This window comes from Platalea leucorodia (assembly GCF_965183815.1).
Source record: "Platalea leucorodia genome assembly, chromosome: 4".
In the NCBI taxonomy this organism is placed as follows: Eukaryota; Metazoa; Chordata; class Aves; order Pelecaniformes; family Threskiornithidae; genus Platalea; species Platalea leucorodia.
The window spans coordinates 10,313,891-10,384,088 of NC_138826.1; the positions used below are offsets into that span (position 1 = coordinate 10,313,891).

At 38.9% G+C, this 70,198-nt stretch overlaps 2 protein-coding genes across 3 annotated transcripts; one reads left to right on the top strand and one right to left on the bottom strand.

Moving 5' to 3' along the window:
- Positions 1–928: 928 nt before the first annotated feature.
- NHLRC2 (NHL repeat containing 2) lies at positions 929–41,014 on the bottom strand. The gene is made up of 11 exons (XM_082309515.1): positions 40,752–41,014; positions 38,472–38,624; positions 31,101–31,556; positions 28,605–28,726; positions 26,547–26,676; positions 16,370–16,469; positions 15,663–15,894; positions 15,081–15,203; positions 13,780–13,989; positions 12,451–12,676; positions 929–9,600 (listed from the first exon to the last, which is right to left on the bottom strand). Exons 1-11 carry the CDS (start codon positions 40,912–40,914, stop codon positions 9,335–9,337), a joined length of 2,181 nt encoding a protein of 726 aa, XP_082165641.1. The 5' UTR covers positions 40,915–41,014; the 3' UTR covers positions 929–9,334.
- Positions 41,015–41,185: 171 nt separating this feature from the next.
- On the top strand, positions 41,186–60,408 carry DCLRE1A (DNA cross-link repair 1A). 2 transcript variants are annotated; one of them, XM_082308518.1, is made up of 10 exons: positions 41,186–42,521; positions 44,156–45,070; positions 45,371–45,727; positions 47,135–47,268; positions 48,450–48,568; positions 50,293–50,436; positions 51,370–51,515; positions 52,578–52,732; positions 58,940–59,081; positions 59,727–60,408. In XM_082308518.1, exons 1-10 carry the CDS (start codon positions 42,104–42,106, stop codon positions 59,891–59,893), a joined length of 2,697 nt encoding a protein of 898 aa, XP_082164644.1. In that variant the 5' UTR covers positions 41,186–42,103; the 3' UTR covers positions 59,894–60,408. The 2 variants fall into 2 exon arrangements, with proteins under 2 accessions (XP_082164644.1, XP_082164643.1); XM_082308517.1 differs by having other exon boundaries at positions 44,156–45,727.
- Positions 60,409–70,198: the final 9,790 nt, after the last annotated feature.

The window sequence follows — 70,198 nt, forward strand, 5'->3', positions numbered from 1 at the left end:
TAAGCTGAATATATTTAATCTGGATGGAAATCAAAGAAAGCTAGCTGAGCTTTATAAGTAGTATGCATAAATGTTTTAAATATTTGAATGGATGAATAGTCATGAGGAATAATCTTTAGCAAGGGAAAAAAATTCAACAGAGCTACACTTAGCATTGCTGGGGCTCACCTACAGTAAATATGCCAGAATTTTTGGCATACAATGCTTTCATTAACGATAAATTGTTGTATCAATAAAAACCTGGTGAGCAGCATAAATAAGGGTTTATCTTCATAGGTATGTTGGTATCGGTCCTCGGTTGTATTGGTGCACAGGAGAAGCCTGTATTAGTACTCTATATCCACATGTTCTTAGTCAAAGGTGCAAAACTGCTATACAAGTAAAACCATTATAACAAAACAATTATATTTTTAGAAGCTGCTGTTAAAATATGGTTCAATCATAACTATTAAACAAGCACCCACATACTGCAAACTGTGGCACAGTTTAGCCACAGTAACACGGCTAACAAACACCGCTTCAAAGTGGAGCTCAGCGCAGCGACGTCTGTTCCAGTAGCTAAGCTTGCTCTGGGATCGCTGGAATAAACTGAAGGCTACAAAAGAGTCAGTCTATCACTCGTGCAGTACGCCCTTTCTCATCTCTTATGTGAAGAAACGGAATAAAACCAGATCTCTTGTTTCCAGACCACTGCGTAACATGGAAACTGGGGAGTCCTCAGGACTGCACGCTGTTCTACCCTACCAGCCCTCGGGTCACTGAATGGCTGGCTGACACCCACGACTGCAGAGCCCTGTGGGAAAGGGAGCGTGAAACAAGTAGTACTTGGTAATTAAAGGATTTTAATCAAGCTGTAACCCCTTACGGCAGACACATTTCATAACTTCCACACCTACGTTCATGTAAAGATTGAAAGACAAACCCAGCCTTGAAAGAAAAGATAAAATTTTTTATGTTTATTTTTCCATGAAAAAGCTTTACAAGGAGAAAGAGGTTTCACAGGAGAAAGAGTACATTCTTTAATCACTGTTTATTTGTTGAACTGATATCCGAGGCTGACATTTTTTCTACAGTGTATTTGTTTGTTCTCATAATATTACAGGACATTTACCTTTTATTTAAAAAGGATCATAATCCACGAATATTGTTAAGAACGCTATTAGGCAACGCTGTGTGTGAAGAATTTACACAATCTACATCAGCTATAGATGAAATGCCTTCAGTTTTAATTCTTCGCGTATTTTGTAGCAACGAACATAAAACACATCTTTTAAATGTTCAGATATTTGAAAGGCTTTGCATCGCATGTAATGGAAAAAGAGAGGTTTAGTAGCCCGAAGAGCAGACAAAAATATTCCAATGTCCACAAAGCAACACTGAAGTTCTCAAGGAAGAAAAAAATCCCCGTCTTTCCCCTTAAACTATATGGAGACATTTATTAAGGTGTTAAGTGCTCAAATGTGACTTTCTTCACCAGTATTATACTGCCGGGATTTATAGACATCCCAGCATCATAACCTAAACGAAGTTACATGGTTTCACAGTGAGAGAACCTGACCCTTCCTAGGTGCCTCTACACAAAACCTTCTGCCATTTAAAGAATCTTTGCTGATCTGTAGAACAGGAGGAAAAAAACAACAAAACAAAACAAAGACCAACCCTCCACCCCTCAAATACCAAGAAGCATCACCCTCGCCCTTTTAGATCAATGGATGTTTTGCCCTCCATCTCACTCACACCACAACTGCAGCAAGCTGTTTGAAATCTCCTTGCCCAGTTTGTTCTGAAGTGTACAAAAGAGGTAACAACAGTTTCACAAGATTGACAGAAACGTTTTAAAGCACTTTCTAAGAAGATTAGCTTCAACAAAAAGCACCTCAATTCCAACATAATTCAAAAACATAAAGGAGAAGGAAAACTAGTCACAGTTTCAGAATTAGTAGAGAATTAAAAACCCCTGAAACTTGCAAACCATGAAGGTCAAACACCTTATTTCAATCAGTACTTCAGCATTTCTGTAAAGATACACTTTCAAGTGTTGTTATGAAAGGCACTGATTTTATCCTTCAGCCATAATGATGTAATGAAAATGCAGAATTTCTGTCACATTGGGCTGAACTACTGGCCCTAAAGATATTTGCCGCTAACCTTGGAGCACCTGGATTTCCCCCAGTCGCAGTTTACAACCACGTTATTTTTCTTTATTAATTTCTTCATAAAATCACACAGATCCAACACAGGTTTTAATGACACAATGATTAATGGTACATTAATGGTAATGATTTACAGAAGAGAAAGTTTTAATTGCACTAGTTCTCCTTTAAAAGTGAAATCGGATAGCTTTGAAGTTAAACATTCAAAATAGAAAACATTTAGCAATTCTGTTCCTCCTCTTTACTATCAATTCCAAATTTTTAAAATCTGGAAGCCAGTTATCTGATATAGGCAACTCTCAGGACAGATTCCTTGAATGGATGGTTCAAACCCAGGTATTTCAGTTGAATCAAAATCTTGAAAAACAAGCTCTTATTTTTAAAAATTGTGAACATAAAATCAAATTGGGAATTGTTATCTTGCTTTCTATGAAGTCTGACAATGACCAGACGGGTTGAGTTGCTCAATACTTAGTCAAAAGGGGGAAAATATAGTGTGGAATATTGTTCTTCTGAGGCATGTTGAATACAGAGCATTAAATTAAGGTAGACTTATGAACAGATTTTTACAAGTGGGATTTCTTTAGCTCAAAATTGTTGATGTTTCAAAGGAACTAGGCAAGACTTGAAAACCACTTGCAATTCTTTTACTTAGCCCTAGGATCTGCAATTGGACAAACAGTTCTCTGGTACACTTGAAAGCCATGGAGCAGCAAAGAGGTGCACTAAGCAAGAAGCAATTACAGCTGCACAAGCACTCCTTAACTTATATCCAAGGTTTCTAGTTTTGCAGCTGCGACAAAAATGTGTTACCCTCTGAAAATAATTAAGCACAATCTGCAACAAGATAGCAAACTGGGTTATCTTTCAAATCATGTAATAGCCGAAGTATTTAATTTATAGAATCATAGAATTGTTAAAGTTGGAAAAGACCCTTAAGATCACCGAGTCCAACCGTTAACCCCGCACTGCCAAGTCCACCACTAAACCATGTCCTCGTGCACCACGTCTACCCGTCTTTTAAATACCTCCAGGGATGGGGACTCAACCACTTCCCTGGGCAGCCTGTGCCAGTGCCTGACTGCCCTTTCGGTGAAGAAGTTTTCCCCAATATCCAAGCTAAACTTCCCCTGGCGCAGCTTGAGGCCGTTTCCTCTTGTCCTATCTCTTGTTATTAGGGAGACTAGTTACTATTCTATACTAGTTATAGTATCAAAGTTTCCTGAAACTAAGAGCCATCAAAATTCCTGCAGAGACTACTCAAGTTTGGTGGGATGCTCTGGGAGATCTAGAAACAACTTCAGGACCTCACTGGACAGGGCCAGAGGTAAAGGTAAAAATTTTGATGGTAGCTGCAGCAGTGTAAAGCTTGATGAAGCTGACCTGAGGACATCTTATTCTAGCGCTACCTAGCAGTGGGGGGGAGGGCCCAGATAGGTCCTAGATTCTAGTAGTTATTACCAGGTTATCTTAAGATAAAGAGTACTAATGAATCAATTAAATGAAGATTTTTGTGGGAATAAGGGCAAAATTCTTGCCCTCTTTATGGAGCAAGATTTTATAGGCCATAAAGGGAAGCAGATGTAGGAAGCAGGAAACGCCAGAAAGCCAGTATGCACTAGGTCTACCCACTTTGGGGATTAGTGTCATGGTGTAACTCATCCTGAAATCCTCCCCTCATTTGCACCCTTTTGGAGTGTGCTGCCAGGTCATCTTTATCTGTGACAGCCCTATTGCACTTGGTGTTTATATCCCCATCCCTAAAGCAGGGGAGGGGCAAGGGGCTGGTGGAGGGAATTATCCTATTTGGATCCTTCCATGGTAAGAAGACACTGGCTGCATTTCATTCTTGGGGAAACTATGGGAGGAAAAGATAGATCGAAAAACCTAACCAAAATCCCCCATAATATTACGACAAAGAAACTAAGATGAACTCAGAAACTCAATCATAGGTGTGCTGAATCCTGAACAAGAACGAATCCTAATCCTTAACAAAAGTGATTTTACATATGATAGTACAAAAACTATAAAATGTTTATACATTTATAAACATATACAGCTGCTTCTGGTGGAAGACACTAGTCAAATTTGGTTATATGAACATAATGGAATGTAAAATACTAGAAATACTGTTTCTAAATTCATGATCTGTTGTAGAATACAAAGACAGATGTGGTGGTTTAATTAAAAAATAACCAGGTCTCACATTTTCAACAACTGTCTCCAACTACTTGTCATCATCATACTTTCCCTGCTTGGGACAGAGAAGCTCCTCTAATCCCTGACAAACTGATTTAAGTGAAAATTATAATGATTAATTCTAAATACCAAATCTTTGCTAACATAAATCAGTAATTTTAATTAATTACATGAACTGAGCTGGCAGATTTGAGTGGAGAGTTACTGTGGGTAGTTGGATAAGCTGCTGGGCATGGTAAATTCTCCTCAGGTGGCACAGCTGCAGCCTGGAGGACACATATACACAACGTGTCACAGCATCTCTCACACATTACACAAGCAAGAAAACTTACTTTTGAGTTACAATACACAGTTTATGAACGCACTTCTGTGGGAGTTCAGCTGCGATGTGTCTCTGAGGTAAGTCTTAATGAATAACAGTGATTTTAGAAAATTACAGATCACACGAATGTATATAAACCTCTGCTATTGTCTGAACTATAAGCCATTTTCAACTAGATATATCACTCATAGCTCTACAAAGTCAGACATTTAGTTTCCCTGTATGTAGAAAACCTTGTTAGGAATCAAAAATTCAAGCGAATTTGTGGTCAATAATACAAGTCTCTTTGCTAAAATAAATAGTCAATAATTAAAGGAACAGAAGGACATGCCCCTGCACGAGAAGGAAAGTCACTTGATTCCGATCATGCCCCTCCTCTGAGCAAGAGATAAGGAATGTTTTTCTTGACATTCTCACAAAAATAGTTTTACCCATGGTTTGAGCTACAAGATTTGCCCATTGGAATAAAAAAAGTGCATTAAGAATATATACAATGTTCTGGAAGCCATATGCACCTTTTCTCAGGCTAAGCAGATAAGGCATTTACGTGATGCTATAAAACTACTTTCTCTTGTACTACTCATCTGGTCTGTACTTGCTTTGTATCGTGACATTACCACAGCGTTATACAAACATAATGCTCTACAAGTGGAAGACATGAGAGGCAAAACACAAACTATGAAGAAGCGCATTCAGTAGAAAAGCCCAAAATGACATGTGAGAATCTAACACCAAAAGGAACCAACTAAAAATGTATGCATAAAATATGTGCTCATCAATAGGTTTACAGTCAGCATCCCTCCTCTTCCTTCAACAGAGGGGAACAAACTACAGAAAGCTATCACTGAATTCAAACAACATGAAAAAGCTATTAAAATACATTATGCCCCCTCTTTGAAACCACATTATCTTTTTCCTAATCTAATGAAGAATATTGTACTGTAATTAAATAAAATTTCTAAAAACATCTCATGGAACTATTAATCTATTCATTCAAAACCAAAAGCTGTTGCAGGAAAGGAAACACTGGAACTAAACTGCAAATGCCACTGAACTTGTTTCCATTATACAATACAACCATGACCAATATTCCTCAGAGATTTGCTACAGTAATTTATTAAGGTCTGATGCAAAACCTATTAAAGTCAATAGAAAGACATGTTCTGAAAAGGCCTTGAATTACATACTTTTACTGTAAGATACAAATCTGGGAGTGCTGAGCCATGCCAATCTGCTCAGCATTTTTATATCAGGAAACACTAATAAACTACATTACCATACAAAGAGATAGCAGTCATCAATATATCTGATTTTTCAGTAGTGAGACACAGTAGTAACATTTTCTATTTTTCTGAATCATATTTTGAAGATGCTTTCCGGTACTTAACTGAAATAAATTTCTGTAGCTTGTACATGCTATTCTGTTTGCCTGTCTGGTGACATTTATGGCACTTGTTGCTTTACTGTAAAAGCACCTTGTAAAGCCTGGAGGAAGCAATGGAAATAGTATCCCTAAACATTAGAAGCTTTTAAAACCCATGTTTTTCTAATTACAGAACATTCAAATGTCTGTATACCACAAGTGAAACAGAAAGAGTGACTCCGGGAATGCATATGCTATTCCTTAGACAAACGAACATAGCATTAGGCTATATGATTAAAGGCCAATCCCAGGGAACACACAGACTGAGTGAGTGGGGAGCAGAACCCCAGTAACATCAGCGAGAACTGGAGCACACTGAGAATCTGCTGCTCCCAAGATGATGAAGGAGAACAATTAGAGCGGTGTCCCTGTGTGAAACCCACGACGATGAGCCAGGAAAAGCAGCTCTCCCTTGCAAACTAAAGGAGTTATTGCCTAAAAGTCTTTAGGACTCTATCAGATTCAGGGGGAAAGCATTTTGGGACACACAGCTTTTCTTTGTAAATAGTGGGTTGTGTGTCTTTTTGAGATGGTACCACATCTTCTGCCTCTCCTTTAGCATAAAGCTAGCAGTAGCAAGGAATGCTCTGAGGCTTTGTAGAAAGAGTAATAGTAGCACGGATATAGCATACCACTCCCCACTCTCATAGTTTATGTAAGATTCAGTCATCTGCCACAAGACATGGACTTAAAAGAAAAGATAAAGAAAAAACCGGTTCAAACAGATATATTCCTGCTCTCCACTAGTAAAGCTGAAACTGTTTTTTTTTTTTGAAATACAATTGTTTAAAACTTGGTTACAACTAAATATTTAAAGGTCCTTTACAGTTTGATCCTGGGCTTCAGCTTGATGCTTATGCAACAGTTTTCCTGCTACCTACTATCACCCAAGAAGCTTATAGTGGTTCTGAGTGCGTCTACATACAGTGACTAAAAGTCGAAACTTGAAAAAAAGGATATGACACTTAAACACACATTTAGATATGTACATTTAGATAGAAAACACATAGCTACAACAATATATTTAAACATTAAAGACTATAATTATAGTTAGGAATACACAGTCTTTCCCCTACAGCAATACATTAATTAAAAAGTGTCAATAAGAACACAGATCTGTTGACTTTTTTTTTTCTTTAAAATAATGGAATAAAAGCAGAATTTGATGATGTCATCTAATTGAAATAGACAAATATAATGTCATTCTAGTTGAAAATACCAGAAAAAAAGTCCATCTGCTGAATTGTATGTTCAAGATAACTGTTACAGTTTGGTTCGTTATTCTGAACTTCTGAAACTAATGCTTGGTTTTTTTCAGTAAGCAACAGAAAATTTGTGGGCTAGCTGGAAGCTGATCTAAGGTTTCCCAGCTACTATCCAAAGTTAAACACACAAGAAATTTGGAAAGAGTGAGTTGTACTAAAGTGTAAAAAATGATAAATGCCCAAATCAGTTTCTTTACCTTCATCCTTCCAATAGCATTCACAATCTGTGAACAAAGTAGCAAAGCTTTTTCCTTCTTCAAAATGGCATGTGAGGATTGAGGGGCTTACCCAAAGGAGCTGAAACACTCAAACAGAAAAGCTGCTTAAAAAACAAACACAAGAAAAATAATAGTTCAGCCCTTGCCTTGCTGACAGGTGAGATAACGACCATTTCTGGTACTACAGAGAACTTGCAGATAGACTGGCATTTCAATGGAAGGAAAAAACACATCAGTTCATATGGTTCCCTTAAAACAAAAGCCTCTCGGGTTCATGACCAACATTTCAGTCAGCCTTTAAGTAAGAAGGAGCAACAACAAATCATACTGGGGATTTACTGACAGGTGTCAGGAACAATGGTGACTGTTTTAGAAAAGACTGTACAAAAATTCTTTCACTACTGTGCTTTATAATATATGTGAAAACACTATCTTCAAACTTAAAACAAAATCATCTTCTCAGAACTGATTCTCATGACCAGAGCCCAGAGCCTAATCCAATTACCACTTAAGCACTGTGGAAACTCTTCCAGTTGAAGTAAAAAACTTGCACTCCCTCCTGTATTCCTGCTACTTACTACAGCATATCAAAGGAATTTTACTTGCAAAATACTTAACCACCAAAGGCAGAGCTTTGTAAGACAGTTTTAAAGCACCTTACTCAAAGATTAGTTTACCATTTTTCTAGCAAAAGCTCAGAATCTCTAAACATGAATGCAAATAATCCATTATTAAATACAGAGTTCTGGTTCAATGGCTACTATTACAAATTGGGGGACTAACAGTGACTTCAAAAGACTCTGAATCAGATTTCCAAGAGTATAATATTCTTTTTAACATTATGTATTTGCAAGACAGAAGTCTTCAGACAAGTCTTTACAGAGAAATCAGAAAAGTAGGAAAGTAAAGTGATTCACCCCTGAAACGGCTGACATTTAATTTTTGCAGTTTAGATATTCAACCATTATCTACCGCTTACTATAAAATGTAAATTGGTATGTATCAGAAAAAGTCTGGCATGGTTTTGTGTTTGTTTTTTTTTTCTTTATATATCTACAGCTTAGCTAGAGGCACATTCTTTGTTAGAAATCAGCATGAAATTCTTCTGTAGGAACTTGAACACTTCCTTTCACAGAAATTTTTCGATGAAACTATGCTCTTCATATAAGGCAGTCATATCTAGTTAAGCAAAACACTGGGTTTGCATAAAATTAGAGCTGCACCTAGTTTAAGATGTATTTTCAAAATACATGTGTCATAAATGCCATTACAGGAAAATAAGCAAGATACTTCTTTTACAGCCTAGAGAAAGAAACTATTCGTTTTGACATTCTATTAAAATTTAATAAGGGCACAAGAGGAATTTGTAACTGTTAGTCCAAAATGATCTAGCTATTCTAACAGTATGTACAGTGCAAAGAACTTCTTACAGTAACATCACAAAGTAACACCAGCTCTTTCAAAAGGACTCTAAAAATTGTCGCTCGTTGCTTAGAATGGCATACATCCAATATATTCACAATTGGCAACAGAGTCCAGAGTATTACAATATTATTGCTGCTACTGTAATGAAAAGAAATGAGGTTGTGATGATAAATTTTCATGTTAAGCTGTAGGGAAATCTACTTCATTTTACCAAATATATTATTTCTTAGCTTTGTCATAAGCTCCAGGAAAATGAACAACGGAGAAAAGTTTTTCTCCTACAGAAATGGTGGATAGTGAAATAAATTATGAAATTAGCTGGCTTTGGGTTAGTTGGTTAAAAACGCGTGTATCAGTTCAACTTGAGTCAAGCTGTCTTGGTTTGTACTTGCTATCTGTAAAGGCTGACTGAATGAGATTCCTTTCATCATACAGGCACTGCTACCTTTGCTGCAATAGTAGAGGCACGCTTTGACAGCCAGGATAGCTTCAGTTGACAGACAGCTCCTGGGTAACTGAAAGGGAATAACAGTTTGACAGAAAACATCCTTTATTTCTCCAGACAGACACTGCCCTTGAAGTAACCAGGTATTTTCTGTAAAAGAAGAACAAGTTTTATCATTAGGATATTTAACACCACGTCTGAAACCTACCGAAAACGCTAATTTTACCTATAGGACAACATAGGCTTTCTTTCTATATGGAACATTAGGGGAAATTTCCTTCCTGATTTTTCCAGTCATGGACAAAAAAGGATACATAATTTACAAATGCTTCTTTAGCAGTCATTTAAAGATGGAGAGATGCCCAGCTTTGCTTCAGAACTATAGGTATATATACAGTACATCTTATTTAAATGCAATGGATCTGTAATTTGTCCTATATGCTCCTAAGAGGATATTAAAATTTATTCTGAGATATGCAAGCAAAACTCCTTAAATTAATGGGCTGCTATACATTTGTATCAGAGGTCTAATATTCCAGGTAAGGTATCTGCCATAAATGCATAAAACTGCAGGTAAATTATGGCATTTCCAAACAGAAGTGTTGGTTTTACAAGTGGGTTGCTGCAATTTAGCAATGTTCAGGCTGACTGTTACAACGGAACTTGAGTTTCACATTTATTTAAATAGTTAAGAGTATGTGAACTGAAAAATGAACTGCACAATAAATGTACCTAGCTCTTTGCATTGTACTCTGTATTTTACTCCAAGTGAGATGGATGAAGTGCTCTTTTTGGCATTTTTCAGAAAATACCTAAAGGTTGGCTCTAGAATTTATGAGCTTGAAATGACTTGTTGAGTTTAGGTTGCTTACATTTTACTAACCCTTGAAGCTATCACATATATCTTTACTTCAACAATATTTGGAGATTCTGTAGACCAAAAAGTGTGTCGACTCTCCTGGAAATAGTCTATTTGTACTCCAAAAGCACAAACTGGGATGAGACACTACTTTAAATCATGAGGCATATAAAACAAATCGCAGTGCCTGTACAGTATTTGTTGACTGCTTTTAAAAGCAAACAATTTAATTAAGCTACCACATGGACGCTTTGAAAGCTGGCCAAAAAAAGACAAGTCAAAAGATGAGATGTTTACTTTCAGATCAGTTAAACTGCATCTACAAGCAGGAATAACTATTAACAAGTATTTATCATTGTAAAAGCCAATATGGCATGTAAATTGAGCCAGAGAACAATTACTAAAAATTAGTGGAATTTTAAAATCTAGCAGCATTTCTAAAAATAAATGTTTTCCAATGCAGCGCAACAACTGAGTGAACACAACTGAAATATAAATGTTCTCTGTATTGCTTTCAAAAAAATCTATTGAAGGTGCAAATGATGCCATTTCAACATCAAAAACTTGTCTCAGAAACTAAAGAAAATGACATCCTAGGCTCTTTTTTTTTTTTTTTTTTAAACTGTTCAGCAACTCATTAAGCAGTCAGTTAAGCTTTTCTCTGCTCTATACTGGCTTTGTGGGTATCTTGTTCATTTCCTCCAAGAGGTAACAGTTCTCTGTACCATGCATCATTTACTTTAGGGTGCCTAGAGTCTAACAGAAAACGTGTTTATGCAGTTCAGAAATTTCTCAGAGTCTGAATGCTAAGTGTCCTCCCTTCACCTTCAGGAACACTAGTTTATGGTTTTACTTAAGCACACAGCACCTACTATAGGATACTTTTTAGAAGTATTGACATTCCAGCGTAAAAAAATTTTCTCCTAGAGCATAAATGTATTAAACTTAAAGCAAATGAGTCACACCTGAGTAACTCAATAACCAGGCAAAACTGTTTCAATACACAAAGAATGTGAGAAAATATGGGTCATTTTGTATATTGGCTTTCATATAGTACTTCCAAGGATATGGATAGATTCTCCCTTTTGGGTACAGCTAGACCACTGGAAAGCACTGTCTCCAAACACCCACTAATGGTCATCTTGTGCAAGAAGGCATTTCAGATAACCTTGCTATTTTTGTACTGAAAAGAATTTTAAGGAACACTCACACGGTCTATTCTACCAGTCATGTTATGGGCACAGTAATCCCCAGCATAAGGATGGCAACGATGGCTAGAATTAAACCGCTCCAGTTGCACACCATGCGAACATGTTCCATGTGCTCTTTTAGAATACTTAAGAGTTGAGAGAGATTAATTTCGGCTCGGGAAACTGCCACAACATGAAGTAATATTTCCGTTATCCCAATATAATAATAATATTCCCACTTCACAGTAACCAAGGTACATAGTGACTGAAAGAGTTGTCCAAGGTCACACAGGAAGTCAGCAAAAGAACTTGCAAGAAAGGCCAATCATTTCTGCTTCCTTGACATACCATAATTTACCTCTTACATAAGAAAGCGTGCCTTATTACAGAAATATTCAAGCAGAAATATGCAAATATGAATTATAACAAGGTAGGTTCAAAGTAGTTCGGTATAAATGCACCTCAAATACTTTTTGGAAGAGACAAAAGCAAAAAAAAAGGAATCTCCCTCAGCAATATGCTTCACCTTCGTGGTGAGCTTTCTCCCAGAAACAGATGGTAGGGCTGGGATAAGCTGATCATAGAGACAGTGGAGAGGGCAACCACCGAAGGAGCAAAAAGCTCAACTGTTCTGGGATTAGTACCTTTGCAAGCCGTCACTGGCAGCTTGTTCCAAGAAAGTTAAAAAACAAATAATGATGCATCACGTATTAATTCAAGCAAAAAGCAGCCTATCAGGTGTTTTTTTTCTAAACTTCCCACTCCAAATGTTAAATGTATCAACTCTAAATAACATGTATTGCATCACCAGGTCAAATGGGTACACAGGACTGGGAGCGACATTTTGATTCATCAGACTGAGATCCCTTGCATTACAGGCACGTCATCATATAACCCACTTTGTATCTTACCTACTCCTGTTCAACTGATAAAACAACACAGGCACTTTACCTTCTGCTGTGATAAACCAGGAATTGGGTGCTTCTTCATTCAGTTTTGAATCTGGAGGAAGAGTCAACTTTAATAAAAACTGAATTGTCTGGCCAGGAGCTACAGTTAGTGAAGGAAGTTGAACGTTTGGTGCAGATTTAGGCAGTTTTGGAAGGCTTGCTATTTTATCCTTTTGCACCGGCAGGTTATCTGGAACATCACATGCTTCTGGATTCAGGATAGGCAACTATCAGTAGAAATCAAACAAAATATTTATTTTAGTTGTACTGAAAGCGAACAGGCTTTCACAATACAATCAGTTTCAGAGCTGACATGGACTAGGAAAACTAACACATGATAATATGGCTATTGGCCTAAAACTTTACAATACTACAGTGACAAAGAAAAAGGGGAGGACAAGATTTTCTTTAAAATGAAAAAGATAAAACTGATTATAATCCAAATAAAAATAATATTTGCTACTAAAATCATAAACTCCACAACTACTTTACAGTATCTGCTACTTAGAGTATCCTTCAATTTAAAATTTTAACAGTTGCATTATATTTTTACTTTAAATAAAATTTATAGGTATTTTCTTCTAATCTGGTGGTAAACAGCATGCTTTGGTAATAAAATCCAAGATTTTAACACAGTAAAGGATAATTTCCCAGAAAAGCCACCAACATGTTATATGATATGAAAATTTAAACAGACATTAAGATCATGTACTATCAAATGCAAGAAACATACAAGAAGACAGCTGGACCATTATGTCACATATGAATATACATACGAAAACTTTAAGACATAGTGCCGTTGTAAGATGGACAGGAGCACGAATTTGTTTTGCCTTCATGTTTATAAGCAAATACAGCAGTGCTCAGTTATGACAGTGGGTTTGATTTGACAACTTGGAAGCCCACTATGTATCCTGCTTTAATTCACTGACCTCCCAAAATCATCTCTTACGGCTTCATTATAGGACTTGGTACACTATTTCAACTTCCACTTGTTAGAAAGGGATTTGGCAAGTGCTCATGAAATGCTTTTCACACTGAAAAACTGGGCTGTATTTTGTAATAACTCATGTTTCTGTATTGTTCTTTTCTAGAGGATCATCACTTTCTGTTTTCATGCAAAAGCTGCCTTTCCAAAGACTAAGGCTTTCAACAACTGTGCTAACAGCCAATGTTTATTTGCCAGATCATCACAAAACATTCTCTGAATATAGCTACTGTACCCAAAAAGTTGATTAGCTATATGATTTTTATACCACTTGCCAAAGTCTGTAGTAGTAATTTATATCAAGAAACACCACTATGACCCTGTTTAATAAGTATTACTTGCCATGGAAAGAATTTTTGTGTCCAAATCCAGCACTTTAATCTGATGATTATTTGTGTCTGCGACATACATCAAGCGGCCATTTTCTTCAACACACAAACCTCCCGGTTCATTAAAAGTTGACTGTGTAAAGCTGGAACCAATAAAATTGCCTGCTTCTCCTGTGCCTGCCAGGGTAGCACAGTTCTTCATCTTGGGATCTACAACCTTAATCTAAGATAAACAAAGACACGAAAAAATTTATCTGAAAAGAACCCACCAGGAGTTAGTTCTTCTGCATTATCTTATGCCCCACATTTTCAGAAGCCAGCACTAGCTCTGAGTACCTTAGCTACCAAGTGTGTGTCCTAGAAGCTAAGTTATCACACTTTACCAAATGACATCTCCCACCTTCCCCCCATCCCCCCATTCCCTGCTGGACTTTACTTCTTCCTTTGGTCTTCATTCAGTGTTCTCTTTCATAATTTCAAAGGCACCTACCTCTCTGAGATAAAAGTATGCTGAATGGCTTGTTTTTCTCATGTTTGTTGCTCTTCTGGAAACATTTGCAAAATAGTAAGAGCATAACAAAACCGGCAGGCTAACTTCTATATCATTTTTTTCTCTAAAAATAGATGAGGGGTTTTTTTTGTCTTAAAGCAATAGCAAAAACGTTTATAATGTTTTACGTAATACCTGAAACAAAATTTCATTTGCCACATGAATTTCAATAAGCATTTAGTGTTATACACTTTATTCTTCAAATTAGAACAAATTACTTTTCTTTTAATGCATTTAATCAATGTACAGTTAACAACCTTTTAGACATGAAAGTTTATACAACACCACATAAGAATGATCACGCAAAACAATCTCTCTTATCTCAGAGTTCCATGGATGCAACGCACAATACTTCTTCTCAAAACTTGGGTGGCTTTTTTAAGGGAAAAGCAAGTCCTCTTGTTCTCCTGGTTTTATGAAACCTGCAGTATTCCTGACTAAGCACTCATAGCTCTTTTGCTCTAGTTCAGCATCTTTGGGAAGACATAAGGAAAGGGTCTTTAGCCTGAACTGTAACTTGGCACTTTAAATTCACCCTCCCCAAGGGGCCATCATATCAACACAGCAGCATGTGACAGCAAAACAACTGTAAAGAGAAGGACCCACAAGGGAAGGAAGGAAAGAAAAAGAACCCACAAAGGAACTCATATCATTTGTTTCCTCAGCTTAACTGAACCAAGCACAATCTTTGCGTGTTCCTAAAATAATCCTTCATAGTCGTAAAAACTGCAAAGCCTGTATGTAACACGCTACTGTATGCTTACCTTATGATTATAGGAGTCTGCCACATAGAGTAGTTTTCTTTTCTTGTCCCATGTTACTCCTAAGGGATGCTGCAGCTTTGCATTTATGCCTGCTCCATCGACATCACCGAAGGCAAACAAATTCTGAAAAAGTATTTTATTAAATTAATACATTTGATTATTCAATGTTGACATGACTTTAAATGATTGTAATTAAATGGAAATTCACTGGCTTAAAAAAAAAAAAAAATCAAGACAACTTCAAAACAAGGATACTGAAAACTGGGAAGTGTGGATACTAACCATGGAAATGGAAACTCTCACATTTACATTATCAATATGAATCCAGCTGGCTTTAGTGACCACACAATGCTGAATCAAGTTGGCTATTTCAAAAATAAGTGAAGTAATTTGTTATCTGAGGACCAACAATTTGCACTACAACCTGAGCGTCACAACCGGCACACATTTGCATTCCAAGCAGTGAAGTTAAGAAACTGATGGCCATGGAAACTGATTTACCCTCTCACCCCAAAAGTGGTTCCTCCAGGTCAGGCTTGAGGAATATTAGTAGGGCAGTGTGGGGAAGTTTGAAGTGATTACCAATGGATCTCTCTCTCCTCCTACAAGGTGCTTCACTGCTCCGTCTTTCAAAGAGATGGTTCGCACAGTGCTGCTCTCGCTATCCGCTACAAAAAGGCAGTTCCATGGTTCCTCGGAAGCCAGAGAGAGACCTGAAGGCTGTGCAAAGCCTGCCTTATGTGGGTATGCGTTGTTTCTGTTCTCTTCATTTCCACTCCCAGCGAATCGAAGGCAGACTCCTTTCTTTAAATCACTAAAGGAAAATAGTACCCAAGTTCAAGAATGAGTTTGAAATACTTCAGACATTATGCATAAACAGAAACTACAGGACAAGTGCTTGTGAGTTATAAAACCAGCTGTACTGCAACACAAGGAACTATTCGATGCCTTTCTGCTAACTTTTATTTCACCTCAGTTTATCACTCATCACTAGATAATTCAGCAAATGCAATGAAAAGTAACATTCAGTTATACAAATGTACCCTACCAAGTCATAGGTTTATAGCAAAAGTAGCATATCTCATTTCATCTTAACAGTGTGGCAAAAATCAGGCAGACTTTAAAGGACACACGCCTTTTAAGTCCGAACAGAAGCAGCAAGCTTCAAGCTAAGTACAGCTTGAGAAAAATTATTTTAAGTGTAACTTGATTATCTCTCTCTTTGGGGTTTGAAAGCTGGTTATCAAGACAAGCAGCAATTTCACATGCCTCTTATTACAGCTGCTTACCTTCCCTTTGGTAGTCTTCCACCTTCCAACATCAGTGCCCATACCTGATGAGTGCCTGCCATTGCTATCCACAAAATATCGTCTTCCTGGGTCCCTGAAACTTTTAAAAATGGATGTATAAAAACAGATGAAAAAAAAAATCTTTGTGAAAGTTCTATAAAACAAAGAAATCAACAAACCAACTCTGCTGCCCCCCCTACTCCAGCTCACCTTCTGCCAGGGGATAAAAAAACCAAAACAAAACACCAACCAAAAAAACAGAGAAAAAGAAGGAGAGAGAGAATGTCTTTCATCTACCAAGAACTCTGATATTTTTCTTCTGTACTCTTCCCAAGGATATAAATATTGTGTTTTTAATATCCCTACCTGGTAAAGGCAATACTTCAAATGGGATTTGCTCTTTGCAACACTTTGTATTGGGTCCATGTTTCAGCTATTATTTTTGGATTCATACTGGCCAACAAATATGTACATATCTTTGCTAAGCATGGTTTTTGGGGGGCTGGGTAGGGGTAGGTGGGGGTTTTTACTAAACTAGTGACAAAATTAGATATTCCAAAAAACTACTGGCAGTTGTATACAGGTTTTGAGAGAAATAATAAAGGCAGTACCTTTGTTACCTAACATACAGAGTACATAATGTTTTTAAGATAAGGGCAACTGATGCTTGGGTGTCATGCAGATTTACACTCCGGGGAGCAACAACTGCTGTTTATTCAAAGATTAGATGTGATGTGGGCAATTACTAATTTCCCCCTGCACTAACCATCCAGTTTCCAAGTTGTACTCCCTATGCGCATGTACATGTGATATCACAAATGTGTAATCTCAAAATACAATACGGCTATTCACCAACCCAAATCTATAAAATTACACAAAGCTTGCCCAGACAATATTTCACAAATAATGTGATACAAATGGAAAGAGAAAAACATGTAAGTGCTCCATAGCTTTAAACATATCACATTACAGCATAAGAAAGAACACATGAAGACAAGCAGTGAAAGACCATTAAAAAAAAAAAAAGCCCAAAACCAAAAGAAATTTACTTATCTCAGCCTTTTCTGAAAATCTTAAGGAACAGAAAGTTGACATTTAAAAGCTGCATTAAAGTGGGCCCTTATTATCTTTCTAACACTGTACTAGTCTATAGATGTTGTATACAACTGTCCCGTCTAGTCAGAGACAACATTAAAATGTTTTTCTAAATGAATGTACGAGGTATTGGAATAACTATTAGCCAGTCAACAGAAAAATACCTTCAAATGCTCACAGAAACTTTTTATTCACATGAACTTATAAAACACCATGCATCTCATAGCTGTTCCTGCAAACAATCTAACGGATACACCCCCCCCCACACACACACACTTCGGAGTTTCAAAATAAAAGCAATTATACACAAAATGCTTGCAAGCATTTTAAACCTGAGAAATTAGTCCAAATCAATCTTCCTAAAATGAAATTACCACTATTCCCCCAACTGAGATCCTGCTGTTGTTCTTCTAATCCTAAACCTTTCTTAAATTACACACTGCAAGAGGGGGGAAAAAAGCATCCTTCTGCCTCCAGAATCAATCTCCTCATACTGTGAGCCCCCTACAGAGTACTGGTATGTTATCTTCGGCCTTTTCTGTTTCTTAGATCAAGAGATAAGTTTCCAAGACTGAGATCAAAGGAACTCTGCTGACTCTCGCCTGCACCTCCACGTGGCTCCACGTTTTGACGCAAACTAGAGCTCCAAGAATAAAAGTCAAACTTCCAAAGCACCTAAAAGCTTTTCGTTGAGCAGAAAGGCTTGCAAAATGAGTTGGAAAACACATGTTTTATGAGTCACCAGAGATGTTCCCAAAGTACTGGGAATGCCAAAAACACCCCGATAAAAACAAACAAACAAACAAACAAACAAACAAACAACAGAATCACCTTTGATTAGAGCTTCTTTCCAAGAGATTGGAACTGAGAAAATGGCCTATCAATTCATTTCACATACATAGCACATGTTCAACTTCAGGACTTTATGTTTCCATCATGCATACCTTGCACTTTCCAGATGCTACTATTCCGAGTACCCCAGAATGAACAATGCTAAAATCACTGGTCAATTCAGAAAGTGAGCTTTTTATCTTGCTATGCTGTGCAGTTCACTCTGAGGGATCTCAAAAAGTGCTTTGTTAATTATTTAATATTCACTTCATCCACCAATGAAATGAACGAGTAAGACTCGTAAGACTCTGAGCACTTCAGAGAAATCTATTCCATTCTTCATCTATCCAATGCTCTAATTCCAGCCCCTGAAAACTCCCTTGTGACAGCTATACTTTGAAAAATTGAAAAGGTTTCTTACTCTAATTCTGCACACTGAAAGGCTTATCAAATATGAGACACAGGGAAAAACTATCAATATTAATTTCAAATTTTACTGAATATGTAAGATCAATAGAGAGAAGATCCTTTCTTCAACTAGAGAACAAGACAGGAAAAATAAGTAAGAGCTCCACAGCCATCATAAATTTTAATGCAACTTAAATATTTTCAACTGCATGGCAATTAGAGCAAAGGGAATGGATGCATGCATGGAAACAGCACAAGCATACTGAATTGTGGAAAATACGTCAGAACTTTAATAAAAAAATTTATACAAAACCAGAAAAGTAAAAACAATGCTTATAGTTGCACAGCTAAGGTATTTTATCACACAATGGTCCTGACACTACAGAGTTTAATGGTTTATGTTCTGAAACAAAAGACAGAAAAACCTCTTCTTTGAGGACAGAACAGTTTGAGGACATGTCACCACTGTCATCCTTGTACTGTTCTTGCAGGAGAAGGGGGCCAGGGAGAATCTGCATGCTAAAATTATGGTAACGCCATCATTATCATAACTGCTTATCATCCTTGAATGGAAAGAATTTATTTTTCAAGAATTTATTATAAAACAACATAAAAGAACAAAGCAAGTCTTTTACATTTATTCAATTAAGCACCGCATTCCAACCTATCTTGGGCTGTTTTAAAAGTCCAGTGTAGTTTCTCCTTATTAGGGTATGTGCTTTCTTATCTTTAGTGCCGCCTGTATCAAAGCAAAGTATGGCTTGCAAATGTGATATACTTATGTTGTAAAGATTCACTAATAATGAACTAGAGCTCTGAATGCACTGCCATTCCATATTATACGATGCTTCAGTTATAATACGATGATTCAGTTCCTGAATCTGCCTCTGCTATGGATCTGTGCTTTAAGAATTCACAGTCCTGTTTGTGCACATACACAACTTTAAAACAGTTCAGTAATACTGCTGATCATTAACTGCGAGTCAATCTGAACGCACAGAAAAGACTTTATTTCGTACCAGTCAACATCAATGTCTGTTTGAAGAGATTCCATTCCCAGGACTACCCACGCTTCCAGCTTCCCTGTCTTGGGACTGCATGCTTACTTCCAGTCTGGGAATTAAAAGCCTGGGAATCAAAGTTAGATTTTGTGGCTGGCACCACTGACATTTTCTAAATAGATTAAAGTTTGAAAATACTATTCTTGTCTACTAATTTTATCTTTAAAAAAAATAACAAGGAAGAAGTTTGTTGGTACACTTATCCTCTGCAAAAACACAAGAGGCAAAAAGGGCTATAAAACACGCCCTCCGGTTTACAAATAGGCACGCTGCCTATGTGCACATGTGAACGCAAGTCTCGTCTTCACTTAAGTCAGTGGAAGCTGAGCAAATTAAATCCAAACCTGACTGACAGAACAACTAGAGTATAGTTGTTGTTCTTCAGTGAGACAGAGAGAGCAAAGCCCCAAAGGAATGCTTTAGCACTGTAAGTCTGGACTGTTACAAGTACACGTCATCCTTTTCAGAGGAGTAAAAATTAATTTTCTTCTTTTTTCCTGTGCTATCTGACACTCTTTCACACAGTGTTGCATCATGCAAACAGCATAGCCCTTTATGAAACAAAATGCTTCTGGAATTTTCCTCCTTAGTTAACGTACCTGCCCTCTCATCAAGGGAAATCTTTGGACATAGATATCAAGGGGATGTCATACAATGGGAGACAACAGGGGGCTAAAAATGACGACTATAATGAAACAGTTTCGCTTTGTTTCTCAAGTTTTCTAACTCAGGCCTTCTGACTGTAATAGCAGTAAATACTTCAAAACAATACAAAGTAGAAGTGATAGCACTTGTTAACATGAAAGAACTAATTTAGATTATTTAGTGTTGGGATACATTACTATAACTACAGAAAAAGCTAAGCCTGGTTACGCGTTTTATTCATTCCTATTTAAGCACAGCAAACACATATATCTGAGGGTACTTCAGCATCGCAGTCTCCCCTGACCGCCAACACCCACATTCCATATTTGAGAGCAATTTCAGCATCAAATAAGAACAGTTAAAACCTGTCTCATTCTGACGCTGGCATGCCTGACAAAGACTCTGTAAGACTTGTCAAGGATGTTTATTTTCAGCAGCTCTGCATCTGGAATTTTGCATGAAAAACAGTATCTGATATCTGAACTAGTGTTTAGAAATCTGATTTGTAGTTTTAGCTTCTTTATCATAAGCATACATTTAATTCACAGAACAAGACTACAGACTGTGGAACAAAGAGAATGAGAAATCATAATTCCAGGTACAAATACAATAATTTTTTATAGAGGGCATTTCAAGTCATGGTCTTCAAAACGTTACTAAGTTTGACATCTGTTAAGATGTTAACTCTGCTAATCCAAATGCTTCTTTTTACTGCAGAAAGTAATTATCATCATCCATTTTATCAAGATGTCGAGAAGTCCAATTTACTAGAAAATGAGTCTGTCAAACTAAATTGTGTGGGATTACTGTTGGATATTCAGTCACAACTCCCATTACATCCTTATGTTAAGACTTTAGTCTTTGTATGTTTCCATCAAAGGCATGTTTGCACTAAAATACTAATGTAAATATCTAATTTCTTGACCTGTGTCTATAGTGAACATGTGAAATATTAGTAAGTTTTGTTGCTATTATTATTCAGCAATAGCATAAACTCCTTAATCTCTTAGTTTTGGCTTGGAATACAGAATCAGAGCATTCAGTCAACAGTTTAACCAGGTTTCTGGAGAGAGAAAGTCTGTTGGGCTGATCGCACAAAAAAGCTACTAGTTCTGAAAGTTTATCCCTCCTCAGTTGTCTCTCAAATGTTTAAAGGAAAAAAAAAATCCCAGTTTAGAAGCAGGAATGAAAGCTGCTTAGGGCTGACAGAACCCGTACAGAAATTATGTTAGGACATATGAAAACTTCAGTTAAATCTATTTGTCCCTCTCTGTGATTCTGCCAACACTATGAAGCTGGTTGACCCACTCAGACAATATACAGAAGAAAACAGTGCGCTTCAGAAGTCCTCCCAAAGCAAGACTGGGTAATGACCTGCTTCACTGCGGTTCTTCACTGTAACTTCTTAATGTCATATTTCTCAAAAGACTTTTTCTCCTTAAACAGGTCTTACACAGGAATGAAACCCTACAATAAGTCTTCCACTTTACTTCAGCCTTGTCTTTAACGAAGAATTTACTTTTTCTTTGAAATTTCAAATATTTTTATTTAAAATAATTACTATTTACAAGTAAATTTAGGATCTAGTTCAAGAAGAGTAGACAGACAATGCTGTTTCGTGTCAATGATGTCTCTAACACGATTTTCTGTGCAACTAAATTTGTACGACGGCAGATGCAGCCCAAAGCTGAATGGGGTATATTTGAGTTTGTACTTTGCATAGGAAACTGTTACAAAGAGATGAGAAGGCCTTCTGCATTCCAGGTAAGTCTACATTGATACATCATGCAGTCTTATTACATAGGCAACATATGTTTAGAGTAATTCAAATTTTGAGTTGTCCAGAAAAATGATTCCTAATTAACCCCTAATGATTACAAAAGCAGCTCTTTTATTTTCAGCTATTACCAAGGAAAATTCCTTTCACAGGACAATGAAGGCAAGAGCCTCAATGCCAGAATGAGACCAGACTAGAAGGAAAAAAAAAAAAAAAAGTGACATGTAGAAAGCATGCTTTCAAGATACAGACAGTTCAGACATTAACAGTTCATACATGGTCTGAGCTCACCCAGGAAGTGCTAATTGCCTATTGCTGAAGCGATTATTGCTTCATTTTTTGTAAAATTAGGGAAGAATTGCCATGTTCAGGAAAAAAAGTTTCCTCTGGAATGCAGTGGTACTTAATAATCCTCTAGCAGAAACACAGAGAGAAAAAAATCTTACATACTTTTGCCTTTTAAGGTCTATAAAAATTGTACCAGTATGATAAGGTACTGTACTTTCATTTAAATAATATCTATGTAAAACATAAACTGACGTAGAAATTTCCAACGAGTTTACTGAAAGCATTGTCAATACTGTACTTGGGAGTTTCTATAAATAGATTACAGTCATGCAGTTTAAGACCAGATTTTGGAATGTGAAACACACAGTTATGTCACCAAGCACAGGTCATTGTCCTGTTCCTTCCAGCAAGAATGCAGCTATCAAGAACATTTCACACTCAGATCAACTGTGCATTTAAGTATCACTTGCTTTCAACACCCACTGAATAAAAATAGAAGGGGACAACAAAGAAAGCTAAAAAAGCACACAGTAATTTAATAATGTATTTCTAAGCTGCTGGCCCTCCCCCTGTATTTCCTGCACAATCTATGTCAATGCAAATTTCAGCACCAACTTCAATGAAGCCAGAATTTAATCCATGGAGTTCATTCAAGAATTTTAAAGGAGGAGGGTAAAACACAAGCTCAGTGGTCACAACTAAAGAAATAAAAAAAGATGACAAGGAAGAATACTATCTGTCTGAATCCTAGCATGTGTTTTGTCTCCATTAACTCCACTATCTTAAAAAGAGACATTTGTGTCAACTTTCTTTTAAATGGTATTCACAGTCACTTAACCTCTTTGCCTCAGACTTCAGCATCTGCACAAAACGGGGAAACAAAAGCCTATTATCTCATGGAAATACTATGAGGATGCTTAAAAGCGTGCTACTTAGTAGTATCTGTTCTGAATATTAACTTATCTGCGCCCTCATAAACTTTTTTCCCCCTCAATATTTTTAATTTGGCAACAAACTATGCGTTAAAATTTTAAAAAGCAAATAATGAAGTCTTTTAATTGATCAATACATACTCTAAACTGTATGTAGGAGTAATTGCAAGAAACATAAGTGATACAGAAAAAAATTTTTCTCTTAAGAGGTAACCTTTCCCTTTGAGACTGAAAAAGGTCAGCATAAGCTGTTCAACACTATCTAGCATAGTACATAAACAGCTTAAACATTTAAACTTCTTTTTTTCTCCTTTCATGTTCCCGATAGCATGGCTTTGGACATTGAAAGGAAACTCAAAGAAGCATCACTTGTTTAAAAACCATAAAACCCATAAATCTATCTTCTGAAGAGAAAAAATGCCTCTTGTACTAGGCTTAAGCTACATAGATCTAAGGAAAATGGGGAAGTATGATGTTATTTCCTACATGCCACGCTAGTTAACACGAAAGTCAAACTTATGAATTTTGTAATAATGAACCTAAGTTGTTGAAATGTATATTACCTCCTGCAACTTCCACAGAGATACATGTAAGCATACGTAAAAAATGGGCACCGCTGTGTGGATGCGAACAAAAGTAATTTTTTAAAATCTCATCAATTACTTCATCCATCCAAAGGCATATATAAGACATTGTCATACCAGTTTTAACACAATGACCACAGGGTACCTACTTGTAGGACAGCACACTGAGAATCACCAACAGAAGGCTGGGTCTCTGCCCAGGACAGTGAAGATTTCCTACAAAACTGTGCTTCGCATGCATTTACTGAATAACAAATGCATCCTATGATATACCGGATAGTAACAGAAGATCCTACTAGGCTCAAACAATTTGCAGTAACAATACAACTTTGACAAACTCTGTTGCAGTGTTGGCAAACTATTTTGATGTCTGGCAACAAACTTAAAGAAGTCACTGCAAGTAATGACAATATCTATGCTGTAAGACAAATGCACTGCAGACTACAAAACAGTCCTGGTTCTCTCATGCTCTGGGACAGACTCCTGTTAGCATTTTACTCAATACAACCGTCCGTTTTGACAACTCTCTCTGGTTATAGTTTTCTAAAGAGTTTTATATAGCTATTACAGTAATTTACATTTTTCCTAGCTTACTTCACTCACACAAAACCATATTAAAAAAAATCGTAAAAAGAAACTGAAAGCACCCCCCCATTTTATCTATTTGGCCTAATACCCTCTCAAAGAAGGAATTTAAATTGATTTAAGCTCTTCTTAACTGACAAGTTATATTATATTTTGTAGAGATCTAAATAGACAACTGACTGGTAGGTTCTAACTGAATATGAAAAAATCTATGCTGCTCTGAACAGAGTGCATTCAGAAGATCTGATTTTTCTGTAAATGCTTATAAAAATTCAGCAGTCAGTGTTGAGCAGTGCAGATGACTAATCCTCTACAGGTGACTAATTCAGTGATTACTATGTTTATGTTGATAACAATCATATCAATTAATATTTAACAAGCAGAGCTCTCAAAAATAAAAAGTATCAACAGATATCCAACTACTGGCAGAAGCAGAAGAAAGCATCATGAAAAATGAAAAGTAAAATTATAGGATATTTTTAATAGTTCTGTTAACCAGCTTAAGGTTCTGAGGCACTGATGAGTTATTAGTCTCCTACTTTGCTGATCTGCAAAACAGCTCTGCAATAACATCACACAGAGATCAGCTTGCTGGTTCAAGATACCTTGAAAACTATACCATCTCGTTACACAACAGTCTACTGGTTCAACAAAAGGAAAATCAGATTGGATAAAATTCAGCAAAACTCATGCCTTCATTAATAGCAATCCACATCTGGTGAGATTCTCTTTCAGGTACTCCTTTCTCTTGCAAGTAGGATTCCACACACTTAACACAGATTGTAAGGGTCGTTGACAAAGTCTTTCAAAAAAGTGCCCCTTTTTTTTTTTGTGGAAGATGTTACTAAAAATGTTAAATCTAAAAATTGATGCTGATTGCTTCTTTAAGTAGTCCAGGCTGCTGGTGGTACACTGTTTATACTGACAATGTGTTTGTATAGAAGTCTTCTGGTACAAACAGCATTTATGAACTAGCTTCACGTTCCCTTAAACTTAAGTGTGTTTTCCTCCCTTGTAACTGACCCAAGATTATAACAAATGCCTCCGGGTCAGTAAAATTTACTAATCTTGTAAAGCATCTCTAATTTAAAGATATCAGACTTAAATCGTGCTACTTTCCCAACCCATTCATCTGCACATTCAAGAAATCCCAACACTGGAAGTCAAGTTTTATGCCTGCAATACTGACCTAAGGATTTTATGCCACATTAAAGCATTGTTCTGTCATTTTTAAGAAAGTGGCATCTGCAACTTCTAAATGATATTGAAAAGGAAACATGAGAAAACAGAGTATCAGCTCACAGTTAATAACAGTTGAAAACATGGCAGTTATGTGATGTCAAGCTCAGGTGTGTGTTAAGTGAACCAGGAAAGAAAGCTACTTAAATCTTCAGAAGCTGATTCTTGCATCCTATTATGCAAAGATTTAATTTTTACCCCCTGATACTTGCAAGGTTTTTATTCCTCTCCTGTCTGACTGACTCTATCATGATCTTGAGTCTAACGACTTTACCTCACCTAAACAGGAATAAACAGAGGTCCCCAACTAAAATTATTTTTATTTCCTAAACTCAAATATTTACAAGTGGTCAGGCATGTCCGTATAGTCAAGGAAAGGAACTTCTAGACAATGCCCACTTCCTGTAAAATGTAGCTGCTTCTTAAGGGATCCTGGCATAAAGCACTGGCCTAACAAAAGCAATCACAATTTCCTTCTGTATTGGACCCAGTAACTATATAACTTGCTACAAAATAATTTTTCTTCACATCAAGTAATAGTTCACATTTTTTCAGGATCCAAAGCAGAACTGCAGTTATCACTTGCAAATGAAACCACTGGTTTTTTAGACTCAGTTATAAAGTAAGTCTTTACTTTGTCACATCTCAGATTATTACCAAAACAGGAAAACATTTAGCAAACAGTCATGCATGTGTCAATATGAGATGTTAAAAGCTCAACTGATACAATACTTGAATTTCCAAAGACCACATCCCACGGAGAGCTGATAGGCTGTTCTTCTCCTTTTGCTCCACCTTCCTTATCAACACCTTGTATCCCAATGCCTGCTACAGTGGTCACCATCTCTAATTCCAAGTCAATCTACAAGAAGCAAAATTATACACACTCAATGTATACCATTAACTTGACTGAAGTTACAGATAATTTCAGCTAGATGTCAAAAACAGAGAGTTTTTCTGACAAATAAAAAACAAATCCCAACAAATTTCAGGTATTTTTTTACGTAGGAAAATAATAAATTTTACCACAATGATTGGTGATGTGCAGGGGGAAGGGGGAAGCAGTGGGCAGCAGGAAAACCACGTGCCTGGAATTCTCTTCCATACGCCACAAAAATTAGCACTGCTACGTCAAGGTTTGCTCAGCAGTTGTAGAAAAAAGCATCAAAATTTTCTAGAGAAATACTGAGATGGACAATGGTTGTGGATGTTTTATTTTAAACTCCTATAGGAATATGATATAAAAATTCAGATACTGTAACAGTATCTCCCATCTCTATATAAAATAATCTCTACAAAGCAAATTATTTTTGCAGTTTATTTCATGCCTTGGAGCAAAAAATGTTTTTATTTTATTTCACTTCTGCAACCTAAACCCCTTTATTTTTTCCTTCCCCTTTTGCTTATTTTCTAAGTGACTTCCAATACCTCTCATGAATTTATTGTGATGAACATGTAAAAAGGGAGTCTTTCACGCATAGCATCTTCTAACTTTTGTAGCAGTAAATGCATTCTTTTTGCAAGGCCCATGGCCTGCACAAACATTTGAAAGCATGTCCTGTAGCTGCTGTATTACTTTGATTCTTGGATGCCCTCATGGCACATTTAGATGACAAGGAACAGCTAATCATCATGAAAAATGCTGAAGCCCTGTGATCCGTATCTTCAGATGTTTCTGTGCTGTCTTTGCTACCTGCAACACTTAATTTTCTGTGGTCACCAGGCTACAGTGACAAATGTTAGTAAGATGAGGAACCTGGAGCAATCTACTCATTTTTAGTAACGATGTTTCTTCACCAACAGGGAGCCTTGGTCCTTTCCAGAATAAAACCTGGTAGCCAACTACAACGAATACAGTGCAGGGAGTTTGTGGACTAGAGCTTTGAAATGAAACACAGAATGAACCTACTTAACAGTACAAAGGCACCCCAAATTGGGTAAAGATGTACCTCCTCTGATCATGAATCAGACATATTGGTGAGGATCTGAGTACAAGATCTTCTGAGATGCATAGAATACTTTTAATAATAAGGTAATATTACATTGCTTCAACAAACTGAACTTCTGATTATTCTAAATTTGACTCAACCAAATGTAAGATCCTATGACAATATATATAAAAGTAATGTTCCTACGTGCTAAAACCTTGTAAGCATTTAATCAAAAAAATCCACATGCAGACAATTCTGCAATTAAAGCAGTTACTTGAGAGACCCAAACAGCTAATAAAAGTTTAAGTATTCACTGAACCACAGTAGTACAATAACTTTAGATAAGAATCTGGTACTACTGGAAGTGAAACAAAAACAATTTTTGCTTCCAATACTAAGAATAGATGCTTCTAATAACAGGAAAGTAAGAGTCACTAGGGAAAAAAAAAATCAGTTACGCTAGAACGAGTAGCGCCTATCATCTTCATTTGAAAGGAAGCACAGAAGTATATGTAGCCCTTCAAAACCAAACTGCACAAAGCATTTATTTATAAGATATTGGGCCAAAACAGGCTGCCCAGGGAAGTGGTAGAGTCCCCATCCCTGGAGGTATTTAAAAGACGGGTAGACGTGGTGCTTGAGGACATGGTTTAGTGCTGGACTTGGCAGTGCTAGGTTAACGGTTGGACTCAATGATCTTAAAGGTCTTTTCCAACCTAACCGACTCTATGATTCTATGAAATTTCCTTCCTGATGTTGAGTGTATTTGGAGAGTAATTAATTTGCTGTAAATTTTCACCTGTGTAAGCAGAATAAGGTATAAGACATTAAATTTTGAATTTCTTTATGGAAAATTTACCTTTCTAATTAGGTGATTTTCTGTATCAGCTACATAAATAATTTTATTTTTTACAGCAATCCCTTGTGGTGAGTTGAAAGCTGCCTCTGAAAATCTTCCATCTCTCCTTCCACTGTTTGGACCTATAAATGAAACAAGGCAAACTCAAAAGTAATTTTAGAAAAAAAAAAACCAACTTAAAAATAAAGTGCATACATTTAAACCTGTAAGAGAATTACATAATCTGAGAGATGCTTTCACGGCACCTCGTCCAGTTTACATTATTAATATTTTGTGCAGTCTCATTTTAGTCACTGTTATGTAATTACAATAGCCTAGTGCTATTAAGTTTTGAACTCATTTTCCACAAATTTTCTGCTTTTTTAAGCTCATCTTCCAAAGAGAAGTCTTAATAGGTGTCTAAATTGCTCCCGTTCCCTTGCACTAAAGGACAACAGCAACAACAGAAGACAGATATAAAAAAACTACATCTTTTTTTATTTCCAACTACATCAAAGCAAGCCAGCAGGAAAAACTTTAAGTTCCAAAGCTCAATTCCATTTTAATGGTTTAGATTATAATCACAAATGAAACTAATATTTGATTAGCAGCATTTTCTCATTAATAATAATAATTAGGAAGAAGATGACATGGAACTAATTACACAAAAGAACAGTGAGAACGATGGAGTGACAGTCTTCTGCACAGAAAATTCAAGAAATAGAAGGAACATGACCTGAATGTAACAGTAGGAAGGTAAGCATCGTATTTCAGAGGGAGTAACATTTAAAGTGCATCAGCAGCATGTGTCAGCAGAAGACATTTAGATAGATGAGTTATGTGTGCATCATGATTTATGATGCAAATATATTAATTTCAACCTTTGTGCATGCCCACATTTATTACTGTATTATCAACTTCGTTCCATTATTTTCTGCCCACTGAGTCATTTAACTGAGTCACTGAAATACACAAAGTTTTACAACCTACTGTCAGAAGATGATTTAAACCTTACCAGACATGAAGCACTGAGGTGCTGGTGTGTCAGATTCCAGTAGCTCCCCTTGGTAAGCGTCAGGGTGCACATCCCCAGGGAAGGGAATAGCACAGAGTGCCGCAGGAAGGAGGGGCACCAGTTCGGAGGTTAGGACACTTCCCTCTGAATTGCTGTTTAATGACTATCTCCGAACACTAAAGGGTACCTTGTCAGCAAAGACTTCATCTCGCATATCAAACAGAAACCATATTCTCTCACTTTTGTCATAAGAAATCCGGTTTGTACCTCCCATAAGAGAAGGGTATTAAGACCAATGCCCTTACCAGGTTAACTTGGATAGTTAGTCTCTCTATCCAATGCACTGTTACTTCAAATAGCAAGAGATTTTTCTTCCTTTCTTTAAACAGCAGTGCCACTGGTATTTTTATGAGGTTTGCAGGATCCTGCCATGGGACAGGCATTAGTCGATACCAGACTAAGTAATATAGGATACATCAGCATACAGGTCCTGATTCCGAGACATAAATGAACCGTTGTTTTCAATGATTTGGGCATTCGACCATTTCCTAAATCTGTCTGTTATGGTTGCTCATAGATGGACTGTCCTAACAGCTATGTACTTGGTGCATTAAGATGTAACTTTGACCACTGTAACAGATTAAAAAATGGAGCAAGTCTGAATGTTTCATTTATGAAAGAGTAAAGCATACAAAGAGTGTGCAAATTCAACTACATTTTCTTGATTTGCATTGTAAAGCAGATAGTAATTTTACAAAAACAGTTAAAGAGGTTAGTTTTTTAAAGCTGAAATGTTACAAATATAAACTTTGTAACAAATGTAACTAAAATACTTTCACTATTTTCATAACTTCCTTATACCTTACACCTCAATTTTGGTGAGAACACAGGCCTTTTCATATATACTAAGGCAACTTCATTTTCAGGTGCCTAGCTACTAGTGCAATGCCACTCCTCTTAATAATTCTCCCCTCCTGTAAAACCCAGAAGGGGATCCTATAGAGGAATCCTCGATTTAAAAAACCACAACAACGACCAAAACAAAAACACACCCCAAAACCCTCCCTAGACAACACCACCACCACAATTCAACATTCATTTCTTCTACTGGAAAGAGAGGAATTATTTTTTCTTTTCCCTACCTTCCTGTTAGATGTGGATGTATGTTACTTAAATCTAAACCCATTTGTAACTCTTTCAGAAGAATACAAAATGTATTTTTTGTAATTCATATTGGACATCACAAAAACACAAAACTTAGTCAATGGACCAAAGAAAAAAAAAAATTAGACATCTCAAACAGCTGTCTTAACAGAGTCTCCCATTGATGGTATTATGCTATATCCCCCCATATCCATTAAAAATTATTTTAGTAGAAAAAAAAATTTCTGGCAGTGTTTATACACTGCTAGGTGCTCTAAGAAAAGAATCAGCCTAGTAGGCCCAGCGAACATACTCTACTCCTAAACTCAAATTACTATAATAAACATATATACCCTTACCTCCAATAGTGTGTAGAATTTGTCCATTTTTTTGAGTAACCAAAATCCTATGATGTCCGGTGTCTGCTATTACCAGCCTTTCTCCTGAATTATCTACAGTCACTTTGCCAGGAAACAGCAGAGGAGAAGGTGGGAGGGAGTCTCTGTATAGCTTTATTCCAATGCTGTTATCTTTGATTTGTCCTCTCTCCTTGTAGAATTTCAGTGTTATAGAAGTAAACAAAAACAACTTCTCTCTGTGTCCCTCTCCAACAAGCGAAAACAGCATATTTCCACGAGGCCCGAGAATGATCAGAGTTGGCCAGCAGGACACTTCTAGTTCATGCCACAGTGTTGCATCTGCATCATTTACTACAGGGTGGACAATATTATACCTCAGAATGGCACATTTAATGTTATCCAGAACTTTTTCATTTGGGAATTTCGCTGAATGGACACCAACAATAATAAGACCATCTGAAAGGAAAAATAAAGTTGTGCATTGAAACATACTTGTATTTGAATAAAAAAAAAATATGAAGCACAGTTATCTCACAATGTGACTGACTGCTTTCCAGAATGAAAGAGGATTTGAACAAGCAAGAAGCAGTTGCATCTCAGTAGGAATATAGATCGCTGTGCATACAAAATACTGAAACTCAGAAATAACATTGCACTAAAATTACTGAACTTTAGGACCATTACTTCCCCAGCTGGTTGACATTTAATATGTCATAAACTGTTCTTAGTTCCTGAACCTCTACATATTAAGGTAGAAAATACTTTGAAGATAATTATGGGTAAGCTGTTGCAGCTCAACTGATACTTTGGTTTTTTTCAGATGTTTACAATACCTCTTTTGTCTTTTGATTCCTGTACACAACAACGGTGTTTTAGAAAATGAATTCTTTTCCACAGTTAACTAGGAATCACAAATGTAACACTGAGCTCTGGAAGTCCAGAGTTACCTTGGCATATCTAACTCTAGATAAACAGTAAAAAAATAATGTATAGTCTTCTGAAATCAATACAGTATTCTATATTTCAAACAAAAATGGCAGCACTGGCCACTATGACAAAATGACAAATAGCACTTGTTACAAACCAGGCAAGCTTGAACCCTTTTCCTTAAAAAAAAAAAAAAAAAAAGAAAAGAAAAAAAGGTGAAAAAAGGATTAAATAATTGATTTTTGCCCCTCCTCTTAAAATGTTTAGCTTATGTTCTATATTTGGTTAATAAAGACAAGGAAGAGTTTAGGTTTTCCCATAGCAGGGATAACTGCACTTGAAATCCTAGTATGAAGGTGTTGCATAAGCATAAAGTAATATAATTCTGTTTATATACATTGCATACATAATACCAACCCTAAAATCAATCAAAAGCACACAATTATGAGCTTCCTTGAATTCCTTACTTATTTTCTTAGTTTTATGAAATTCAGACACAGAAATAAAACTCTCTGGCTCAGACTTCAGCTGCTTTTCCCTTGTGGTAAGAAATAAATCTACTTCCACCCCAAGCAGACAATTATGTAAACAGCCCCAAATTTTCCACTCCCCTTTCCTACCCAACAGAAAGAGAATGAAGAGCCTTCAGTCAAGCTTTCAGTCAAGCCACTTTTCAGTACTTTCTAGGAGCAGAAAAGGGGGCGGGGGAGAGACAAAAAAAAGACTACAACCTTTTTCAGGGCTTTAAATTATGTTTTACTAGCATAATCTCTACCACATGAAGTAAACTGTGCCCCTGACATCAATACCCTACATTGCCTCACTTTGTACTTAAAAAATACTACTAGCCATAAGCATAATCTTGTAGTCAAAGTAACTTGTCAATTCTAACTGAAGTAAGGAAAACAACAACAGTAACCATGCAGTTGTAGAAAGCTGCCGTACAATGATTTTAAACCAGAACTGTTAATGTAATGGAAATCCTTAGACATTAACCTTACTACTTATCCAAAAAAATGGCTCATGTTTCTGGATCGTGCAAGCATTTTGTAACCACAAATAACAACTGGGATCTTTCTACTTATTTGTCCAAGTAAAATTTTACATTTTCATCTGATCTTTTGTGTTATTTTGAGGAGTGAAATTAAATGGGAAAGGAAACTGTCCTTAGAGTTGACACCCAACTTGAGTTAATTTTACCACAGTATTAGAAATTATTTTGACAACAACAAAAAAAAGTACTTTTTTTCCCCCAGTCAGGTCTATTAAAACATTTAGCATTTATAAACCCTTTTATCAGTAGCATTCAAATATCTGTGGCATTTCCTTCCTTCCCCCAGTCACAAATGTCTATAAGTGGATTGCTTGTAGTACTGTGTTTTTTCAGTAATACATGTAATACCAAAAAGCAAAGAAGACCTGGAGTCTGTACAGGGTGGCATGGAGGAAGAACAGCCATTATCCAATCTAATCCAGTCCTGATGATGCTTATACTCTGACATGTGATGAGTGTAAATCCTTGAAGAACTTCATAAGGTTCTTAAATCAGACTAATTTATGCTCATACAAATACTCACTGCAGTTGAAAATATTGTATTGTGCTACTATAGACAAAATAGGTTTGGTTGAACAGCTATTAAATTTAGATAACAATAGATAGATACAATTTAGTTATAAAGGATAAAGGCAGATGTGCAATGTGAATCTCTAAGTAAGAAAGTTCTGTTATTTGGTGCTTACTCTAACGCTGTTACGCTTTATCCTAAACAACAGCCAATGGAAATAGCCCTCCTGAAAGGACACTCACCTAGAAAAGACAATTTTTTAAATAAATGTTTTCTCAGCAAAGTTGTAAGAAGACTTGAGAGTATGAACTGTTTCACTTACTTATAGTAGCATATACTTAATTTTTAGAAGGCAATTTTTTTCTCATTCAAATATAACCATTTGTTACAACAGGAAAAGACTTCATCAGTTTATCACTAATCTAATCAGAACATAACCCAAATATTTTCAATCACCTTGCTAAATAATTTATTTCTCATCTTCTAGCTTCTCATAGTTGCTAGAACAGTACCCCTCTTTCCCCCAGTTTTTCTCTCTTCACTCTTCCAGCTGCAATTGCAATTAGCAAAATCCAGAATTAGCTCTCTGAGAAGGAAAACCATACACAAAATAACTTTTTGCAGCTTGAATAATGCGCCTTTCTCCTTTTCAAAGAAAATAATTTTATTTATTTAGCATTTTAGCATTTTAATTTTTAATCCACAGGAAGTGTACTTTTTTCTGCAATAACTCACCTATCTTAAACATTTTATTTCATTTAGCATTAACTGTTATGTGTCACACAACAATTCATTCTAAACTGGACATTTACATAACATATCATTACTGTAATTTGGCATTTACTACCTAATCCATTAAAGGGCTTCACTATTTGTAAAACTTCAGGCAAATATGTAAAAATAAAATGCTTTTGTAAAACAGTCCTCCAAAAGCCCTGCAGTTACAGTCAGTGGAGTTTGCCATTGCAAGAACAGTGAAACCAGCCCTCTGATCAAAAACTAACAACTGTAAACAACTGCATCCAAGGACATGGTTTGGAATGGAATGTCGTATTTACTTTTATGTTTTTCTCCTACCTTTACGGTGGAGATGCAATCTGGCTAGCTGTACATCTATGTTCTACTTTCACCTCTGGTTTTGTGGTAGAAATGTAAGAACGGCAATTATTTCAGGTCTTAAACAGTTGTATTATTTGAGCTTAGACGAGTTTGCTTCCTTCTAAAAAAACCTCTAATTTATTCTCAGGTTGGCTTTTTATTCAGTTACAGAGAAATGGAAAACTATTTTTCTCTTTTAGCCCTTCTCCTCAACCATAAAACAGTGTTAATAGAGAAGAACAGCATCTGCAGGAACGGTAATATTTCAATGTGTCAACAGGAAAGGGTAAAGTGCTGCACAATAAAAGATTTAGTTGAATTAAAAAATCACTATAACTGATACAGTCTTTATCCATCCTACAGGCACAGCATGTTGCAATAGCAGACAGCTGAAGTTGCAGCGTCATTAACTGCTGAACTCCAAACAGCAGGTCAAACATTTTAACTATAATAGGATCAGTAGCAGCACTTATATTTGTCGTTCAAAAATATCATTAAAGCTAGAAAGACAATTCTATACTGAACACTTGAATAGCACAAATAAGTTATAACATCCTCTCCTGGAGAAAACTCTTGTGGAAACTGACGGATGCAATGCTGAGATATAAGAATATGCACACCATTTAAAACACTTTATTTGAAGGATTATGCCAGAGCACAACACTGGATTTATGCCAAGCTATTTCTGAATATTAAAAAGCACTCCCTCTTATAGAAGTCATTTCTGGACTGCTGATAACATGAACTGAATATGCACTGGGGTTTAAAATAACTTTCTGAATGCCACTTGAAAAACAGAAATAGCACCACTGAAGATAGCAGCGAGAACATATCAGATAAAGATGCTAGGCGACATTTAATCCTATGGAAAGCAGCCTTCATTTTGAAACAGATCTCCTGAAGCTCCAAACAGAACTATGTGCATGTGTACAATGATATATATAATGGTTTAAGATCATCCTAAAACTACAGCTTCTTGCGTTCAGACTTCTCATGTCTGATGATCACACTGCTTAAGTTCCAACATACTCATGTAAGAGGGCATTGGAACCACATTAAAAAAAAATATGAGTATCAAAAATATATCTATACAATGTACAATAAAAAAAAGACATTGCTGTTAATTATATCCATATTGAGGTTTGTTCTTAGTTGTGCAGAAAAATATAGGCAACATTACTTCAAATATTCAAACAATAGATTAAAGATCCAAATGCATTATGAGATAGATGCTTTGTCAGAGGGTGTTGTTTTCATCCTAATATTGTCTGCTAGCTCAGCACCCTCTGCCACTTCTACATGAAATGTGTAAATAAATGCTATCTTTAAAAATCTAAAGTTTAGTAAAGCTGCAGTTTCACTATATATTTAATCTGACTTGCTGCTGCCAAAAGAAATCATGTTGCTCATTTCTTGCACCAAAATCAGTTTTTGCAATAATGAGCTGATAGATTTCGGAACCAACCCAACCAAAAGTGAATCTGTCTCCCACCCCTTGAAAGGAGAAGGGATTTCCGTTAACTAAAGAAGAGAGTAGATGAAAATAGAATGAAACTCCACAATAAAGCCGAATACCAAGATACCTGCATTAATATATCTAGACATTCTTAAAGCATTTTTATATGTCCGACATCCTTTCTAATTCAGTTTCATTCTTCCAACCTTTACCTTTCTCAAGTTTCTCAAGTCAACAAATCTCCTCTTTCTCCTAGTGATTAGTAAATTATGTTTGCCTTTGGTGAAGAAGATGCACATTGATATAAAACCATCTACTGAAGTATTTTTCTATGGCTTAAAAAAACATAACCCTTACTGCCTTGATATATTTATACATACGTCAATATATAGCCTTAACTACTGTAACGCTAAAATTACACACTTAGCACAGCAAAGATTAAATAATCCCGAAAAGGTTGACAATCAAAACATGAAAACAACAGAAAACAACCAAAAGGGAGATTTATAGTGGAAAAAATGTATTTTTCTTTTTGTTTGAACCATCAAGCACCTTAATCTCTTCCTGAATCCAACAGCTATCCTCTGTTTCCTACCACATTAAATTTAAGATTAATGTTACACACACCTGCTCTTCTTTCCTTTTACCTCCACTTGTTTTTCCACTTTCACCCAAGTACCTTTTTTTCTAACTCCAGTTCCTGTAGGAACAGGACAGCTCAAATCCAAAAAGAACTTATTAAGATAGCTCAAATGCAAAAAGAATTTATCAGCTATCAGCATAGTACTTTCCTCAAGTAATAACTCCTATGACAGGAAGTTTAATACAAGTCAAACAAAGAAAAGTGTCTCCAAGTGGACCTCCAGTTCAGTTCAGAGTGCTGCAGCCTCTTCTACATCAGTATAGAGATGTTCAAATACTTTAAAGAGAAAGCTTGTGGGGAGAGGCTGTCAAAATTAATTTTTTGTTGTCAACTGATTTAACAGCTTGGTCTTAAAAAACATCAAGGATATGACAGCTATATTAATACAATAACACCATACTACAAAATGTTTGTCATTTAAAGATATTATTCATTATATGATCAATGTAATCTTCTGAAATCTCAATCTAGACCTTCTTCCCAGCATGCCTGATATCCACAGCACTCCATTTATCATTTGCTAATCACCTTCCACTTAAAACTGCCTCCCTCACAAAAACAATGTCGTGACAGCTTTTCCTCATTAGATACAGTTCCTCATATCTAAAACATTATACCAGATCTCAAATTTCTCCAAAGCAAACAGCTAAGCTTTTCAAGGTAGAAAAATTAGTTTATTTGAGTCTTCTGTAAAACACTATGTAAACCTACAATATATAAGTGAACCACTTAAAGAACTCGAAATTTCAAAGACATTGTAATTTCTTTCTCTAGTGAAAGTAGGTAACACATGAAAATAAATGCTGCCAAAATAAAAATCAATCAGAAACGCCAATGGAGAATCACAGACTCAAACGTTATAAGATAATGCTGTTTTTATTACATAGATATATTATGTTTAATATGATATTTTTAGGGTTGAAAGTAACACTGTCGTTCATCTCTGAACAAGTCCATTAAATTATTCAAAATATGTGAGTAGCTGATACATCCTGTGTAAGACCACAGCTTATCTCTGACAAGTCATCATGATGACAAGCGACTGCATTCTAAATAGTAATTACCCTGCATTTTTATTCGCTCGGAAAAAGATATAAATTCAAATCTGAGATGAAATCTAAAGAGCTTAATTTCCTCTCCAGAATACAGGACTATTAATGGTATATAAGGCGATGCCAATACCCCCAAAAATTCCAAACCAAGCTTATTTTGTTATTATTATTTTGTTAAACCAACATATTTTGTTATTTCAGTTAGAATGGAAAAAACAAGTAATCTTAACTGTATCCATTCTACCACCTTTACTATGTTCTGCTCACAGCTGGTTCCTAAGTCAAGTGTAGAGGGTTACATATGCAGATTAACTTTCAACCCATGTCTGACATCCTTGCGTAGCTTTTTGCAAATAGCCTTAATTTATGAGAATATCAGATTTGGGCTTTAAGCACATATCCTGTTTCTTTAATTATACAGACACAACAGATACCTTATTTAACCCCATTTAAAAATGTGGTGAGAGCATACACAGTCACCTTTTTTAGGCTACTTAAAAGATAAGAAGACATTTTTAGGCGCCCCTGAAATTTTGCCAGCTGTTTAGTAACCAGCAACAAAGTGACTCAGCTACTCCACCTGCAAGACTGCCAGGAAATTCTGTTCCAAGCAAGCCAAAGCACTTTTACCTTTATCAGAGTACTGGTGCTCTAACGCGTGGAGATCAGGCAGCAGGTGCAAGCAATTGATGCAGCAGTAAGTAAAGAAATCCAACACCACAACTTTTCCACAAAGGTCTTTGTGAAGAGAAATAGGACCTTCAGTGTTCAACCATTGTAGATCTGGAATACAGAGAACAGAGATACCCAGTTAGGGGAAGGGTAGGGAAAGGCAGACACTTAGACCTAATTTGCACACCACCACACAATGTTCCTAGCACATCTCATTTAAAAAAAAAGCTCAACATCACTTTCTACATAGGTAGAAAAGCCAAAAGTCTTATATTTATCCAACTCATCCTTATGTTCCACAATTCTTCATTAGTAAATGAAAAGAAATAGTAACAAGATTTAATGTAATATTGAAAATGTGGTTTACATATTTATATACTCACCTTTTAACTGAAAGAGCATGCAAGCCTCAGAACACTTTCTATACATTTTAAAACATGATCTACATTACTCAAACTAACAATGTCATATGGGCAACAACTATTTCTTTAAAACTCACATAAATGTTAGTAAACTAAAAAACGGTTAAACTCCTAATGATTTTTCCAACAGTTCTGTAAAGAACTAATTACAGAGATGACTGAAATATTTCTATGTTTACAGTTTTCATCTCGATTTTCAAACTTAGAGAAGCCAGGTATAAATTAATCCTGTTACATGGGAAGAAATACAACCCTTTCAGACACACTCTACAGGTCATTTATTTTAACCATTTGATATGAGACAGGAAAGCACTGTGTTCTCACTGGTAACCGATATTCCTCTGATCCCATAAGAAACTGGTATCAAGATATGAAATGAATGTCCTAGAATATGGTCTGCTGTTATTATCACTCAACATTTCTGATAATAATGGGGGGTGGAACAGATAAATGTGATACAATGCAAAGCCAAACTAAATTTTTGAAGGGCCACTTTTTAAAAACGTATGCTGACTAATCTAAAAGTCCTCAAAACTTCCACCCTGACAGTTTCAGCAAACTAAGTTCTCACTGTCCCAGGAGAAGTTATTGCTGCTGAAGTCAGCAGCAGGCTTGTTTTCTGTTTCACTAAGTGGAGGATTGGTCTCTACCTCCATGTATTTATAAATATAAATGGATGCACACACATTCACATCTGGTGACAATAATGATAATAATTTACCAAGTTTACGCATTATTTCCACATAAGGGCAATGCTTTACTGTTTATTTTTGAGAAGAAAAGAGTAACTTACTTATTTTATGGCATTGCTCCCCTTTTCACTAGAATTAAAATACCTTTCATAAAAAAATACTGGAAATAAAAAATGTTGGCTACCCATTTAAGCTCTTTTTAGAGGAGAAAATAAGCTTTGACAGAAACACAGAAAGTGAAACAATACTAATGACAAAAGTGAAAATTCAGTTCAGGGGTCCACATCTAGCCAGAAAGAGCATTCACTCAAAGCTCCACTGGTTACAAGTCAGAATTCATTCCTATGATATGCATGTGATTTTAACCCTGAGGTTTACCCGCTGAGGTCTCTGCCTTGCAGTCAGATGGGAGCCCCTGCAGTTCCCGAGAGCCTCACTGAGGTTACAAGGACCCTGAGCAGGACTTGCAAGATCTTACAAGACTTAACCTTTGATTCCACACTTAGCACAAGAGCAGATATAGAAACGTGTGAAAGGGAAATGGGCATACCACTGAGGGAGGATGACATCTCCAGCACAGTTTGTGTTATCAGGGACATGAAAACTGACAAGCACAGGTAAGTTATGGGGAGAGAGAGCTGGGAAACATGCTAAGCGGCTGCAGTGCAACCAAGGGAGCTCAGGAGGAAGCTGTGGGGATTGGTAAGGTTCTCACTACGACCAGAGAGAGACAGCAATAGACTGTACTGAAAGGAAAGGCTTTATTAAAAAAAAAAGTAATTTAATGAAGCTAGTAGAAATTTAGAAGAGCGGCTTTAAAGAACAGGTTTTTGCAACCAGAAGCAGGGGGAGCATTTACAAAGGGGTTCTTGGTTCTTGTCCTTTGCTCCTGGTGCCTTCAGGAGTGACAATCCCTGTAACTGGAAGTGCCTTTTAAAAAAGCAGCTAACGGGGCCATAATTACGCGGCCCTCGCAGGCAGCGGGACTTCAAGGGAAACGCCACACGGCGAGGGCCGGGGCTCAGCCCCCTCCGCCGGGGCAGACCCTGCAGCCGCCCGGCGGGCCCGGGACGCCGAACCGCGCTCCGCCCCGGGGCCTGACCCGCTCGGGCCCCGCCACCCACCTCCGCCGAGCTCGGGCACCGTTAGGTCCCGCTCCCGGCTGTCCATCTTCTTCAGGTACTGGTAGACCAAGTTCTCCTTCTCCTGGGGAGTATCGGCGTCGAGCAGGGCGTACTCCAGCTGGGTCTGGGCGGGCAGGAGCCCCGCCAGGCCCCCCGCCGCCATGGCGCCTCCTGGCCGAGCCCGCGGCCGGGACGGGCCGCCGTTTACCGGCCTGCCGCTTCACCGCCGCACATTCGGCACCGCCCGCAACGCTGCGGGGGAAAATGGTAATTAAAAAAAACCCCAGCAAACTAAAACCTAAGCACAAACACGTAAAAACTCGTCTGTCTTAAAGGGGGACCTTCCCATTCATTTTGTGTTTTTACATAGCTTTGGTGTTCACGGAAGCATATTCGTGAAGAGAATCCTCAGTGGTGATTCCACCTCGGCAGATTCAACACAGCCTGCTTTTCCCGCCCAGTTGCTTTTTTATTTGTAAATGGAATAGATGTGAAAATCGGGCAGTACAGGGACCAAGTCCAACAAGGCACCAATAATTTACACGGTGGGATTTTTTTTGGAGGGGGGGATGCTATGAGAGAAGCGGAAAGCGGAGCGACGGCCGTGCTGACGAAGCTGCGGAGGCGAATGCGTTGCCGCGGCGGCGAACGGCCGAGGAGAGGTTCCCGCCCGGGGACCCTGGGAAGCGGCGGCAGGCAGGCAGGAGGGCGGGCAGGCAGGCAGGCAGGCAGGCGGGAGGGCAGGCAGGCAGGCAGGCAGGCAGGCGGGAGGGCAGGAAGGCGGGCAGGCAGGAGGGCAGGCAGCCACCCTCGGTCCCCGCAGCGGGACCTACGCGCGGGGCCGCCGGCGGCGGAGGGGAGCGCGGCCCGTCCCGGCAGCGCGGTGCCGGTGTCGGCCTTCGCCGTCTGGTGACTCCCGACAGCGATCCCGTAGCTGAACCCTTCGTCGTTTTCTTTTAAAATCTTCCTGCTTCGGGGCAGCCGGGGGAGCGGGGCTCGCTGGGCTTCACCTTCCGAGGCCGGGTCAGGTGCTTAGGAGAGGGGTAGCTGAAGGAAATGGCTCACCTTGCAAGTCTTTCTGCATCCTACGGACTCGGGTTTTCTTTAACGGGAGTAATTACAAATATTGAAAGAGACGCTCATTAAATTATTTTTAGGATAGGATCCACCATGCTTCTGTCCCATCACCGACTGCTGTTTGGTTTGTGGCCCAGTGTTGCTTTCTTAAAATGGAGTTCAGGTGCTTTTCTTCAGATAGTGAAGGGGGGAGGGAAGAGAAATCATATTAGTGGAAGGAAAGATAGATTTGTGAACTGTTACTTAAAAGCCAGGAGAATATTTTATGTGTTGCCATGTCTGAAGATGCTTTATTGGAAGAGGACATTTGGGAGTACAGATCCCTTAGGAAGCAAAAGCGACAGAGTAATTCAGAGAGCATCTCTACACCTGTGCAGAAAGTAAGTGATGACAAGTGCAGGCCAAAAAGAAAGAGGAATAAAAGTAAAAAAAAATCCGTAGAAAAAACTGATACGCTTCAGGAAACGGAGCAGCGATCAAGGCCAAGTCAGGATGTAGATCAAAGCAAAGATGACAGTAATGTGCACTCCCAGGAAAGCGTGAGTAGCCCAACGGGACAGAGCTTGCTAAATGCAAAGCCCGTTCATGATGGATACTGTCCGAGCTGCCAGATGCCTTTCTCTTTGCTATTGGTCCAGACACCTCGATGGCACGTTGCTGAATGTTTGGATACTCCAGGATCCATTGAAAAAGGTATGAACAGAGTAAGAAAAAAGCCTTCAGAGAAAAGTTAAAGGCTCCTCACATAATGTTGCTGTAAACCTTGGATTTCTTATTTAGTTCAAAATCTGAGATGGTAGTTGGTATGGGTTTTAGAATGCTATTTTTTTATTTATCAGTATTATTTGCATGTCAAATTTTTGGTTCTCTGTGAAGAACACCGAAATCTGACATGAAAATCTCACATCAGAATCTGATCTCCAAACTTCGTAGAGTAGCAATAAAGATTCATGGTTGTTTATCCAGCTTCAATTTTATTAGTTTATTGAAGAAATTGAACGTGCATATTTGCTATTTTAAAGTAATGGAACCTGTTTCAATTACTAAGTCAGTGTCAGCAAAAAAACCGCCTTCATTTAAGAGGCTGCTACTTTGACACTGGATTTCTTTCTCCTTAGGTATAAATTTTACTATCCTGTATCTGTGTTGCGGTGTGACTTGTCCAGTTGTCTATGGGCAGTTGGAAGCTGAAATAGTCTCTTAGGCTAATTTACTTGAAATGTTAGCCCCTGATCCAGTATGCTTTAGAAATTTTATGCAGAATTATACATGAACATTCCTGTATCATAAGACAACACAGTTTTGTTTTGAGTTCTGTATAAAACAGAATATAACTGAATATATACACAAATATATATATAACATGAAAGGAATAAAACTGACTCGTTCCTATTGCTAGTTTCATCTGGGGAAATACCATGTCTGAACATACCCAGGTATCCAACTCTATGTTCTTAATACACCTCATAACTTTTGAAAAGCAGAAGTATACAGTCAGGAAACTTGAGTAAAGGCCGTTTAGGTAACACAGTCACTTTTCTTTTTATATCTTTGTAACTTTCCTTGAAGTTTCTTCTTCAGAACAGTGAAATGTGAGCCCTTTAAGCCTGATTTTGGCAGTGGTTTTAACTTGAGGCAGATGTGTTAACACCTCATTTCCGTCTCTTACTCCCATAATTAACAGATGAAAATTCCCTCTGATTTATGCATTCACCTTAAAATCCTCAAAAGTTAGGCTAGCAAACTCTCAACAAAAAACACTTAGGGAACAGCCACAGCTTTTTTTGCTGCTATCTGAATCCTGAATACTTTCTTCATATAATACATGGCTTTTTTTTTTTTTTTTTCCTTCAGATTTAATGTGTAAACTGGCAGACAATTTGAAATTGAATTTCAGGTTGATTCAGAACCAAGATTTGGTTTGTTTTGAAACATGTCTACTGGCCTTTTCTGGTGCTACTGCTCTGAGCTCATTGCTTGCATGTGAGACAATTCTAGACTAGAAGTTGCATGATTACATTAGCGCAGTATTGAAACAGGGTTAAGTACTCTTGTTGTTAGAGGGCTGTATTAATTCAGACAGAGCGCTGTATTAGCAGTAGCTGTTTGGTTTTAGGTTGGAAGCATTCTCATTTCTAGCCAGCTCAGGGCAGGAGGTCTTGGCAGCTTGAAAATTACTTTTTACTTGTGCCTTCGGTCCTTCAATAGCTGCATTTATAAGAAAAAGCTTTTAAATTTTGCGTCATGTGTGATTTTTATTTTAATAATTATGCCAACTATATTTGCAAATATATCAACATTACTTCTCTGTTTAACTGTGTTCACAGAGTGTCCTGATGGTTTACTGTGCACTTCCACCATTCCATCCCACTACAAGCGCTATAGCCATTTTCTGCTTGCAGCAAGCAGGGCAGGAGATTATCTTGTAAACTCTTCAGCAAACACTTTGGAGAGGAAGGTGACATATTCTACTGCTGCAAAGCCCAGCTGTTCCCCAAGTTGTGTAGAGGAAACTTCACAGAATGAGAAACCATCTAATAATGTAAAAAATGTCCCAAATGATGACTGTACATTGATGGTACAGAGTTCACCGCAAATGAAGTCTCTAAATATAATCAGTGAAAGTACTTCCTCTTTTGCAGATGTTCAGAAGCCTCAACAGACATGTCAGCTTACACAGACCACAGATAATAGTTGTAAATTTGAATTTTATGACTTTGCATCCTCTCAAGAAAGTGGAACAGGAGAAGATCTGTATAGTCAGAAAGATACAAGTCAGCCAAGTCTACTACAGTCAAAAGCTGACTTCAGTGACTGTGAAATTTCTTATTCTCCACTAAGTACTTTTGAGGAAAGTGAAGAAGAAATTGAGGAAGAGGAGAAGAAAGTACAAATATCACAAGATAAATTATTCAAAGTCCAGAACTTTGAAGATGAAGAATCTAATTCTGTGATGTTTAAAACATTTGATGGACTTTTCTCACAACAGAAGTCTCAGCATGAGCATACCAAAATGGGAAATTTAATAGTGAAAAAAAGCCACTATGAGGAAGTAAATACATTGAGCCATGTAGATCATAGCGTAAAAACTGTTTCTCAGAGTCACATGAACAGCAAGTTCTCTAATTCAGCATGTGTAGATAATCAGCATCAGCAAGAGACATTAGCCAGTGGATCCTCTTTTCCTTTTAATTGTGAGGAGGTTGAACAGCCACAACTGATTTCCTGTGCTGCTAAAGCAGGTAATACAGGGTCAGAAGATACTAGCGCTTGTGCTTTGGATTCTGCATACATGAGTTTTACTGAGACATCATCACTGCTAGTCAGAGAAGGTGCTGGATCTCTTCTGACACAGAAAAGTAATGTTTTGAGGGACCCAAGTAACATCGTAACTAATACAGATAAAATGCCTGCCAACGCAATTGGAAAAACAGCTCGCCAGGAGAATTTCCAGTCAGTAGTGGAGAAAGAAGGAAATCTTAATACAGCTGCTGTGTGCTTTCCCAGCTCCATCTCTAAAACAGTGTCATCTCTTTCTTTAGAAAGTGTGAATGCCAAATCCAGTCCTGCCAAAGAACTCAAGCAAATGGACATTGGTGTTTTCTTTGGGTTAAAACCCAAAGTAAAAGAGGAAAGCAAAGGAGAGACTCATTTAAGTGAGGGAAAGCAGATACCAAGTTCAGTAACTCCAAATGGAAAGAGGCCCAAACAGCAAAAAAGGAAAGCTGAAGGGTCTGTGGAAGATGTAGAAGCAGTTATGGAAAGTTCAAGTAAAAATGGAGCCTTTGCAGATGTTAGTTCTGGTGGCCAACGAAGGTGGAGAAAAAAATTTAAAGAATTACCTACTACAGGTGAAGGAACAAGAAAAAAACACTGCCCTTTCTACAAGAAAATACCAGGTGAGAGATAACTCTTGCTTTTTGTAGAGGTTAACTAATTTTGGCTTGAGTGTTTATTTTTTTTCCTAATTTTAGGCTTCAGTATTCTTCACTCTTCATAACCATTTAGACTGCAGCTCATAATGAATTTTCTTTCCTCCATCTAAGTTGATAAAATCTTGTGTAGGTGCAGATTTCCAGAAGAAAGTGATTGCAGAACTAGAGTCAGCAATGGCTTCATCAATGAAGTACAGTGAAATAGTTATCTCAGGAAAATTATTTCAAGGACTGACTTTTGCATGTTTTTGACAGAGTAAAAAACATAATCAGTATTGAAAGATGGATCTACTTTCTTAAATGATTTTGAGTATGTCCCTTGTTAATATTCACTCCTAATTCCTGAATTTAATCTTTTACATTACTTCAGGTGTGCCTGAAAATAGGGCTGTCACTAGTGATTATTTCCTTACATTAAGTTAAAAAAATTGACGTTAAATTTGTATTTGAAATTCATGAGTATTAGAAATATGATTTACTGCAACTGTGAAAACAAAGAAATGAAAACCAAGCAGACGAATTTAGCTAAGGAAACAGCCAAGAATTTCTCAGAATCTCCTCAAGCAATTACATAAAATACAGAATGATGGATCAATGGCTTAAAAAGCTTCAAATCCTCACAGTTCTGTTTACCACGAAAGGACTGTTTTAGTCTTAGGTAGATATTTGAGGAAGCCAAACAGAAATATATTAGTGATCCTAAGTGCCAAGCTCCTGCTTGAAGACTGGCCTGTAAGTCTTTGTGGGGTTATACCAGTATCATGGGTTCTACAGGCTTAGAGAATTTTCCATATGTAATAAATTTGAAGAGCAGACTCCTATGCCTCCAATGCAATTTTAAAGTTGCTTCGTTATTATCTGTATTATCTTTGTTCTGAATTTTGTTACTACATTTGAAATATATTTGACTGTATTTTATGTGTTGCTATTGATATGTATTTATCCCCATGGCCTAGTATAATTCAGCCTCCCTGAAGTTTTGAGTCTGGTACCTCTCAAACACCTGGGGATTTTTTGGTTTGTGATTTTTAATTAGTGGATAGCTATGTTTTTTTGGAGTTGCAAATACTTGAAGTTCTAGCCTCAAGTAAGTAGAACTATTTCTAGTTCTCCTGGAAGACCTGGTAAGCTTGCATAACATAAAATGAAAAATGTTTGAGTTAGAATTTTAATAAGTGAAAATGTTTTTTGTGACTGTTGACTTATACGCAAACCATGCTCATCTTTAAATGGCTCCTTCAACTGTATGCAGTGTAACTGTATTACCTTTTAATTTGGAAGAAAGAAAAAACAACAAAAGGAACATGTAATCAAAAGCTAGTTCTGAGCTATGCAGTTTACTGGCTGTCTTTTCGTCCCTTTTTGCTGTAGGAACTGGTTTTACAGTTGATGCCTTCCAGTATGGAGAAATTGAAGGCTGCACAGCTTATTTCCTTACTCATTTTCACTCTGATCACTATTGTGGGCTAACAAAAAACTTCATGTTTCCAATCTACTGTAATAAGGTAAGGTTTTCCAAGATGACTAGATATTACCAAATCCATATGCAACTATAATCACTTTTATACTGATGGAAGTAAATAGACGATTATAGGTTTCATTGTTGGATCAATTAGGCACAGTGGGTATGTATAGGGGAATCTGGGTTTCCCTTGTAAGAAATTCTGACCCTAATTTTACTGATGAAGATGATTAGTGAAACTTCTCTGTCTAGTTACCATGAAAAAATTTGTGTTTATAAGGATCTCTAGAGGTCATATAGTCCGATCTCCTGCACAACGTGGGTCTAACTTCAAAGTCAGATCAGACTGCAGAGAGCCTTTGTCGGTCAAATTTTGAAAATAGGACAGATTCCACTACGTCTCCTCGCAACCTGTTGCAGTGCTTACCCACTCTGAAATTTTTTCCTAGTATTCAATTGAAATGTCCCTTTTTGCAACTTGAGACAGTAGCTTGTTCTTTTTGTGCGCATCAGGGAGAAGAATCTGGCTTCATCTTTTCTATAACTCTATTCAAGTGATGGAAGTCTGAAATTAGATTCCACTGAAGCCATCTATTCTCCATGTTCAGCAAATTGAGTTGTTTTAGCTTGGTCCTGTGTGTCCTGTGCTTCAGGCTGCTGAATGGCCGAGACTGCCATTAGCTATCATATGTCCAACCAACTCTTCTTTACTTATAACTTGGCAGGGCACCTTCCCTAATCAACCTATCCAGAACCTACATCAAAAGTCTATTTCTGATTTACTCTGGAAGTCTCCTGGAATGCTTGTGTCCCGTGTTGCCCTTTCAGTAGGTGCTGGGGTGACTGCAGTCCCCCATGATAAGATCCAGGGCCTGTGACCTGGAAGTTTCTTCAGTTGTTTAAAGAAGGCTTTGCCCACCTTCTCTTCTTGAATTGGCAATCTGTAACAGATGTTATTCCCCCTTGTTTGCCTCCTCTCTGATTCCAATCCGTAACCTGTTGACAGGCTTTTGAAAGTTTGCTTTTTTAAGACAGCTTTTTTTCAGTTTGCTCTTTGAGAGGTGAAATGCTACTGAAAGGCTTGATTATACCCAGGATCTCATAGTTTCTCATAGTTTCTCTCTAAGTCAGACAGTCTGGCTTGAGAGCCTTTGTTTCTAAAATAAACAAAGGCTTTTTTTAGATTTTGTTCCTATTCCATATTAAATCCTTTCCCTGTTACAGATAACTGGCAACCTGGTGAAGAGCAAACTTCGAGTCCAAGAGCAATACATCCATGTGCTGCCGATGGACACAGAATGTATAGTGAATGGGATCAAAGTGTTGTTGCTCGATGCCAATCAGTAAGTATCATTGCATTTGCTGTGGAATATTTGTATGTATAGAATATTAAAGATAAATAGCTGTACAGATACGGTTTTATGTTTTCATGATTTTTAGGTTTCAGTGGATCTGAAAAAATAAGGGTGAAAATACTTTATATTCCTGAGTTGGCTTAGTAACATACATTTTCACTTCAAAAGTGAATTAGGCATGTAAGGGCCTAAATTTCTTGCAAGTAGTTAGCTTTTGAAATAGGTGAATTATTTTTGAAGATCAAACTTAGGGGTTTTTGATAATTTTAGCTTAACTTTTTTTTTTTTGTTGTTGTAATGAGTACATAGTTTTAACCACACATAACTCCATAAGTTTTAAGCTTGTTGAGAGGTTGAATGATTTTTCTAGTGGACTGGACACTTTAGTTTTTGGTGTCTAGTTGGGAGCCTCTTAGATTTGATTATCAGATATGTTGGATTTCTGTAGCTTCAACTGAAGATAGTGAAATCTTCAGCTAAAGAAAAATGTAGTATTTTGGATCCTGGGAGAGACAAAACTTAGCCAACGTTTTGAAAATTGAACTTTAAAGAAAAGCCTGTTGAAATGTGCAGCAAGACTGGATCCGGTGATGACGGGTGAGGTTTTTGTCCAATGTTACACTGGCACTGTGTGGTAATGCTGGATTTAAAGTTCAGTAGCACCTGACTTCCAGCCCTGTGCTCTTGCCGTTCTGCCTCTTGGTACCTTATTTGGCTATGGGCTAGAGGAAAAGTCCTTTCCCTGAAGTATGTATTGAAACGCAGCACTGTGTCACAGCTGGTTTGAATATTACTTATCTTAGGATTTGTTTATAGTTGGAGAGATAAGATTCCATGAAGTCCTTTGAGAACCCTTTCTGGGAATGAAGGAAGCCTTGCTGCTTATGTGATTTGGACACTTCTCATTTTTCCTGTTTGTCTCTCTGATCCCTTGCTTCAATTTAAAAGGCATATAAACTTTAGGTACAAAGTTCAACTTTTTGGAGAGTTCACCAATTCTGTCATTGTAGCTCTGATTCATGCCAGTTTTTCCTTTTTTTGAGATTTCATTTACCCTTTACAGATGATTCATGTCCAAAATAGTCCCACTCTGGTTTTCCAGTCTGAGCGCTTGCCCTTCAGACAGCTTTGGCGAGGAACTGCAGAAGGTGCAATGGATTTGCTGAGGCCAATAAGAGAATTGTATTTATAACCAGGGAATTCTGGATGGAAGATAAAGTTTAAAATCTGCAAATAGAATTTAAAAGGAAATGCTTCAGTAAGTCCTGCAGGAATGAAGATGCATCTGCAATAATACAATTCCGTTGCTCCTGAATAAGAATGCTGCTTCTCTTGGGTGTGCTGTTTCCCCTTTAAATCAAATAATAGAGCCTCAGAGATTGCAACTGAGGCAGCATCTTTGTCGTACCTAGAAGAAGACAGAGCATCCCAAAAAGGCAGTTAATGCTTGATTACTTTACTGTTGGTGTGGGGTTTTTTTCCCTCCATCTCAGCTGAGCACTCAAGTCTAGCTTGTCTGTGGCCATTGGGTTAGCTTCAAGTTCCTTTAGAAATCAGGAATTTCTAGCTAAATTAGGCTGCATAGTAGCTGTGATTTAAAATGCGGTCCTGCACACCTTCCTGCTACTGAAGAGTGGTATATCTCTTAAGGCAGTTTATCAGTATAGAGAACTAACATAATTTGTATGGGGTTTTTTGTTTGTTTGTTTCAGTTGTCCAGGTGCAACAATGATCCTTTTCTGTCTACCTAGTGGAACTGTTATTCTGCACACAGGAGACTTCAGGGCAGATCCTTCCATGGAGCGCTACCCTGCTTTGATCAGTCAACAAGTCCACACCCTTTACCTTGACACCACGTAAGTTGTGTTTGATTCCCACCCCCACCCCCCCCCCCCCCCAATATAACCCTCTTTTCGGTTTAGTAAGACTTTATAGGAACCAAATAAATGTAAGTATAAATGACATTACTGTTTTAACACTTGTTAGCTCTATTTGGTGTTGAATAAAATCAGATATTTATTGAAGGTCCATGTATGTCTAGCTTGTTCATCTGTTATGCAGTTATTTGAGAGAATAAAAGTGGGTAGTGGAAAAGATGCTAAAGTATTTTCTGAGATGGCCTTATTATTTATAAGTGTTATTAAACTCTAGGTGTCAAAATTCATACATTGAGTGTTCAGCTCTAAAACAAGAGGTTCATGGAACATTGGTTATGTGGATTCAACTCTGTTATGAAAAGGGGTGTGGGGGAATTCAGAGAGTGAAAGAATGCCAAATGGTTAAATCAGTTGTCCAGGTTTTCATTAGACCTTTCTCTGACTCACGTATATAAAATTGTTTTTCTGTGTGTGATGGCTAATGCCCAGCTGCAGTCTTTTATTTCTGTTCCATGTGTTTCTGTGAATGAATAATGCCTTATGTTATGGTTTGTGTGCATGATAAAAAATAGACATAAGGATGTAATTAGTATGTGATGCAAATATCTAGCTTGAAAGAGCACTTGGTATTTATAGAGAAAAAAAATGCAGAATTGAGTTCAGTGTCAGACAAGCGAATAGTTGTAGAGAAAAGACTGATATACTCAATGTAAATTTTATTGCAACAATTTCATCTGGGCACCTCGGTGGTTTCTAATAAATAGATTGCAAGTAGACTGAAATTATATAGAAGGATAAGATCTTTTTCATTACTTTGTTATTGTATGCATGCAGTTTTGAGGGCCTTCTTGGTAAATTCAGATGTCTTCTACCTTGTGTAACAAAGTGGTGTGTCTTGTTTCTATGCCTCAGATACTGTAGTCCTGAATACACTTTTCCTTCGCAACAAGAGGTTATCCAGTTTGCTGTCAATACTGCCTTTGAGACAGTGACTTTAAACCCACGTACTCTAGTTGTCTGTGGCACCTATGCCATTGGAAAAGAAAAAGTTTTTTTAGGTACGTAAAAGAAGTGTACTGGATCAAATAACTAAATAAATATCTAAGTCAGTGTTAAAAGACCTTTTTCTTGAAGATGTAAAGGGTCATTTAGTATTGATGGTCAGATATTGTGTAAAGCAGTTGAATATATTTAATAATCCTACTAACAGTTTTTAGTTTTCTAATCAATGAGTTTTAACTTTCTGAAAGAAATATTTTTCTGCCATGTTTGCAACCCCCCCTGAATATACAGAAGGACAATTTGGATACTAAATGAATTAAACTATTTAACTGATTGTGGTGAGAAAATTGCTAATGGCAATTAAAAAAAACCTAAATGAGGTCTTTATGACATTTTTGGTGTTAATCTCATGTTGTCAAGAAACAGCAAAGGGATATAATTATTCTTAAACTTCTATTTTGCTAACAGTTTTTCTTTCCAGGTTTCTATTAGGTATTTTCCTAAATATTTATAGTAATCATTTTTAATGAAATCAATTTTAACAAAGCATTCCCTAAACTAAAACGCATCTTTTCTGACTTAATGAAAATCTTGCATGCTATGCTTCACTCAGTTACAGCATTAGGAACCAACACGATTGCCCAAATGTATACTCTAGAGCAGGCAGCTGTGTACCATTTGTGCTTTTGGGTATATTTAAAGTCATCACCACAAGATTTACTTTCACTGAAATTCAGTCTGTCTTTAGCGCGGGCTGTTCTTCGCATATTCCAAAAACTGCACGGGTTTCTGGCTTCTTTGAAATAAATACCAGTTCACCTCGATAACATTCTACCAAAGAAATATGACTTAGAACTTATCGGTGTACTTCTATTCTCCTTCTCTTTCCAATTGTCATACACAATTCTGGTGCTGAAACGTAGGAGCCAGAGTTTTTTAAGAGCCACTATATGTTTCTCGTCTTAATTTTAGAATATGAAACACTGTATCCTCTTGAATATGGACTTTTTTCATTAGTAAAAATGATCCAGTGCAATAATTAGGGATGTCTCCAAAACAAGCAAAAAATGACCTCTTATAATTTTCTTTATCTGATTTCTTCCCAATTAATCCTAAAGCAATTGCTGAAGTTCTGGGCTCAAAAGCAAGTATGTCCCGCGACAAGTACAAAGCACTGCAGTGCTTGGAGTCAGCAGCTGTTAATTCCCTCATCAGTGTGGACTGGGATGGTACTTTGCTTCATGTGCTTCCCATGATGCAAATTAATTTTAAGGTAAGGTCAGAAAATATACTCTGTTGATTAACCTGCTGGCTAATCTTACTGTTGGCTCCTCCCAACTGGTGTTGTGTTTGGTGCTTTTTAACCTCTTGTCAGATCATATTTATTTAGTAACGTTTTGACATGTAGCAATACATTGAAAATGAAATGCAATTAAACATTAATATCTGTCTCCAAACGTGATGCACAGAAAGTGTAATTTCACTTCAATGCGGTGCTTGTACAAGATAAGATGAGGTTTGTTCAAAGGCTTGCTCTTTGTGGGCCTTTTTGAAGTAGATTTATGTAATGACTGCAGGATCTGTCCTATTAACAATTAATATATTGTGACACGGAGTTCCTGTTTTCAGCCTGTCTTTTACCTGGTGTGATGTAGGAAAAGACAAAGGATTTTCTGCCTGTGAGTCTCTCTGTTTTGAGGCAGCCTGTAAACATGGCCAGCTTCCAGTCTGGTGTTCGATAAAAAAAGAATAAGGTTCTCCATGTTCTTCTCAGTTCAATTTCCATGTATTTATACTCATATTTTCATCTTTTAAAAGAATATTCTGTCTCCTTCTGTGCTGAAGATTTACATGTAGAAAGGATACTTGAAAATGAAGAAAACTTGCACATAAACAAATGCACACATTGAGTGAACTGAAGGACACCTCATATATACTCATGCTTTAGTTTTTCCGCACAATCTTCTCTAATATTTGTAGCAAAAGCAAGTGAAACAGTTTATTTTAAGACGTTGTTTCATTTAAGTTGACTTCAAATGCACATTTCAGTCGAGATTTAAGACGGCAGGTTTTTGTTGTTGGGAGTGTTTGTGGGAATTTCATAGTTAGGAAAGGTGACTAATTTCTGGGGGGAAAGTTAGTTTTTCTAAATAGACTACAAAATGCAGGATGGCATTAAGGCAAAGCAGCAGGCTCTAGATTAAAGGTAACCTGGAAGAAAGAGAAAAACAGTGGTTGTTACGCCTTACGGACTTGGATTCGTTTTCCTGCTTTGCTTCAGGCCTGCTGTGCCATCTCAAGCAAATCCTTCAGAGCAAGATGGTATTTAGCTGCAGGACCAGTCAAGGTCAGAGTTGACCTAAAAAGGAGAAAAAGAGGCTATACGGTTTGGATGGGAGCTGCAGGAGATAGAACTTAATAACTTAATGTTTTAATGTTGTTATATAATATTTTCCACGGTGTAGCAGAAAATAAGTAATGGAAATGTGTATGGATTTATTTTTAATGTGTTGCGTTGTCTTAAACAGTACTACATTTTAGTTTCTTCTGCGGATTTTTGGGTTGTTACGTGATTCTGCTGTCATGTGTGCCAGCGTGTATGGCATACTCACGTGGCTAGACTTCCAGGCAGAGGGTGTGATTATATCACAAGGGTGTCTAGAGAGCCTTATTTCTCAGAGAGAAGCAGTTGTATCGTGTGCAGGGTCTCATCTCTGAGAACAGGAGTTTCTAGGCAAATCTACAGCGTGCCAGAAGCGATGCCTGGGCGCTGAAAGGGCCAGGAAAGATTAAAGGCACAGTGATCTAGTGGACAAGAGTTCTGGTGTAGCAGCCATGGCCCTCTCCACTGGGACTTTGGCTTCATGTGTGAAGTTGTTGGAATGTGGTCTCATGCTGTCATGAGTAGTTTTGTGTCCATGTAAGTTAGGCGTGCTAGGTAGACTTCAAAGTGCTAAACGTCCGATGAGGCCAGTAGCTAGATGAATGCCCAGGTGGAATGTAGTACCAGTAAAATGTGGAGAATGTTAAATGCTTAAAGATGAGTTCATACGACCATTTATATTATTTCTGCTCCAGCAGAATCGTTAAACACCACCTCAGAAAAGACAATGTTTTTAAGACTAAATTATCTGATCACTTGTAATCTCATTCTAGTTAAAGAATGATGAATGGTATCATCCTGTTTTTACAGACCATGTAAATGTTGATGTCATCATCTCCAGTTGCAGGTTTCTGTCTTCTGGTGGATTATACAGGTTTTGTCCTGAATTACTGGTTCATTAGTGGGAAAGCCAGAATTTTTTAGTGATCCTCATCACTAAATGCCAATGCTTTTGTTATCTTCTGGGTCTCTCCTACCTCTTCTGTTTTATTTGATCCCTAGCCCTACTCAAAACCACAATCCTACTTCTTAATTTGGGCTAATTTCCTGCTTATGTAGTTTCAGCTGCGAACCTACAAATCCATGAAATCCTTATGGGAGTGTTTGCAGTCAAAATCTCAGATTAAGTCCTTATTTAGTAAATTGAGCACATCTGTGGTCTTGTCCATTAGTTGCCTTTTTAGTAGAATGCAAATAGCCAAACCCTGATGGTGTATTATAGTATCTCCTAGAAGCCCCAGTTTTATACCTGTTTTTCCCCAGTTATGCTCTTTACTAATAGAAAGAAAAAAACAAAACAAAACAAAAACACAAAACAACAACAACAACAAAAAAACCCACAAAAACAAACCTGTCTGTGCTCCAGGCTCGACAGGTTTAAGAACTATAGCATGATTCTTCTGCCTTTTCTTATTGAAAAACTTCTCTGGTCTGTTTCTAGATAAGGAAGAAAAAAAAGCTGCATAAGCTACATGTGCTTACCACAACTGAAGCCTAGTTTGCGGTAACTGTTGGTAAAACTGTAGTTGCCCAAGGAAAGCTTCCATGTTTCCGTAGCTGACTGCTCCCAAGATTAAATCTGGAGGCTCACAGCTTTCCTTTCTACCCCGAGCAGAAAGGAAATGAGTTCATTGTTTTGAGATGCTCCTGCCTATGCTTCCTTGTTCGCAGGCTTTCTGCTGTGATCAGGGGCTTTTTTTTTCCCCTGATCATTGAGTGTCCAGGCTGCTGGAAAATGCTATAATTTTTTTTATAAAATTGGTTTTTTTGCGTGCATATTCAGGAATTTTAGAAGTATTTTTGCAGTGTCTATGTTGCAAATAGTTTTTTTCCTTTTGGTGGCATTGTCCAGCTGTTTAATTCCAGTTTGGGGGCTATCTGAAATCTGCTTTTCTCCATGTTGATTTTCAGGAATAGTATCAAGCATGTTTTTTCATTTTGGAGTCAGCTGTTGTATTATTTGTGAACAACTATCGTAGCTGTTCATGTATGATCTATAAACACTGTATTGATTCAGCAGAGAGTGTCATTCACCTAAAAGCCACAGGCGCTTAGAAAGGTATAGAAACCTCTCTCTGTCTTTCCCCTAGTTACCAGAGTTTAAAGATTAATGTTGGTACCTTCTGCCTAGAACTGAAGCAGACAAAAATGAATAGCGACCATAATTGTGTTAAATCCACTATGAAAAAACAAGTGGATCAGGCAATGTTTTTTTGACAGGTTGAAGGATGATTTTTGTAAACCCACAGCAACCTTTGGAATATGTACTATACCCTAGATTTTCACTTGGCCAAAGACTTGGTGACAGTAATGTATGGTGCGTTTCCTTTTTCTGCTTGAACTGTCTGTGTCAAATGTGCACATTTCTATATAAATGCAGCCACAAACTGTGCTACCTGGCTTGAATGTTTCCATCACTTTTTATCTTCATTTTTTTGAATATTGAATTCTGGGCAATTTTCTATCGCTGCATCAGGAGTTGTGTCACTGTCACAAAAATCTGTTGAAGAAACAAGTTCAAATTTGAGAAGAAAGCATATGTTTTCTGCTTTATAAATTCATATAGATAGTTTTGATCTGTAGTTAGGATGAAAGCAGTCCCATTCATAATACTGAATACCTAGACTTAATGTATTTTATCTAGGCCTTATGACTGCACCCTTGAAAAGAACCAGTACTTGAAATGAGAGTTTGGCTAACGTGTGAAGTCTGAAGGGTAAAACTAGAAAGAACAAGCCATAGGGGAACAGAGGCAGCAAAAATACAGTGGCAGAGGAATGCGTTTTTTGTGTTGCTGTGTTGGTGTTGGATTCGATGGGGTTCTTCTTGTTCATTTGGCTTTTTCCTATGTATAGTTCTGGCTTTCTTGAGGAGTTTGTTTATTAGGAGTTGATATCAAACTTTCTTCAGGTGCTGCCTGGGTCAAAAGTGAGATGACGTGCTGTAGATTCGTGCTCTGGATATTCTTAATGGATAACATTTACACAAATTAAAAAAAAAAATAAAAAATATTTATAATTTTTATATGTGTGGTTTTTTAATTAAAATATTTCTAGAAATAAAACATTGATTGCTGCATTATTGCAAGTGGACTTGATACATGAAAAGGAAAGATTTAAAAAAAACCAAACAACCTCAGAGATGTGGTACTTCACTGCAATACTTGGTTTTACTCCAGTAAAACACAGGGATTGCTGTGTGTACTGATGAATAGCTGTTCTTGAATAAGCCAAATGAGTTTAACTGGTGTTAGGGCTGATTGTAAATTCACTATTTAATCATCTTTGAGTTTTCTCCTACCTTATGGAATCCGTTTGCATGTACTGGTGACTTTAGCGACACTATAGATAGCAGGCTGTCATGGTGACTGAAGGAGGTTGATTTAGCAATGAAATATATTTTCCATTTTAAGAGGATGAAGGTTTAGAACAGTGCTGGCTAAAGAAATAAGAAGTTGGAATGTGTATTTAAAGTGGATTTGTTATAAATAAACACTGTAGTAATTTGTTTTGTGGAAAGAGGCCATCTTTTCTAAAATGTGTGCATGGTTCTTTTGCAACAAACAATTTTTTTAAGTCAAAAATTGAGGCTTCTGCCACTTGAATATGTTATGGAAGATTTCCAGAGAACTGGGGTCTTCAGGTCCGTGCACCTCTTCTATGTTGCTTAGCTCAGTAATGTCTTGTACTAGCATTGAGGTGAGATTTTCAAAACTGTGGTTGAAATGCACAAATAGTTTTTTATGAGATTGAAATTGCATCCTTAATGTGAGTGTTGCACACTTGATTTATAACAAAATTTGAAAGCAGATTCGCATTGGTTAATATAATTATCATTGTATTTCAAGTACTGTATTTGGATTTTATTAGAGCACGGGGAGCAAATAAGTGAATTATTACCTTAAGCTATGTTAATCTTCCTAAAATGAAGTGTGAAGGAGAATTAAACTGCTACGGTTGTATCTTCAATCTAGTGAAGACTGAACATTTGCAGTGTATTAACAGTCATGGCAGGTAGCCATAATTCCTATTGCTGAATGAAACGTGTTGTGGTAGGGTTTTTTTTGTTGTTCTTCCCAGTTTGATGGATTCAGTATGTTGCTACTGGACATTGTACTGAAGGTGCTATTAAATGTGGTAGTGTCACAGGCAGCTTTCCGCTTCCCTGCTTAATAATTGTCAAGTATCTGACAGGTTAGTGTTCCGTCACAGCCTATCTAGCCCTCTCTCCCCAGCTTTTTTTAATCAGTCTTTATGTCGGCAGAAGGAAGAGAAATACAAAATAAAGCTTATGGGTTTGAGTTCTATAATCTTGTAGGGCTTTCAAATGGAGATGTGGCTTTAAGATTCTATACAGGACACATGAAACTGATTTTTCTATTTTTGGTTTGAAATAATACTGACTTCACTTCATCCAGGAATAGGATTGTACATTCCTTATACTTCCCGCTTCTAGCTTAAACAACATCGAAGGTTAACTTAGCCAACTTGGAAACTTTTTCAAGTTAATTTTTTTTAGAACGAAGAGATGAGAGATGCTTTCCTTCCTATCATGAATGGAGATGTGGTAAAACATGGTTTAGTGCTCAGAGCAATACTCAACTCATGCACTGGCTTGCTGCAGTTTTTTGGGTAGTTCACTTAATCTTTGAGCGCTTCTGGGCATAAGCAGATGTCAGGATGTCAGTGGCACTTTAAATTAACCAGGTGATTTTGCACTGAAGCAGGCTTTCACCATGTTTTATCACCACTCAGCTGCCAGAGTGCTGACCTCCAGCTGAGAGAAGGAAGATGAATGACTTAGGGGGAAAGATCTATAAGAAGATGTGATTGTGCCTGATGTGTTCTGATCTGTAATGCGTAGCTGTTAATATGTGCTTATCCCGATGAAGCAATCAAGATCCTAAGGTACAAGGTGCTCTGCAAATGTAAATATTTATCATGAATAATTTCAAGGCAGATGGTATTTAAAATAAAAAAGTTCATATCAAAACGTGAAAATAAAATGTAGTCTGAAGTTTCTCCATCATGAAATCTCCAACCTTTAGACTAATGAGCTATTTGCTAGGATTCAGTATGCACTATACTCTTTTCACAGGGCTTGCAAGATCACTTGAATAAGTTTTCTGAGAATTTTGATCAAGTTCTGGCTTTCAAACCTACTGGGTGGACCTACTCTGATTCATGCCGTTCTCTGGTGGATATCAAACCTCAGACAAGAGGGAAGATCACCATATATGGTATAACAGTGGTAAAGATTCAGTGCATTTAGTTTTATGTGGATGGTTTTCATATTTTTATTCTGGAAACTCCTACTGTTCATTGTAACCAATGCTTTCTCTGATAACTTGTTGAGAAAGTGAACAGATGGATCTCTCCGGGAGAGATCTGTGAACTGAGTGATGGAGAACACTGTAAATGCAGATTTTTACATACATTTTGCTCCTGTTCTCCTCTTGCAAATAAACACTTTATATGTAGAGACTTCAGTGGTGAAATCTTGGCCCGACTGATGCTGGTGGCAGTGCAGTTCCAGAGCCAAGGTTTTATTCCATACTTCACTCATTTGAGAGACACTGGGTCTTCCTCTTCCTCTCAGTTCTTATTGGTGGGTGGAGTTGAATCTCTTAAAATTTTAACATTCATTTAACAAAATGCTTGGTGTCACTCAGTTTGCACTGAGGAATGACTTGGTAACATAATGCAAGATCATTTTTCCAGAAGGAAAATCTGGGTTTTCGTTTTACCTTAGCTATAAACTTTAGATCTCCAATATGAATTTAAAAAAATATTATCTAAAGTATTTCTTAGCTGGAAGGCTTGCAAAAGTATTTTGGCAAGAAGCTAAGTAGACTGACAGATCGCTGTGATTTGTTTCATTTCAGGGATTCCTTACAGTGAACACAGCAGTTACCTGGAAATGAAGCGTTTTGTTCAATGGTTGAAGCCACAGAAAATCATCCCCACTGTAAATGTAGGTGACTGGAGAGCCAGAAGCTTGATGGAGAAGCATTTTAGAGACTGGATGGTTGAGGGCAGTAGGCATAAATAAATATAAGGAAGAATGTATATTTCAAAAGAGGTAGGCTGGAGTGGGAATTGTGAGTTCCTGTGAGTTTTATTTAACTCCTTTTTCCACGGAGCTTTCTTTAGGGAGGACTAAGCTGCCATTCTCCTGAGAAAGCTGAATTAAAAAAACAAACAAACAAACCAAAACAAAACAAAACAAAAACCAAACCAACAATAACAACAAAAAACCCCAACAAAACAGACACCTTGCTTTCTCATGTACCTACTACTTATTTTTCCTATAACTTAAGAACTTTTTTGCAAATGCATATTTCAGGTTATTTTTATCTTACTCCTTTTCGCCCATTATTAACTTTCCTCAGATGATGGAGATGCCCAGATGTATAATGCTGGGGAAGAAACCGCCTCATGGTTACTCATTTCTGAAAAGAAGTTATTGTAATAAATGAGATGATACTAAGCTTATGTCACATGCTGTCGATTCAGGCTTCAGAGAAGTTCATTTCATGAGGCGGAACTGGGGCTATTGTGATTTAAATCTTGTAAACGGAATTTACCTTGTGGGAGAGGATTGGCTCGGGCTCTTGCAGCGTACGTACTTCGGAGAATTTTTATAAAAGACATTGCTACCTACATTCCGCTCAAGATTTTCTGATTTTTTTTAAATTTTTTTTTTTTTTTTTTAAATAAAGCACCTACATGAAGCCTGCGTGTTCTTTCTGAGCAAAATGCATTTCTTTTCAGTACCGTAGTTGCAAATCTGAGAAACCTGTCTGTAATATCCTCAGCAAACATTCTGCATATGTTGCTTGTATAAGATTGCTCTTGCATCCTGGTAGCGCAAATTCTCAGCACGTGGTCAAAGCACAGAGGTGGTTCCCCTCCATGTAGTCTCCTACAACGCATTTGGGTTTGCAGGGTTGTATGTACAGGTTTGTTACTTGAATTCTGGAAAAACAAGAAAGGCAAATATTAGTCCTGGCAGCAGAAAGGTAAGTTTCATTTTGCATTTTTTCCCTTGAATCCTGCCAGTTTATCAGTGGTGCTTTTTCTGTATCTGCTTGGTATTTATGATACTGAAGTATGTGGTTGCGTGCAGGCACGCTAGTATAATTATAAGCACTAAAATAAAAACCATTCCAAACTTCTAGGACTTAAAAAAGTCACATCACACATAAAGAATCATCCCCCAACCCCGCAGAATAGCTCCTCTGAAAACTTCAATCCCATTTTTTGTCGGGAAAACATTTCTTTAATGATCAGTGTAAGTATAAACAGATCCTTGTATTTGAATGATGAGCTCTGTAATGCGAAGTCATTTTGTTTTATTTCTGCCTTCTGAGAGAAATAACTGTCTCAAACTCTGATCGAAAATAAGTTCCTGTACTGATTCACAGTTCTTTCAGTACATTCACTGAAATATGGCATTGTTTTTATTTTACATAATGCATTATGATAGCTCTCCTTATCACAAGAACTGCTAACTGTCTTGGTTTGGCATGCTCATTCCTAAGATTCCTACTTTTTGGAGTAGGAGTGTGAAAAAGTATCTTTTACAGCCCTTGCAAATACCGAACCTGAATTAATGCCTTGTACAAGTCAAGTTAGAGCAAATTTAAGGATTCTGTTTGGCAGGCAAATGCTTCTAGCAGTTGAATCGTTAAGGAATTATGCATGTTTTTTTGGCCTTCCAAGTCTTCTTCCTGACTAATTTTGTGCCAAGCATGAGGGGCTGGAGTAAGTACCCCAAAGTCAAAAATCTTAATCACAATTGTGACATCCTCTTGCTTCCATAGTTGCATTTTCAAGAATGAATATTCCTGCTGAGGACGAGTATGTGTGTGGGCTCTCAGCGTGCTGATGCCGTTGCCCCGCTGCTGGTAGGTGCGAGACACCCGTTGCCTCGCTGTGCCTCCTTCGTGCTATTGGTTTCTACCCTGTTACCCAGAATGAAGGGTTGGTTGGTGTTTTTTTTTTTTTTCTTTTAAAAGCAAACTTATTTCTGAAAGTAACCGCAAAAATGATGTATCTTGGAAGACGCTGACATTGGCTTCTGCTGGGCTGACCCAGTTAATGCTGTCCTGATTTGGAACAGATGCCGATAGGCTCGCTTCAGTCTGCAACGCAGAGTGGCTTTTGTGCTGGGTTCCTTCCTTGTCTCTGTGCCGGGGTCTGTTTCCAGTTGCCTGCTCTGCTGTAGGTATTCCTGCGTCAGCCCTCTGCTTGCTTTCATCCCTCCCTCTTTATGGTTTGTATTTGCACTTCCACCAGCTGGTTTTTGTGGGTAGACTCGAATTCTGCAGCGTTTCATCCACCTTCGTGTCAGGAGATCTCCACGTTACCCAGTTACTTGGCCTCCTCCATATGGAAAAGTCTTTGCAGAATCCACACTCAGGAAGAAATTAATATTTTTGTTCTCCTTAGTGTAAAGGAAGAAGATTAATAACAGCATTAGATTGGTTAGATTACCTAGGAGGACATATAACCAGATAAGGAAAACCATTTAATTAAACGAGAATTTTGTGGGAAGATTTATGGCAGGACCTTTTATCTTCCCTTGTTTGAGGGAAGGTAAGGGTTGTCCCAAGAGATTGCTCTCTGACCGCGGCAGGTGAAGTCCGTTGGGCAGCACAGATGGATGATAAGCTTGATTTCAGCATTATTGTGCAGGTGTAATTAGTTAGGGCTTAGGGAGTGGCTCCACTTTTCCTAAGGAAGGAGTGAACTTTTTTCCAGTCTTTTGGCAGTGTTGGCGCCATGGATACGTGAGTGAAAGCATTCGTTGTTTCGGCTTAGAGCGGTGGCTCTAACTGTGGTGAAGGTACCGCTTTTTCAGAGTCAACAGACGGGGATTTTTGGTCTCTGTTGCGCTATGGAAAGACTGGACCAGAGTCCCCTGGGCAGTGGGGTGGATGAGTCAGTCTGTCCTTACCTTCACATCAAAGCAGTGTCACGTGCTGACATAAGTAATATCAGATTTTACTCGAGCAAGATGGGCCTGTGAACATCCCGGAGGCTCTTCCAGTTTGTCTGGTGCTGACAGACTCAGGGCAGAAGGCGAAGCAAACGAAAGGGGCAGCTGTAACACTCGCTTGATCAGCGCCCAGAACGGTTTTCAAAGCCAACCACTCTAAAGAATCACTTTGTATTTCCCATCAGGACTCCTGCTCTGATTACATATCGCCCCAATAGGCAGATAAATGCGCTAAAAGCAACTGTGTTTGAAAAGGGCAGAGGGAGGGGAAAGGGGAGAGGAGGAAAGCAGCTCGCTCGCTGTGCTGACTCAGGCAATGGGTTACAGGCTGGCTGCCATAAATGAGAGCCGCTACGTGCACCCGTGGCCCACGGTCGCCACTGAGGAGGCTTCTGGGGAGGCGAGGCCGAAGACACTGCAAAATAAAACCGTATGGACAATTAAAGGGAGCTTCAAGGTGCCAGGTATCTTTTTAAACCTTGACGTGAAATAATGATTGATAGTAACCTGGAGTGGAGAAAGGAACCGAGATGTCATTGGGGTGGTTAAAGCATTTCTGTTATCTGATCAAACCTGTCTACTCATGTGTGCTTAGTAAATGCTATTAAGATAAATTGTCATTTAAGTTTGTTTGGTTTTTAAGATAGCATGACTTCAGATACATCCTCAAGCAATTTGGGATTGATTTTTACTGAGACTGTTTTGAATTTGAAGACTGTTTAGGGGGATTGGGCGGGAGAGTTGTTACCATGTCAGGCTAAAGATGCCGTTATTGCCTTGGTGTGTTTGCTGTGTCTATTGAATAATTTTTGGTGAGCTTTCTTTGGTAGGGGACAAAAAGCAGGTGAGTTATGAGAACAAGAGAATGCAGCCCAAACTTCCCCATCCTCTCTTAGCTAGAGCAAACCAGCTGCTTCTCATTTCAGAATCCAAACAAATGAGAGCATCTCTCAAGGATGGGGCCCAGGCTGCTTTGTGTCTTTAGGGTTTGTAGTGAAACGATGCAGTTTGAAATTGTATTGGGTATCTGCCATTCCAACTCAGCTGTGTTTGCTAAACGGTGTTAGTATTTGTAAAACACAGAGTATTGGTGTCTAGCAGGAAATGTGATGGGGATGAAGGAAACTCACAGGAATCCTTGAAAGTCTGTCAGTACAAATATTAGAAATCGGAGCTCTTGCACTTAAGTTTCCCCTGTTGCTTCAGATTATAAATGTGCATTTGGAGTGCTGAATGTAATGCTCTCCCCAGAAGTGCACAGACAAGCCTGAAGGAGCTTACAGGCCTCTAACAGAAACGAAGGGACAAGGCGGGCTGTCACTATTTGCGGGTGAGGAAGGCAGCACGGAAGAGCAAGCTGCCTTCCCGCTGAATCTAACCCCGCTCTTTGCGGGCATGAGTTTCAGCGGAGGAGCTGCGGCCCGCGAAGGCAGAGCCCTGCACCGCCTGGGTGCCTTCTGCCTTTCCCCTTTCTGCTCTGAACCTTTACCCGCTGTTGTACGCTAGCACCTTGTTATCGCATCTCCAGCAAATACTTTGGCAGGGAAGAGGCTTTTCCACTCTGTCACATCTGCTCCGGTATCTCAGAGCAGATAGTGACTTGTTTGTGCCAGTTTCCAATAAGTACTTACATAAAACAAACAGTCTTAAAAACCTTTAAGCTTTCCCATTTGGCATTTGAAGTTAACTTGATTCACCTTTCCTTCTGTACCTTGTATTCGTTGTTAAGGATGGAAGAGGGAAAAAATTCACCATCTCGGGGAAAAAGATGCCAGCGGTGCACCCGAGGAAAAGGTGACACAAGGACACAAATGCGAACAAGGGTGACTTTGGAGCGGAGTTCAGCAGGATCAGGGCTGGCCGTGAGGTTCTGCGTGTACCTTCTCCCGCTGCCTCCCACCCCTCCCGGCTGCCCGCCCCTTCCTCCGCACAGCGAGGCTGATGTCAGTGAACTCTGTTGTGAGAAGCAAAATTTATTTTTTCTCATCACTCCAGTCATTTGTCGGCTCCTAGCAGAGCCCTCCCCAAATGCAGCGCTGCCGGCAGCAGGACCTAACCCACTTTTCAGCTCCTGTTTTGGACAAGAGATGGGTTGAGGCATTTATCCCAGCAGGGCTTCCTCAATCAGAGAAAGACAGGTTGGATTTCACCTGGTACTGAAGCTGGTTTACTTGCTTGGCTCTCTGCCCTGCTCTTGGTCGCATCCGTTGCCTGAACAAGAGCGGTAAGGCTGAAATTCGGTTCTTCGTGCTGCTACCCAGCGACCGTCCCAGGAACTGAGCTCTGCAGCACCGCAGGAGCCTGGTTTTTCTCCAACACCTTCATGGTCACTCAGCACAGCTCATTCCTCCCGGCAGGGAGGGTGTCTGCAGGGCCAAAGGCCAGGCAGGGGAGAGCGGCATCCCATGGCATCGCCAGGGCAGGGACCGATCGCCTTGGCGGGGCAGAAATGGGGCCGTGGGGGGACACCCTGAGGGGCTGGGCAGGGCCGTTATGGACTGTTGGTACCCTCAGGGCCCTGACAAACATTCCCAGCAGTGTGTGAAGGTTCCTGGTTTTCTGCCGTATAAGAACAAAGTATTCCCGCTGTGGAGCCCTCTGTTTTTGACAAAGCAGCAGCAGTGACAAAAGGAGAAGGACAAGCGTGGCAGGACAGGGGTACGCTTAGTGAGGGCTCGTTAGGTGATGTCGAACTACCAAACTGGCCTCGGAGACTGATGGGGTGGGGGGAGCAGGAATGCTGTCTCCTGCGCTCGTTTGGCAAAGGATGATGCAGAACGCTGGAAAAGCCTGGCTAAGGACAGGAGGGTGGGAGGTGAGCAGGGCATGGCCCGTGGAGCCACCATCAGCCGGATCTGGGGGTCCGCAGCCGCCCCATAGTGGTGCCTGCACCAGCACCGCCGCAGAGCCCTCCGGCCACTTTGGCTGGAGTTACTGGGTGGATGTTCGTCCTGCCCCCCCAGCCCTGATGGTGTTTCTAAACCTCCTCGCCAAGCACTGTGTGCTGACAGTGTCCCGGCTATGTCCCATCTGGAGGAGCCGGGCAGGAGCCTGCTGTGAACTTCCCCGGCTCCAGAGAGGCCGGCAGTTCCAGATCTGCAGCCGCTCTCGGGTCCGTGAGCTCCACGAGGGCCCTGGGTGGGGCAGCGTAGGAAAGCCAATGGCCCACGTTAACCTGGTTTCCACTTCAAACACAACCACAGGGACAGCTGCCATCCACACGACTGCTTTCACGGCCTGGTCTGTACCATTTTGGTCAAATACAGCCCACGAGGAGCTGCCAGCGATCCGCTCTTATCCGCGAATGAAATCAAAAGCTCTGGGAAAGAACCAGGGGACACCATCAGGCTCATAAAACACCTTGTCCACCAAGCAATCCAAATCAAGTCATTTCCTTCTGTTGACGACTCACTCCTTTCTTCCTTTTTTCTCTCTCCTTGTTAATCCTTTGAGGAGTACTAATTTCAGCTGGAGATGCTCTCCTGCAAATCGGACTCCAAGCCAGAGGCAGACAGAAAAGGCAGTGACGGACTCCGCGTGCATCTGTAATAAATATGGTAGTGGCAGAGCGCGCTGGAGCGGATGAAGATTTGAGAGGGTTGCACGCTGCGCCAGCCATGAAATGTGATGCTTCCTCAGCTGGGGAATTACACAGCCACAGAAGTGAACGCTCAGTGACTTCAGTCAAAGCCAGCAGGTGTTTGGGCTCTCGTGTCCCAGTTCGGTGCTTTCCAGTTTGCTCCTGAGATGTTCATTCAAAAAAGCAGCCTGATTCCTAAGCCTGCTGGGGACAGCAAACATCTTACCTTTGTCTGCTGCAGGTTTGGCCGTGGCCCCAGCCTGTTCGTCAGGAAGCACCAGGAACAAACCCGACGAGGCAAAGGCGAGCGGGAGCCCATCGTGCAGGGCGGCCGCTCGCTGAGCTGAACTATGCCTCGGATCACGCCCCCAGGTACACCTTGAAGCTGCTACCTTTCTTTTCTTTACCCTTCTTGGATGTTACAAGACGGCGCTGCAGCCCTGGGGACGGGGCAGCACGTGGGTCCCCGGCGGGGAGAAGAGCGGTGACCGCGGCCTCCCGCAGGCGCAGTCATCCTCCCGTCTCCTTGCTGCAATGCCGAAACAGCCCTGCGCTATTCCCAGCCTCAGGATCGTCAGCATCAGCAGCCGCGAGTGCCGTTTGCAGGATTTAAACAAGAGAAAGACAAATGGATGGAAACTCCCGGGGTGCCAGAACCACGGAGCGGTGGATGTCTCATCGCGGTGCCAGAGAGACGGGACACATATTTACTCAGAGCTATTTCAATGCTTTAGCTGACCTTGAAGAGCAGGTACTACTGGCACTTGTCTGATGCCAGGGAATAACCTTAAGCTGATTTTTTTTATTTAATCACTAAATTTAACAAAAATGTTTTTCCAACACAGAACTCCAGTTTTACTGTCTTTGACTTGATTTTTTCCTACCCCCAGTCCCTCTTGCTGTTTATAGCTATTCCTCATGACTCAGTTTTCCTTCCCCTCTGTTCTCCCCCCCCAACTACCTTTCCACTACTGGGGATTTCTCAGAAACATCACGCTGCCAGAATTCACTTTTGTTCTTAGAAACAGGAGCACAAGGACATTTGCTAGGAAGCAAAATGACAACTGTGAAGGAAGGCATTGGCATTGGACATCGAATAAAATAGAAAAGGGGCAAATCGGAGGGCAGAAGGCCAGAATTCCTGGGGGATGTTTAATTAGTTCAGTGGCATTTAGCATGTAAATGAGGTTATTTTGGCAAAATGAGTCCTGTTGTGGAATACGTGGTGGATCAGTAGAGGCTGCTGAGGAGCAAGTACTTGAAAACATGGGCTACTCCTGAGTGAAAATATTGTGCCACCTCCATGGCTGAAGGCGGTAGTATCCTTCTAACAGTCCTTGGAGGCGCATAAATCATGGTTTTAAGCTTTGTTTTATAGGCACAGACAGAAATAGAAACAGATTTAATGGGAAAACTTACAGAGACAGAAAAAAAAAATGGATGTAGCTCTCTTGAAGGGCACGATGATGACTTGCTGTGGTCGGCTGGGTTTCAGGAGGATGTTCTGTGGCATTTTGACAGCCATTCCGCCGTGCAAACCCCGCAGTGCTCTTCCTCTGTCCTGTGGCACCGGTGTGAGCACGGCAGCAGCAGGGATTTGCAGCTGCACCCAGCCAGCCTGGCTGCATGCCGCCTGCTTTCCTCGCCGTCCCTGCCGCGCTCCGCCTGCATCGCTGCTTCTGACATACCCCTGGCCAGTTCATCCAATGATTGCTTCACCAAATTTACCTCTTGTGTCAGTAACTCAAGAGCTGAGAGTTTCAGACGGGGGTTCCCCAGCCAGGACTATTTGCACGGGAACTGGTTAGTGGACTCCCTCCTGCCCCGTGGCTGCTGTGCTTCGCTGGTGTTCACGTGTCTGCGCAGACCCTCTCTGCAGCACAGGCACGCCAGGACCGATGCTTCGTAGAACATTGGAGCTGGTCAGTGCACAGATTTGGGATGTTCAAGTGCCCAGAAATCCTGGGCAAACATACAAGATCCTTTCGGTCTGCCAAAGCAACATTTCCAGGTGGAAAAGGACATGTCTGAGAAATGCAAACACGCGGTGGGCCTTTCCAAATGAGTTTCATAGCATGTGACTAATAATTCAGTGCTTTTCACAGAAAAGTAAGGTCAGACAAGGCATGTGCTCTAACTCTTCCAAGCTTTTTTCACCTTGTTTCATTTTTCTCCTGGGATTACAAGAGGTGGAGGATTAGATTGATTTGTTTTTCTCTTCTGGAGCAAGGGCTTGGGGATTTCACTTTTACAAGGAACTTCTGCCATGTGGAGAAAGGTCAGTATCCCTTTTGCTGTGGGTTTTTTTTCTCTCTGTGTGTGTTGTTTTTCCAGTTCCCAGGGCCATTGGAGACAGGCCTGCACCATGCCGTGGTGGTTCCAGATAGATGCTGTCTAGAGCAGAGCTACAACAGAAGAGGGCTCCCGGGAAAGATGGTCTCCATCTCTAGCTATTTGGCCGATCCGTACTCACAGGAACACTGCTGAAAGAGGCGGCAGCATCCGTAGTGTTCACGGCAGCGGCTGTGTCAGATTTTCAGCTAGGCTTGATTACAAACCATGTAATTATCCTACAGCACTGCCCAGGATTATGTACGCTTAAAACTACATTATGCAGCAGCAGTTTGTCTGGCACCACCAGCGTTGACGGCCTCTGTCACTGGAGGTGTCGGGGCCAAAGGTGGAGCAGGCGTGCGGGTGGCTCATCTGCTCTCTGGCCACCTGGGAAGCACTTGCCAGACTTTGCTCTTGGCTCTTATCTCCTTTAATCAGCTTTGTCAACCCCCTTTCCTCACCGTGACAGAAGAACTGAACCAAACTGGGAAAGGGAGTCTAAGGAGACGTTGCAGACCGAAGCTCTGGTCCCACGCAGAGGGTTTGCTTGCTTTGGTGGCAGAGCTGTTGAGTTCTTTGGGGACGAGACCCCTGGGCTGGCAGCCTGTGAGCAGGGCTCTGGAGCAACTCTTGAAAGATGATAATAGCAAACATTCAGCATTTTAAAAGGCAAGATTAACACCACTGATGGCATGGTCTTAGCGCTCCCGCCGACCGCATAACTTCTTCACCCTCGAGTGCTGGGTTATAAAAGAAACCGGTTCCCAGGCACAGAGTGGCCCAGGCACGCCAGGATGGAAAATTCAACACGGCCAGACACTTGCTGCTGCAAGCCCAGCCCTGCTCGCACCACAGTGGCTCGGTGCCCCCCGCAGAGCTGGTCCTGCTGTGAGGTGGCAGTGGGACAGCTGAGTCACTGAGCAGCTCTTAGCAGCAAGCAAAGGGCTCCTGGCCGCTGAGCATCCTCACTGCTGCGGTGTGGAGATGTGGTTTCTCTTAAGGTGTTTTTGCTGAATGAAAGATGTGCATCAACCTTGGCAGGCCTCTCCTTTTTTTTAAATGATGCAATAAATTATAAAGTGATAAGGGGCCAAAGGGAACATTTGAAATTCCAGTGGCGTTTCTAGGAACTGCCTGGCACGCTCCAAGTTCCTCGCAGCGACCTGCTGGCCGGCCTGCAGGAGGGAAGCGGATGACTATGGCGAGGCACGTACGTGGGACGGCTGTTCCTCCCTGGGAACCAAACCAAAAAAGCCCTCAGTGCATCTCAGATTACATTGTCAGCTCCCCAGACCTGAAGGTAGACGGTCCCGTGGTTAAGGCTTTCTGCTGAGGATTCAGTACACTCCCTTCCTAGCCCCAGCACTGACGAAGCAAGGAAGTACCCTTGTAAATATTAGTATGGCCCCTAATGGAGCCTGAAGTACTGGATGAATCCA

Coding starts and splice junctions, on each gene's coding strand:
- DCLRE1A (XM_082308517.1), top strand. CDS start 42,104: ATGTCTGAAGATGCTTTATTGGAAGAGGACATTTGGGAGTACAGATCC. Junction 47,269..48,449: donor TTCCAATCTACTGTAATAAG/GTAAGGTTTTCC, acceptor TCCCTGTTACAG/ATAACTGGCAACCTGGTGAA. Junction 48,569..50,292: donor TTGTTGCTCGATGCCAATCA/GTAAGTATCATT, acceptor TGTTTGTTTCAG/TTGTCCAGGTGCAACAATGA.
- NHLRC2 (XM_082309515.1), bottom strand. CDS start 40,914: ATGGCGGCGGGGGGCCTGGCGGGGCTCCTGCCCGCCCAGACCCAGCTG. Junction 38,625..40,751: donor GGTGCCCGAGCTCGGCGGAG/GTGGGTGGCGGG, acceptor TCTGTATTCCAG/ATCTACAATGGTTGAACACT. Junction 31,557..38,471: donor GCACCAGTACTCTGATAAAG/GTAAAAGTGCTT, acceptor TTTTCCTTTCAG/ATGGTCTTATTATTGTTGGT.